This window comes from Cottoperca gobio, chromosome 24, assembly GCF_900634415.1.
Source record: "Cottoperca gobio chromosome 24, fCotGob3.1, whole genome shotgun sequence".
NCBI classification, from domain to species: Eukaryota; Metazoa; Chordata; class Actinopteri; order Perciformes; family Bovichtidae; genus Cottoperca; species Cottoperca gobio.
Genome location: NC_041378.1, coordinates 14,509,593 through 14,571,202, shown reverse-complemented (window position 1 = coordinate 14,571,202; position 61,610 = coordinate 14,509,593). Strand labels below are relative to the sequence as shown.

The following is a 61,610-nucleotide window of genomic DNA, read 5'->3' as shown; positions in this document are numbered from 1 at the left end:
AAAGAGGCACTGCGTGCAAACCTTCAATGAAAAGCTTGAAGTCTGATCCTTGGACCGGGCCATGTTTTTCTCAGCTTTTTCAAATTGGGTTATTATATTACCTTCATGAAGTGAATATCATATTGTATGAAAGCAAGAAAAATGCTTTTTTTCAAACAAATACCAACTGCCTTGTGAGATCAGATTCAACTCCAATGTAAATGGCTTGTTTGGCCAAGTGTTATCCATTTTGAGTGTGTATATGTATGTGTGTGTGTGTGTGTGTGTGTGTGTGTGTGTGTGTGTGTGTGTGTGTGTGTGTGTGTGTGTGTGTGTGTGTGTGTGTGTGTGTGTGTGACTCCAGTGGCGTTATATCTGCACTGAGGACCAAAACCACGAGCCCTGCTGGCAGCCTGCCGCAAGTGCTGCTAGAAATAAAACAAGAAATAAGTGCTTTATGAAACAAACATACACAAGTCTCCCATATTTTTTGGTTACCAGTTTGCTGCCAGCAGCTGCATCCAATCACCTCGGTTTTTGCACATTTTCCTTTAACTCCAACACTTTTTTTCTTCAAAAAGACTCACATATTCATTTCAAATTGGAAAGTATCAGACCTCTGCATCACACTGGTGCCACAGAATGATTTTAGATAGTGACGCCGTTAAGTGAGGACAAATCTTTTAGGTAAACCATGTCAACAAAAGCACAAAAAAAAAGGAAAATAAATAAATGTCTGAAGGAATGTCACAGTCTCTTTTGTCTTTAACTGTGATATTTCCTTTCCAGTCTCAGAGACTGAAAGAGAAAAATGCAAACAAAAAAAGCACCCGTGTGTGTCACACACTAAGACAAACTTTTTCAAAGCTATCTTCTGCACATGATATGAATGCTATTATAGACTTGGCATGTTTTTCCTATAATCTTGACTGAGGATTCAGCTGCACTGGATATGAAAAAAAGATATGCAGATTTTCCAGGGATTATTCCGGTCCTGTGGAGTTTATGTATCATTAAAGAACTGAACCTTAAAAGTCTGACCTGCTGCTTTGGAGTGCACCACTAGGCGTGGCACCGCCAGAATAATCATTGGGCTACATGTCTGTTTGTGTATAAATGTACCATTTCTTATTAAAATACATATGTGTCTGTGTGCATGTCAGACTAGACAAACTAAAGAAATCAAGCAGAATTCCCCCTAACGGATGATTATTTTTTTCCCATTGAAGCTCTCTTTCATGGTATGTTGCCAAGAGGCACAGTACGAGTTATTGCTCAATAAATACCAAAGGTTTAATTCCCAGCCAAATGTGTGTCAACGCCTAGCGAGGATGTTGGGCTCTTAACGTGTGGAGCAGTTCAACTGAAAGTAACACCAGAAGAAACATGTTGCAATACTCTTTGGAAATTACATTTCATATTCGAAGCGATTGAAATCTTTGGGTATTATAAAAGAAATTAAACCTCTCACTCTTTTAAATTACCTATCGAAAAAAAAGAAAAGAAAATCATTTTAACTTAGTCATATAGATGCATCAAAAATATTCAGATTACACTTCTTTGACTCAAGTTTCAAATACAATACATAATTTATGGCTTTATAAGTTAAAACTAAGAAAACGCCTCAATCTACATCAACGTTTCACCAACAATATACAAGTTAAATTAAATGGTTTAAAGCAAATTTACTGTCCATACCACTTAAGGTAACATATGTGTTACTCTCATCACTTGCTACTCAGTGCCTAACTTGCATCTTGATATTGTCGTAGTACAAAAACATGCTCTGCAAAAAGCCTTATTGAAATACAAACACTATACAAAAGAGGCAGTCTTTTACAAATATTGTTGAAGCATCCCTTAGCTTGTGGATTATAATGAAACTTAAAGAATGTCTCATCCACTTGGGCCTAGTAAACCAAAATTGTCTTTCTCATTATTGCTGTGAGAATGACTCCCTTTGTAGTGTCTTGGTCAAAACACATTCCAGAAGATGAGTCCATACAAGTCTGGTCTTTGCTTTATTTTTTTTTATCTCAACCTTAATTTCCAAGTAAAAGGAAGAGACAGCTGATGAGAGCTCAAAAATCCCCTTTTCAATAATAAAAAATAAGGTTTTGTGCTTCCAAACCATGACATCAGTTGACTTCCTATCTCCGCCCCCTTGGTCTTCTTCAATATGGCCTCCAGACGGCTTCATCCATGCGGCCTCCGGGGTTGAGAACAGTCGGGGAGTTACTGTGGCTCCCTTCGCCGTCCACCCCTCCCTCCGACTGGCTGGGCAGGTTGGGGTTCACCAGGGAGGTGCCCGTGGAGGCGCTAGTGCAAGGCGGGATCATCCGGGAGGGCGAACGATCCCCGCCGGGAACCATGGAGAACTGGTACGAGCCGGACGAAGCGCCATAGTAAAGATAGGGCGTGCTGCTGGTCTGGAAGGGTCCGCTCTGGCTCTGGGTGGAGCCCGGGTACGGAGGGGGAAGGTAGGTATGGTAGTGGGCGCTGCCCAGCGACATGGCGGAGGTGACGGGCGGGGTGTAGGTGAAGGTGGTCGGGTAGTGCATCCGAGGGCTCGTGAAACGACTCTCTGTGAGGGAGGAGAGGCCTGGGAACTGACGCTCAAACTGCCCGGGGAACGGGCTCAGGTCAGAAGAACCTATTGATACATAAAGACACTCATTACTTTATGATTCTCAGTGCAGCAGACATCATCACACAAGCAGAAATAATTACACTTCTTCATACCAGTTTGTCAGTTTTCATTATTATTGAAATGTGTCTTTGGACTGTTAAACTATTTATCACTCTGTCTTGTAGAGTAATTGAATTGAACAAATAAGTCTCTTGAGAAATGAAACAGTAGTAAATTGAATTGTATGTAATGAAATATTTAGAGCCAGATATGTGTATTAACCAAATTAGGAAAGACTTTCGCTAATGGATTTTGTGGTCACAGCTATAGAATATTATTCATCTATAAATATTGTCATATTCATCAACTCCACTGTTGTTTTTCCGTTCAGCTCTTGAGTTTTGATAAAGTTAACAAACACATCACAAGAAGTCCCGCGCATGCATATGCCTTAATATGTTTACGCCTCTGCATATTTATGTTTCTGTGTGTGTGTTGGCACATGTCTATCTGTACAACTGTTTATGCATGAAAATGTGTGCAAACGGTGGGTGTGTGTGTGTGTGTGTGTGTGTGTGTGTGTGTGTGTGTGTGTGTGTGTGTGTGAATACTGTATGCACATAAAAAAAACAGTTGGGATGAATCAGGAGCTGCACATGTGGAAACACTTTGAGCAGAAACAGTTTCCATGAGATCCATAATGAGGCAGGGCTGAGCTCTGATGTGGCTCCTCTCCTCGCCTCCCATCGGCTCCAGCGTGTGTGTGTACGTGTGTGTGTACGTGTGTGTGTGTGTGTCCGTGTGCACGCGCAACAAGCGAGTGAAAGAGAGAGCCGAGAAGGAGCTGCTCCATCTCACCCTTCGTTCCTCTCTTCGCTTCATCCCTTAAAAAATACCCAAAAACCACTAACTGGCTGCGGCGAGCTTTGCGCTGGGCGCAGAGTTTAAGGAGAATAGGAGGACCTCCCCCTCTCGCGCTCCCTGCCTCACTCCCTCCCTCCCGTCTCCTCTCAGTGGTTTAGTCCAGCCATGGCGCTCTTATCATAAATCACCAGGCGTCTTCCGTGTCACCATGTCTGCTGCGAGAGGACAGGGGGTGGCGGGGAAGAGGAGGAGGGGCGCAGTGTTTATGTGCAGGGAGGAATTGCGAAGCCGGGTTTGTCGCTAGCGTCAGATAGCATGTGCTGCTAATTAAGCCCTTTAAACTTCCTCTTTCCACAAGACCCGTTTGATTCTAATAGAAATAGTAGGTGATTGTCTCCGCTGTGAAGGAGCAGGGTGATCTCAGAGGGGACCGGCTCTGTTCAATAAACTCCTGACTCCTGCTTTTAACATTTGGACCTATTTTAGTCGTCAAAGGGGCCCTGTGATGATGAGCCAGATCGAACTTTATAAGTTTAAATGAAACCAGAGTGGAACAATGTCTAAATATTTAGAAGGGTTTTTGCAAACTCTTAGCATCACTTCCGAATTATGTGTTTTACTTGACTGATGAAGTTTTGCAACACGCTTCTCAGTGACTAACATTTCACTACATGAGCTGGATTGTGCAAAGGTGTGTGCGCAGGGGGCGTGACGCCGCAGTTTTCTTTGGAGCATCCATATCAGCTTCTGCTTGTACTTGTCGGTATGTTTCTGTGGCTAGATACTGTTACAGAGCAGCCTGGCGAGGTGTCAACATGATCTCCAGAGATCTGAGAGCCTTAGTTGCATCACTTAGAAGGCATTAAGTGCTCGAGGTGTGCAAGTGGGCGAAGGCGGGAGGCGAGGTTTTCGGGCCCGTGTTTGTGCGTGTGCTCGCACATGCCCGTGTGTCACTTTGAGAACAAAGCCTGACACTGGTGAGATGAAAGCTGGAGGGAAAGACCAAACTAATCAAAGCTGACAAGGCAGCTGGCTGGATTTTAAACCCTTTCTAATGCAGAGTCACACGGCTGCGTCGCGTAATCACTCACCCTAGCTCGGGGCACGCACACACACACACACACACACACACACACACACACACACACACACACACACACACACACGAGAGTGTAGTAAGTGAGCACAAGAAAACACAGAGGGAAAAAAAACAGGGTAGGAAAAAAAACTCACATGGCAGTGAGTCAAACAGGTGTATGGGGGAGAAACTTGTCTGGCGGCATGTTGGGAGTTTAAAGGAGCTTTCACATTGGGGGAAAAAACTGAGACAAATTGGAATACAGATGCTGCTGTTACGGCAAACAGACTGGCTAAAGCAATTACCCAGAATGCCTTGTGAGAGTAGCGTATTGCTATAAAGACACTTTATTTGTCAGTCACGAGCCTGTTATTATCCCTGGGCCTGTTATTACCCATACTCCTCTGGGATCAAAGGCATAGAGCGAGAAAAAACGGAAACAATCGCTTTTCCACCCGACTGTCATCCACGCCATCCAAACCGCTCTCTGGAGAGACAGTCGGACTTGTTTCTCTCATTTGAGAATGAGCCAATAGCAGAAGTCTCTGGTAGAAAGTAGCACATAGATGTTTTTGTAGTCTTTGTTTATGTTTTTGCTTTTGAGTGTGAGCTTGTGTGTCTGTCTTTCTCTCTCCCCTTCCCTCCATTTGTCACATAAAACATCTGGATTATTTGTGGCAGTTTAGGCAGTCCTTATGGGACAAGGAGAACGGGTGGTTTCACACAGTGGCAGAGTAGTGGTTCTACCTGGCAATCGTCTGGGCACGTCACTGATGGCAGGCAGGCCCGTGCCTCGGCTGGAGGAGAGGGGAGTGGTGGAGTGGACTGAGGGGGACGCCATGGGACTCAGGTAGGACGGGTACGTCTGCTCATACGACCAGGGAGGAGAGGACTGGGACTGACGAGGGTCTGATGAGGAGAAGGACAGCGAGGAAAGGAAAGGAGGAAGGAGAGAAATAGCCCATAAAGACATAAAAAGAGAGAAAACAGAAAGAATAATTACCAGTGGCCCATTGTCTGGTTCAAATGTTCTATTTTTCTCAGGCAAATTGACAATAACATTCACAACAACTGTAGGCATTAGTAGTGTCTCTGTTTCTCTGTGCTTAAGTTTAGAGGTAAGTATCAGTTGGACGGGGTATGCAACATCCTCCATAATGACACATCTAATGTTTACCTTCGAAGAGAAGATCTTCCTGTTTGCCTTATAAAACATTGTGCTCGCAGCTGAGGCACAGAGAGCTTTGCTGGCACACAACCAGGGTGTAAACACTCCGGCAAAAACAACCGCCGCACACACTTTATTGTGTGTGTCTGTGTTGCGACACTATTGTAGAGCATTAAAGTTGCTCGATATTGCATTTTATGCAAGCTATTTTTCATGCGTTATGATGAAATATGCGTACAAATGTGTGGTGATTTACATTCTCTTATTCAGGGTAGTGGCCAGGGGTTGTAGACTTGCTGAACTACTTAAAAATAAATTAAAAATTAAAAACATATAGAATCAGCTGTAATTTCTGAACGCTGTGTTGCGATTGAAATGTGTAATATGAAGTAGTTAGCAAGCGAGCAGAGAGATCAAAACCGTTAGCTAAAGAATGGATACAAGATTGAAAGTTAGCTAAAAATAATGAATGAACTCTGAAAAAAGTTAGATAAAATAATAAATAAACCGTTGAAAAGTTTAGCTAAAAGTACTTATGGGTAAAAGGTTGAATAAACCTTTATCTAACAACAATACAAAAAAGTAATGGATAAATGATTGAAATGGACACTTTGAATTACTAAGCTAAAAGTACAAATGGAAATAAATAAACATTGGAAATAGTTAGCTAAAAGTACAAATGGAGAAATGGTAGAGATAGTATAAACGATAAACGATTAAAAAGCTAAAAGTAATGAATAAAGGTTGAACGTCCAGCAGCCACTCCATGTGGCACGTCGTATGAATGCAAACGTTACAAAACCAACGTATTCATTTACAGTTCAATTGTATGAAATTATTCATATTCACTTTTATACAATTAATAGTGGTAAATGACATCTAGTTTAAAATCAATTCAAAACCCATTAGCAATGTGTCGGGTTGTGAAGGGGTACTTGGGTTAATGTGACCGGTCTGTGGGGGAACGTCAGACAACAGACGCTGGGAGCCGCTGCTCTAATCAAAGCTGCACTCGGATATCAAGTTCAAGCTTCACCTAAAAATATTTACTCTCGAGTAAGAGTAATAATACTCTCCGCTCGTTGCCACACTGCTACGCTGTTCAACCATCCCTCAAACGATCCACTAAGTAACACTACAAAGCCACGCCAGACAGTAACTAAGAGCTAAATGACGACCTGTGACGCGCCTCCAGAGGTGTGGGTGATCAGGTAGCAGAGAGATGGAGTTACCCTCTAGGATGTAGACTGAGAGTGAGATAGAGAAAGACAGATGATCTCGGAGGCTATGGAACATGCAGTGGGCGTTCAGCGGTCCGATGGGAATGTGCACACAAAGTGAAGTTTGTGACTCAGCCTGCTTACTTATTCAGTAATATCCTTAAGGACATTGTTCAGAAAATGTGTGGTGCACATTGTAGATGTTCCTACTTCTTCAATGAATGCTGGCTTTGGAATTGTGTGTAAAATACAATGTGAAGAACACATAAAATGTCTCATCCTTCAACGCACACATAAAATGTAAGGCTGGACAATCTGTCTGAAATCAATATTATTGAGAACATTTTCTGATATTAATCTAGAAATCACAAACGTCGTGCCTAATTACATATAAAATAATCTAATTGATGTTCAAAGCAATAAAGTGTGTGGCATTGTTGTGCATTGCATCAGACAAACTCTTAACAGAAAAAGTTATGTTGACTAATTTTGTTACTTTTTAGTTACAATTTTTTTGAAATAGTTCAATTTGTTCACTGACTTTGATCATATCACAATACAATAATAACAAAAGCTGATATACTGTATGTTGGATGATCGCACAGCCTTAATTAAATGTATTTTATCATTTGAACCAGGCCATAAAAACATGGTTTTACATGTCAGGATTGAAACAGGAAGACGTACAAAGGCATATAAGGGCCATTGCAGGTAAAAAAATTAATACAAATACAGATGGCGGGAGGGGGGGAGGGGGGGTCCGACCTTGCAAAGTGAAGAGATGTGGTGTCTTGACCCACTATTTTTCCGTCTCGTAAATTTGTGATTTTAAATTAAGAGAATTTCAGATTGTTTTCTCGTAAATGTACGACTTTAATCTCGGAAATGCATATGACCAATATGCAATATGAATATGAGCTACAGCACAGTAAGATCCTGCTCTGCGGCACCTCACAATAGTGTATGCTCGCTGTACTGGTGTTTGAAACCGATCTTTTCTGGGTCTGAGGTAAAAGTTTGGAATCAGGTGCTCACCTGTAATCTGAGTCTGTCCCTGTGGGTTGAAGGAGTTGGGCCCTGTGTTTAGAGCTGGCCGGGGGCCTTGAGAGGGAATGGCCACCCTCACCCTCATCCTCTCGAGCTCACTAAGGCGGTCTGAGAAGAGACCAGTCTTGGGAGGGTCCTCAAGTTTCTGACGATGTCCTGTTGACACACAAAAACAGAGTTTTATTGGTAAGGAGGTTTAAAATAATTTGACTTGATAATAGTGTTTATTGCTGCTTGTGATGTTGCATTCAAATGATTGTTTGTTCTGATGGTCAAGCCAAGAGATTCTCCATAATATCATAATGACTCTGATCTTCTGTGTGCCATGCCTAACTTGATAAACATAGTTTGTGCTCCTAAACAAATAGGCGGTAAGGAGGGTCTTGAGAATGTGATACTACTGCATCCTGCTAATTAACAAAGCCCTAACGATTACCTCTCACCTTGCGTGAGAGAAAAAGAGAGAGTTACGAGTGACGGGGAGGGTGAGAAGTTGCATGTATGTTTAGTTCTAACCTGAGGCTTCTTCATCAGGTAAACACAAGCTCTCACGCCATTGCCCCATTATCCCCACAGGAGTTCCAACTTATGCCAAATATGTTACATCTTTTCCTGCATTCCTTTGCCAATACTTCTACACCCTTTATGTCCCTGACTTTATTCTCATCACTCTTTTGGGCTGGTAACTCTACACCCCTCTAATATACAAATATGCAAACACATACACACAAACACAACACTGTCTGAGACAGCCCATCTCTATCCCAGCAGCCCCATCAGCCTTGCAGTGGCAACCACAGCAAAACCTCCCCATGGGGCCCAGGTGTCCACTATAGTTTAGCGAAGGTGGGGTAGAAAGAGAGGCCTGTGCACACACAGTCCTTTTTATCACTGACACAGGTCTGTGTCTGTGCGTCTGTCTGGTCTCGCACTAGTTCTCCTGTAAAGGCGGTAAAGTAAATATCAAACAGAGGAGGGTAGAAACTCCTGCTGTGCTTGGCTCAGCTCCAGCTGGCTCAGGCAGAAACAACGAGCTACTTCAGAATCCTGCCCAACCTGCCTGCTGCCTGGGCTGGGAACAAAGGCCTGGCACTACACCTACAGGACTGGGTGGGTGTTATGGAAGGAGAGATCTTCAGAAAGAAAATCACCATTACAAAGATCAAAGACCACAGAAAATTGCCTCACCGGAGGTCTTTGTGGACTAATAGTCTAACATGTGTACTAATGACACCCCGGCTGAGGAGCTCTGCCGCATGTCCTCCCCACCTTTCATCTCTCTTTATGTCACTTTCACCATCACATGCTCGGCAAATGACAAGGAAATAATCTTTCAAATCCTCTGTGTATCATTTTTCCACTACAACCACATAAATGCTTTGATAAAACCACCTGACTCTTCACAACAAATCATTTGTTGTGAACTGTTTTGGAATTCTGCTCTGCAATGACTTGAGAATGGCAGGAGTGGAAATGCAGCCAGTGACAGTCAGACAGACCAGTTTTATTTTTAATAAAATGACGTTACTGGACTGGCACCATCCAGTTCAAAATAAACAGACAACTCATCATCCGCTTCTTAACATAGTTGCCTTGGAAGTCGCATAACATCGGCTACTTGAGAAACCTCAGCTTATTGAAGTCGTTTCGCTTCATAACATAATTCATGGCCATATTTGATTAATAATATTTCTCAATCGTTCCTGCGGATAATTTGTGCCTCTCACTGGCATTCCTCATCTCTCTGTGCAAGCTGTGCCCAGTCAATCATAGCGTTTCCATTTTCAACAGACCGAATTTCTATTCTAAAAAAGCCTAGGGACACAGTGCGGGCTTTGTGCACAGGCCGTCTCCTAGTGATGGGAATAAATAGCAATGGGAGACCGAGGGAGAAGAGGGGAGACAGAGGGGGACAGACACGGGGGGGAGGAGGCACATGGAGAGGAAGAGACCCTGATGACCAGTAAATTAAGAGCACTGGATGGGTCTGAACCAGTCAGGAGACACAGAGTGCTGAGCATAGAACACAGCGAATGGTGAAATAGTTAGAGAGGGTTTAGGATTTTGACATCTGTAAGGAAGATCCCAAAATACAGACTGATATTTACATGTATACTTAAGGAGATAAAGATAGATGAACATGATAAAGAGAAGATGTCACTGGTTACTTAACTTGTCACAATTTCAGTAGCGCTCAGCTTCAATCCATATTGTCAAGAAATCTATGGATGCAACCCAGTTTTAAAGTAAACCTACGTATTTCTGCTCCTATAGGAATGCAGCATGTCAACCACCACATTAAGGTCCAATTTACACTCCAAACAGCCAGACCTCAAGTCCATTAGTTTAGCCTGCCTTGACAGTAAATACAGTTTTTCATGAGTTAATTACACCTTTTAGACGACAACTGTTGCCAAACACAAGACGTCTCAGCTGTTTTATCGGAACCCTAGCAGGGCGGAGGAATGAGCCGGGGGTATTTAAAGGAGCGGGAAAGGCGGATGATTTCACTGCCGTAGGGAAAGTCCCTGAGATTCCCATCATCCCTGTGAAAACAGCGGAGATTTTCGATAGTGCCTGCCACTTCCCTGCCCAGCCAGCGGCCGGAAACATGGACAGATTCAGACCAGATGTGAGCAACTTGCATACACACACGGAAACACACGTAGAAACACACACATGCAAGTATGGACATATGCAAACACACGTCTGGGCCTGCAATCATGCACATTTGCACACATGCGTCATGCATACACCCTTGCACATGCACGTACAGTACAGGCTCGGGCATGCACACACACACATTAAAAAAGATGAATAATAATTAGATAACACCTCTATAGATAGTATCTCTAATCACACAGTTGCACACTGATCCTAGAATAGTATTATTTCAGCCGTCCCAGAGACATAAGTCTGGATTCAACTTGCCCCTGCTGATTTGATAACAGTTAGTAAGAGCAAGTACAGAATATAAGTCCTCTGTATTTAATGGCAGCATTAGATTGGATCTAAACCTGAGCACAGAGAGCTTTGACAAATAGTTAGCTTTCCCTCACATGTCCTGGTTTAAATTGTTCCTCAAATGCCCAAGGTTATTTTTTAAGCTAGGGAATGTTTTGTTCAGGGATGTGCTTTTCAAAACTTAGTTCCAAGGGTTAAAAGGTTTAAAGGGATAGTTTTTGGGAAATACGCTAATTTGCTGGGAGTAAATGAGAAGATTGATACCACTTTTCTGCCTGTGCAGTAAGTATGAAGCTACAGCCAGCAGTCTATCTTAGCCTAGCATAAAGACGGGAAATGGAGGGAAACCAACGTGATCTCATGGGAAGGAGTATGAATAGCTTGCAACTTTTAAGGACATGTCATGTCCATGAGTCATTTAATGCCACGTTATCATTCCCAACATACGGTTGCACGTTCCAGGTTAACATCATGGAAAAGATCGTGGTTTGAAATAAGCATGTTTGTCACGTAGGTTAAGTCGTCAACATAAATAAGTCAATGGTTGACTTCTGGTTTCACACGGGTCATGAACAGCGTCCTCCTGGGTAAAAGTCATGTGTTTGTTTTACCCATCCATCCTCCTCCCTGCATGGACTTTCCTGCTCTTTATACCCGACTTCTGGAGCACTTGCTCTGAGCGTGAAATATAGCCGCGACGTATTGCGGCAAAGCCACAAATGCATAGGGATAACACGCAAAAGGATTTAAGAAATTAGCGTGTACATTTGGTGATACCAGGCTGGGGAAACACTTAGCTTGGCTCTTTCTTAAGGTAATAAAATGAGCTAAAAACAAGATATAAAGTATCAATAAGTGAGCTTTAGTAGTGCTGGTAGGTGGATTTTGTAACATTCAAATTTTGTAACACTCTTTTGTTACATGATTCTCAGGTCTCAGAGAGAAATGTTTCCAAAATGTCGATATATTGAACCTCCTCCCCCCCACCAAAACATCAAGTTTCAGATATCACTACAGACACATCGCTAGGAAATTTTCTTCCCTGTTGCCTGGGTTAGTAACGTGAGGAAAATGCAGAGCGCCAAAAAATCCTGAATAAATGGTATAATTTATAAATTTGCTGTCACGTCATGCCCTCTAAGCCCTTCAGGCTGTTTTATGATCACTGGGTGAGCTTGGATGAATGTATCTTTGGTGCTGATTCAGAAAAACCCCCATGCTCATGGAGCCTGGGTTGAATCAGCCAGTCTGTGTTTGTATGTGTGTGTGTGTATGTGTGTGTCAGTCATTTTGCAGTGGAACAGCCAGTTAAGTCGATGAATGAATACACTGGGTCCATATTTCACTTTTTTATTTGGAGCCCTCACAGTGGCCATGTTGTTTTTGTGACCGGTCAGAAACAATGAATTATTTCAGGTGGCAATCTAAAACTGGCAGAGCGTGGCTCGAAAGGAAAAGCGCTGAGTGGGTGACAGCCAGACGCCCGTCTACCATGGGGGTCTGGTGTAAAGGGAGAGGAGGAAGGGAGGGAGGGAGAAGAGAAAGAGAAGAGGGGAGATAATAAAAACAGAATTGGGGAAATGAGAGGAAAGAGGAAGAAGTGAAAAAGAGAACACATGCGGGAGATGAGGCAGTGAGTGAAGGAGAGAAGGAGACGGAGAGAAAGGGGGAGCCAGGCTGTCGTGGAGCGCTGCCAGCCGTCTGTGTGGTCCATGCGTTCCAGCCTGGAGGAAGCAAGCCAGGCAAGGGAAGGGCACACACATACGCACACTTGCGCACACACACAGCCATACACAACAATTCCCAAAGGCGAAACATTTATTGAACACAAAAACACATTATATACAAACTTGTACGATATTGTACAACGTTTAAATAGCACACACACATACACAGTTTGGCTTGTGTGTGCTCCCTCAGCACCTCTCTACTCACATTAAAGTGTTTTGATTCAAAACCCTCTGAGATGTTTTTTTTAAACTGCAGCTCGGGGCCAACTCCGGACCCTCTTTCATAATCTTTATCTCTTTTATGATTGACTTTCTTCTTCCCTTTCTCACTCTTTATTCTGCTGTCTTCCTCTCTGTCTCTCCCTCCCACTGAATGATTTTGTGTTTTGCGTCGTAAAGGCCTTGGCACCTCTTCAAGGAACTTCATAAGACATTCAACTGACTGACTGCCTCTGGAAAAGCCTGCAGTCTTTTTTTCTCTTCTCCCCCCCCCCCCCTCCCTATTTTCATTCCTTTTCCTCCTGATGTTACGGGTGAGTTTTATTTGTCCGGCTCCCATTGTTTAAAGCTGTTTCGAGTAAGGCAGCAGTAGGTAGGTAGGTGTGTAACTGTCTGTGAGCGAAACAAGACTATTGAATCTTCTGAAGTCATCTTTAAGTACCTGAATGCTGTAAAAGGTATATTCTATTTGACGAGGCATGACAGTCTGGAAACATGAAGGGCCTCATATTCCTGTAAATAATTAAAATGCCTGACATGATCTAAATTATGTGGCACTATGTAACTAGCACCTCCGAGGATCTTAGCATTTAGCACCGAGCATACAAGGCCAGTGTCAGAAACAAAGCCCAGGACTTACAGCAGGTAATAGTACCCTTCAAGTGCATGTTATGGCATGTGTGTGTGTGTGTGTGTGTGTGTGTGATGACACTGTTCTGAGGCCTTTTTGCTGTCGTCATGACAGACATGTTAATGAAGGAGTCTCGCTTACTCATACTGTTTTCAGCCGTAGGTGTGTGTGTTTGTCTGAGTGCATTTGAGTGAGTGTGGGTGTTAGAGCTGCATTTAATACGGTGACCTTACGGGAATCTTGTCACTCTCATTTACTACCCTGACAAGTTCATTCTGCCCATCCCTAATAACCTTGGCAGTCTGTCAATAAAGGTTAGAAATCTGGGTCAAATCTGGGTTGTACGGTAAGACTTCAACTAACAATTGTTTTTATTATCGTGTCAAACATGTCAATTTTTTTTCTAGTTTCTCAAAGTCCAAGTCGATGTCTTGTTTTGTCAGTCCGAAACTCAAGGAAGCTAAAAAAACTGCATTTTCTGCAATTTCTGCACTGAAAAATCAATTATCAAAATAGTTTATTTTATTGTAGATGATTTTTCTGACTTATCATTGAAGCTCTATTATAGAGTCATGTTTTCTTCACTTCAAATCATACACAGCGTTAGATCTCTTCTGCTGACCTCGAGAAAGACTGTAACTCACTTTATTAATGTTTAAGATACCAACTGCAGTAGGGCAGCAAAGATCTTAACAGATTCAAGGAAGTGCAATCACATTATTAGGTTGAGCTACAAAATACATCTGTCAACTCGTGAACCCCAGTGAGCTGGACCTAAACTAAGATTTCCTCTGGCAAGGCTCTCCCAGCCGTTCATAGGTCCCCAGGTTAGTAACTGGAGGTGACAGAGCTCCTCGGCTTTGGAGTTCTTTGCCAGAGAAACTTAAGTTTGCTACCTCAACGTCAACTTCACCTAACTTCATGCTCATAATTCCCAGCCTGCCAAAAGCCACAGTATCATCTAGTGTGATTTCAATTTTAGATTTCCCCCTATTGTCTGTGTATTATTATAATTATTTTACCTTTGTTATATTTATGCACATCGTCTTATCTACATTTTTGCTCTCTGAAGCACTTTGTAAATTGTTTTGAAAAGGCCATACAAATGAAGTTACCATTAGTATTAAAGCTATTATTGTGAATGTATACAGAAGCATATCTGAAAGCATTGTGTGTATGTGTGTCGCAGGATGAGTTTGGCTTGGCAGACAGGTCTCCTGAACCACTAATATTTTCTGCACGCCTGTAAGTAACCAGGGCCTCTCTTCACCAGACTTGTTAACACCCTGACCAAAATCGAACCAAAACACGACCCTGTCCCCAAGCCCAGAACCCCGAGACCCAGCGGCTTCAAACACCAGAGAGCAGAGACGGGCCTGACCGCTAACCCCCACCGCTGACACACACACGTCACTTCCACTCAGTTATACACAGTAACCACCGCAATATGCCACAGCACGAAACAGTGTGTGTGACGCCACAATGGTTTTTGTCACCTCCTATGTTTGTCTGTCATCAATTAACTATAATGAGAACAGTGGGTTTAGACAGAAAGCCTAGTATATTGTGTTATTACGGCTCGACTATTATCACTCAGGAAGTTTGTCTCAGCTGGCCGCAGCCACCGCCAGGAGCAGCTGAAAGGAGACAGAACCACCTATAAAAGCATATTGGTTTAAACAACCACTCCCTGTCTATTAGCAGAAAATGACATTTAATGAGGCCTATTAGCTCTGCCCCAGCACTGTGGCTACACTAGACTAATGACACCAATAATACACACTCTCTCTCTGCAAAACATGACATGTGGGTCCACACATGCAGATGTAGGGGTTAGGGGACAGACATTCACGCATTTGCAATCATATCTACATGAACATGCATACACATGGCTATCCGCTTGAACACACACAGACACATACATGTGCACACACTCGCTGAGTTGTTGGTGCAGTGGCAAACCACAGGGTAACCAAGAGCTGTCAAGCGATTAAGCACAATGCGAGCCACAGAAACCGAGTTAGCCTCCCGCTAATAACACAGTGGCCAGAGGGACCTGACTAACCACTTACCATACCCACACACACACACACATACATACATACACACACACACACACACACACACACACACACACACACACACACACACACACACACTGTAACCTCTGAGGAAAATCATACCGCAGATCTTTAAACTAGGCCTCACTGATATTTATCACTCTGACCACGCAATTAATTAGCTTAAGCTCAGAGCCACAGTTCAGAGATATGAGCCCTGTTCATTCGCGGGTGGTCCAACTTTATTCCCCCCTCTGATATTAGATGAGGAACTGCTGGGGGAAATGACATCCCTCAGGAAGACTCATATGGCTACCATAAGGCTCATCAAACACGCCGACACAAAATGTCCTTCCTGAATGAGACACCCACAACCAAGCAACTCATTAACAGGGAGCAGAACTCACAATAACATCGGGAAAAGCATAGAGAATGGTGACTATTTTTAGGTTTTCATACCAGTTACCAGCCCACATTAAAATCTACTGTTATTGTCAGCTTATATTTTAGGAACAACGCTGTGTTTTTCCAGAGAAGGGCTACAGAGTGCCAGTGTATGTCAGGCCTAAGACAGCCCACTGTTCTTTCTCCGTGTGTCTCTGAGTGGACCCCTCCCTGTAAGGGCCCGGTGTGCCACAGGCCTCCTAATTATCCACTCGTTTAACACAAAATAGAGGTGTAATGGCCGACAAAGCCCCCCCATGTGTCAATGAAGCGTTCACAGATAGAATCGCAGTTTTGGAGACAGCCGGTGCTCTCAGCTCCGAGTGTTTCCGTGCTGAACTGGAGAGGGGGGGTGCGGTTGAGAGGGCACATGTGTGTTTTGCCACCCTCCGACCTCGGCTTAATGACCCCTGAGAGGGAGACGTGTTCTGGCTGTAGTTTCTGGGTAAATTACACCGCCGCTGCAATTCTGACCACTTAACAGCAAAGTAAAGAAGTTCAGGGGTTACGTATGATGACATACTCTTTATTGCTTAAATTACTGTCCTGGGACTGAAGTTAGAACATGCGGACCTTAGTTTTAAAGCTTTGTCTCAGACCACAAATTGAGCAAATAGGAGGGAAGAACAATGGATGAAAGTGTAAAGTTTCTTCACAACGCCATAATCCCCTCACCTGATATCAGGTAGTGCTGCCTAGTTTAGTGACTCACTTCACATATCCAGGCTTACAGGAAGGCGTTCTGAACACAAATCTAAGGCTGCAACTTTGTTGAGACCACAGTGGGCCTTTTCTAAACAAATTCTGCTCCGACTCCCATCTGCTCGCCACCGAATAACAGGACTTGTTTGAAAGTCATCTGACGGGGGACAGCAGATGCACAGGAAATGCTTTTGATCAAACAAGATGGCTTGAGTGCTAGGAGAGTTAGAAGGGGAAAAAGTGGGTGTGATTGCGAGTACATGTGCGTTTGACGACAAGCATGTGCCTTTGTTTCAGGGTGCGTGTTGATGAACGCTCAATGTTGAGCGTCTGAGGCATTTTTTGGCACCACGGGCAGGTTTTCCTGCAACAGAGACTGATGGTGGTACTAATCCTACTGTCTCCTGGCTCCTCTGTGTCTCTGGTGCCATATGTGACGGGGCAGTCAGGCGGGTGGGTTGTTTGTGATTTGATATTGTTCATTGAGACGCCATGAGATGAGAATATGTTTTTTTTATGAATAGGGAGGAGGGTTGGTGAAACAGCTGCATGCCAGACCAGTTGGCACTGAGGGCTATAGTAAAGTTTTTTTCCCCTCCTCAGTTGTTTTTATATGGCCCATTAAAACAAGCTGATGCTAGCATTCTGCTACCCAGTGTACCCTCTCAGGAAGATCCTGCCTCACTTTTTATTTCTCGTCTTTCTCTGAAATCGCCACATGGGAAGCTGAGCTGCTTTCTGAGCGGTCAACCTAATTAAAAGTCTGTTGATTGCCAATCAACACAATCAGACCTTTTTTCCAGTAAAACTTTTTTCTTTCTTAATTAACTTGTTTTATTAGCCTGTCACCATTTTAGCAGGGCATTTTCTGCCATTGCATAGTCAGCCACACCCACAGCCTACTTAAAGGGGCACGCCACTGATTTTGAAAGTTTAGTTTACTCATCATGGTTTACTTCTCAGCCGGGGAAAACAGTTCACAGTATAATCTCTTCTGTGAAAGTTGTAGTAGCGTCTACTTGAAGTACGCTATTGAGTTGCATTATGGGAAATGTAGGATCAAGTGCTCGAGGGAGCTTAAGGTCTAAAAGTCAGGATATTTTGGCCTCTGCTTCTGCAATTTTAACTTTTTTCTTCTTCTTGTGAATCACCCATATTTTTTAAAGTACAACACTAATCGCTGGTGTACACATTCAAAGACAAATTAAAGGAAGTAGCATGTTGTTTGCTGTGTGTGTGTAAGCATATCCCCTTACTGTACTGTATGTGCGTGCCTTTGTACTCACTCCTGGGCTCACGTGGTCCGTCCACGGTGACCTTTATGGCTCGATGGTAAGTGGCCACTTGTGGCGGGTTGGTGAATACCGTGATTGTCAGCGTGAAGCTCTTGCCTGTGGTGACATCAAACAACATCAAATGACATACCATCTGCAGAGACAATGACCCTTATTCATTGCTAAACCATCCCCAAGTCACAAGTGTGGTTGTGATCACATAATAGCCAATACAAACTGGGACAAAATCAACTGGAAGAGGATCAACAGACAACAATTGCTGTTTGATAAGGTCTATTTAGGTCTTTTTGGCAGAGCCTTAATGGAAGATTGACTGGAGGAGCCAGTATCTTGTTATCCAGACTTTCTCCCTGTCTAGCACAGTATGAGTGGGCGAGAGGCATTTTAATAGTCACTTCCTTTCTCGATAATCCCCAGCAGTTGCTGCCTTGGGGTTGAGTGCGTGTGTGTAATGCTCCCATGTGCATGCACGAGGAGCGCTATGAATCAGAGCGCAACAGCCAAGTCAGCAGCAGCCCTAACTTCTGAGGTATGCAGGCGCATCGCGTTGCTGTGGCTACGCGCAGGAAACAGGAAGCGGGGGGCAGGTTGCTGCAGCGACTCATCGGAGCAGCTGTCCATTCAGTTGCAGCCTCCTACCCGCGCGTGTCCTCCTCTTTCCTGCTCTACACTCACTGTAAACATGCCTTTCAAAGAAGCGATGAGATGACTCGGGGAGATAGCAGAGCGCAGATGAAACAGGTGTTCCACATACCTGACATCTGAGGTGCATGTGGGTGATCTATGATAAAGTGGGGCGCCATTATCGCTGCTGTCATCTGTTTCCTGCGATCTAATTCAGGCTTACTGTCACTGCTATACTATTAACTCTATTGACGTTATCACAAGTATCTGATTACTCTTTGCATTACCTGCCGTGCTGTCATCGTACTCTGGCAGCATTTCAGCCCTGCGACTATCAATCCCTGTCGGCTCTCCCAGCCTCTGTGTGCATGACTTTTAACTAGCTAACATCCTATCAGTTCGCTCTGCTTGTACTTATCTCGGGTATTAATTTCAGACACCTCGTAGTCTGATCTCCCCTGGCTCCTATGTCACTTCCTGTGACTAGATTCTGTGTCACATCTTAAGGGACGCACGCGAGATCTCCGTGGCAACAGGTCGAGCCAACATGCTTCCTCTCTGCTTTCTATACTTTTGTCACCCCTCATCTCTCATGTCTGCTCGGCTCTCGTCCCTTTTTGACAGCTACAACATAGAAGAAAACTGAGATGAAAAGTCACTGGCGGAGCTGCTGAAAACGCTTATCACCATCAACTCATCATGAGCGACTACTTTCTGTGAGACTTGTAGAAAAGAAAAGTCTCCGAGAAAATATTTCCAGTAAGTTTGGAAAGGGCGAGAGCGCATCCTCTGTGCCAAATCTGAAGTCGTAAATAAGACAATTTTGTAATACGACGGTAAATGAGCCAAGTATTCAGGGAATGCTTTTTGACCCAATAGAAGTGGGCCTGTGCCTTGCTGCCTGACAGCCTGAGGATATGTGCAGAGGGATCAGCTGTGGGGCTGCAGCACCACCCAACATGTTTATAAGCCTGAATGGAGCTGGGTCATGTCAGGTGAAATTATTTTAAAGAAACATTTGTTTCTTGTTATCAGATCAACACTGTCCTATTCAGCTGATGCTGGGCAGATCGCACATCCTATTTTGGTCAAAGCTTTTTCTGTCCCACCTGGGTTAAAAGATAAAAAATAAATCATCGGCGTTCATTTTAAAGCAACACGATTTACCACTCTGACTTTAGGAGATGGGCGGTGGGATTTGAGCCCAGAGTTAGAGATCATTATGTGGTCGCCACGAAGGGAATGTGACCACTAATCCACACCACTGAACCTAATAGCTTCTACTGAGTTGTAGTCGTGAACAGTGATTGGAGCAAAGAGAGTTTCAGGCCTCACCTCTGCCACTGCGGCCCACAAAGCGAAGGTCGTTGAAGCGCGCTACTTGGTTCTTCATCACACCTGAGGCGTTCCGCAGCTCGGCGGAGTAGTTCTCGTCGTTGCCCGCCATTACTGTGACAACGGTCCCATCAGTTACGTCTCCCAGGGCAACCACCTTACGGGGGCACAAAGGTCAAAGGGCATACATTTAGGAACAGCTCAGGACAAAGTTTGATGGGAATGCATAAATGTTACTCACTTATACTGTGACTCAAATCTGGTTAAACATAAACTCCATCAGCAGTGTGCTACAAAATATCATCTTCGTCCGTTCAAATTTGAAAAAATTATAATAAAGGAATTGCTTCAGTTTAAAACAAGACGGAACTTAAACCTTATACTCAGTTTCAATGCTGAAATAATTAATAATTAATAATGAATAATTATATTTGAGCTAATGTGACAGACTTGTTTTACATCATACATCTTCTTTCAAATGATGTTGATGAATGGATTTAATTTCCCTTCACTTCACTTCTCAAATGCAGTCTTTAAAACAAAATTGGCAAGGCCTGGTGTTATCATTTAGATTCCTGGATCAGATAAAAGAGAATGAGGCGGCCTACAGAGCAGCGATAATTACAGAGCCGTAGTAATAAGAACGGTTAAATAACACATATATTTAAAAATGTGTCACAAACATGAGCCAGCCAGGCTACAGCTACAAATTTCCACTTGGTGTGTCTTTGATCCATCCTTTAAATAATATCTGTCAAGTAATTAATAGGGACTTTCCTTTTGAAATATTGTGGGAGCAAAGGCTTCAAAAACGCCTGAAGAGGCCTTTAATGTATAAACAATTAGTCTTTGCTGCATGTTGAAATATATATGTTTCTGTTATTTCTTCACTGCTCTTAAAGGTTCAGTAAAATCAACATGTGAAGACTATTTAGTATAATCTTTTAACTAGTGGTTATAATAGGCCATAATTTGGTGGTAACATATATGTAACATGTTGTAGTATAGCTTTTTAATTTTTTTTAACATATGAAAATAATTTCCTAATATAGGAAACTGTAATTATTCACCATGGAAACAAAGCTTTGATTGTGAAATGATTCACTGGCTGGGGGGGGCTATTAACTATTAGAGTTTACGACATTAACTTATTATTGAAAAAATAATCTAATTAACTTTTTGTTTGTTTACAAAATGGGAAAAGAAAAACAATATGTGATTGCTTTAGTTATTTTACATCTAGATACATTTTTACCAAACCTTTATTTGTTATGTCCCTTTAAACATCACGTTTCCTTAATGCTTTTTCATTTTGAAATACATTTTCTGAATGTTTTGTTTGTGAAGTGACATTAAAAACTGTGAGATCACACTGGCATCCATGATCAACTTAACATTTTTCCAATTTGAAATAAAAACGTACAACAACATATATTTTTTTAGAAACTGTGAGAAATCTTGGTGATAAATAGTAAAACGAGAGATGAAGGATGAGGATAAACATAACAAAAAACTCGGCATCCAACGGTATTCAATTTATTTATTTTAAAAATAACGTATTTACTCGTTTCTAAAAATCTTTTTGTTTGGCTTAATTTGGTGTTTGTCTTACATTGAACACCGAATCACATTTAATTTAGCGGCACATCACTTCGACGGAACTCACCTTAAAGGCGACAGGCAGCGTCTTGTTGCACCGCCAGTGGGAGGGCAGGACCGAGCAGAGAAAGTTGGGGCTGTCGGTCCGGACCAGCTCGGCCGGGTGGTCGGCTATGATCTCGGCCATGCTGCGGTTTTCGTGGGGACGCAGTCTTGGCACCGCGGCTGCGTCCGGCTGCCCCGTTGGGGAGCTCACATCGTTCATCTTCCCCGGGACCGGCTGGAGGCTATTTGACGGCGGACTGAACCTCCGACTGGCGCTGGGATCTACGGGAATTCGCATCACAACAGCGTTGATTATCAAAAAAGGCACCAAAGGCTCTCCAGCTCCTCTCTTTCTGTCTCTCTCACACACTTCAGGGGGAAACTCGGAGTGTGCGCCGCTGCTCGCTGAACCTCAGCGCGCTTGCCAATGGAAAATGGGACTTCGTGAACTACAAAACTTAAGTGGGCGCCTTCAAACGACATAAAATATACTTCTCCGGGAAAAAAAACAACCCCTGCAAAACTTGATGATGTTTTAAATGACGAGCTCTTTTTTTCAAACTTCTCGAGGGAAGCGTCCATGCGCCATAACGCAGGCGTAGTTGCTCGTGTGTGGATATAAATAACATCAAATAAATGTCCGAGCTCGTAATGGGCTATACAATTACAAAAAAGCAGATTAAAAATGGAACGGTCGACCCAGATGTTAAAAAAGGTTTTTGTCTGTCTTCCTTTAGTAAAAAGTCAAAGCGCTGCTCCAGGTGCGTCATTGAAGTCTTTGTGCCAAACTGAAAGGCTGTCTGAAAGCCCGCAGGCGATGTACACATACACACACAAAGTTTTCAAAGTCAAAGGAATACGCTTTAACACTACTTAACAGGGCTATTTATAACCTCGCAACGCCTGCAAAGTGTACGTATTCTCGGGAAAGTCTCTCGGCCGTGCCGTAGGTTTTGTATATACAGTTAAAAAGGTGGATGAAGTCAGAAAAAAAAAATCGCCGGTGAGATGAAGGAGGCGGAAAATAGTATCCCGTATTTGTAGCCGTAAATGTGGTTAGTGTTTGGAGGCCGGGGTTTCCCGTGCTCAGGCTTTTTGTGGTTTATATAGCTCAAGCGCCCAGCAATTATTGCGCTGATGCGACTCCAACACGTGGTGTCTGGAGTCAGATCCATTCCCTCTGCCATAATCTATCACGCCTATATAGACGGTCGAACAGGTCTCAGTGTAATGTCATTACCCTCATTAAACACACACGGAGCTACCTCTCACGCCTTTCTCTCCGTCGTTATTCACAGATAAGAGTTTCACACCGCCTGCTGTACGTACCGACACGTTACCGCTCCCCCGGACCATCCGCGCGCTCCTAACTCTGGGGACGGTCATTTCCAGTCGGTATAACACGCATCAGTCCATCAGTCCGTATTGTGTTACCCAATATGTCCCGACAATATGTGTATCTGAAGAGCGTTCAGAGAGCCTGAGCCCGGGTGAGAAGTGAGTTACACTCCATAAGGTAGGAGTGAGTGAGTCACCGGAGAGCGGTGAGTCAGGTAGAGGCGCAGGGCAGGAGTAGAGTTTCACTCGGTCGCAGGGGAGAACTGTTGTGCAGGTGTACAGGTATTCTCCCATACACGGGCTTTAATTCATGTTCATCCACCCATGTGGCAGCTACTTCTAAACAGAAGGCTCTTTTGAAAATTCAAGTAAAATCTAATTTCACAATCTGTTGTGTCTCATATAACTTGTAAATTATTATATAGCTACACTTTACAACAACATGTAAACTAAACATAGCAGTGCCAAAACATGAGCCTCTGGATGATTTCGACAATGCGTAATGGCGCACAGCTATTCATATGCATGTTTCAAAATGAGTGTTGGAATGTAACTAATCCCATTTACTTAAATACTGCACTTCGGTACACATTTCAGGTACTTGTACTTTACTTGCGCATTTCAATTTTATGCACATTTATATTTCTTCTCCACTTCATATCAGAGGAAAATATGCGATTTGATACTCCCCTTCAATTATTTGACAGCTTTAAATACTTTGCAGATAAAGATTTCAGGTACAAAACACGTGATGAGCTCATAAAATATGACAACCCCAAATATTTAGTAGTTAAAATGCCAAAATTAAACAGCAAAATGATACATACACATCAATGCATCAGTAAAAATACTCCAAAAACGTAATATAAAATATTATAATAATTACATGGGCCTTTTCCTGCTTATGGGTACTTAAGAATTTTTTTATCATGTAATATTTTCATCACAGGGTGGTATTGGTACTTATAAGCGATACGGGTGGTACTTCATACAATAAAGCATCTTATTCTACCACTGCTTAATGAATGATGCAAACATATTCCACTTGCAAATCATACATTTGCTAAACCAAGGTAAAAAGAAAGAAACAAAAAGAAACAAATATTTTGATGAAATCTTAATTTAAAAAACAATAATGGCATCTCAAAAAAATCTGTTTAAATAAAACTGAAACAAATATTTTATGCCGTTATTTTAGTGCTGAAATGTTTCATATTTGAGTGTGGATGCTGCTCTGAAGGCAGTTATGCTGAGCAGGCCTGCTTCGCCTGCCCCTCCTGTGTCTACTGTAGAGGGCATCATCTACCCTCTGTGAGAGTCCATATCTCAGCATGCTCTCATCACCCGCTCCGCCCTCTGCCCTGATTACCCATCAGTCTCCCAGCGAGTCTTTTTTGGGTGCCACATCACACAGCAGCATGTGTATTTGCCAGTCTGTGTTCCTTTTCCGTTGCTCCCAAACAGGCTTTAATTGCAGAGAGTCTTTAAGACAAAGGCCTTTGATACTCTCGGCCTGTTTTAAAATAAAAGGGACTATAGGAGGCACAGCTGTGAGGTTATTTGGGTCCTGTCAGGGCTTTTGCAGCTTGTTTTTTATGCTGTAAAGTTGGATACAGTCTTATACATTTTATACTAAAGTTTCTGTGTTGAGAGAAAAAAAGCCTAAAGCCTGAGGACTATAACTTGAAATAACTTGACTTCTTGTGTTTCATAAGTATGTATGTACTTGGGTGTGCACATGCATACATGTCTGTTAGCATGTGTGTGTCTGAGGATGTGGGAGGGATATATATATATAAAGTCTGAAAGCATTGACATGCATCTGGCACCTCGTCATGTGGACGGGGAAGGGGGAGAAAAAAAGAGTGATTGAGTTACACTTCCCCTCCGTGTGCCCCAAACACCAGAAATATGGTTCACATTGTCCTACATTCTCAAAGATCAACTAACAATTCATGGATGGATAAATGTGAATAGTAGTAATTAAATCTGTAATAGTGATAAACATGGCCTTGCAGGAACCGTGGAGCCAGTTATTCCAACAGAGTTGAGTTTCAGCTCCGATAATATCATTTTTTCACCGCTGAATACATTTGGGGTAATGTGGAAAACATCCTTAATGTTGCAGTGGAATTTAATTTAGGAAATGTTCGGGATGAAATAATAACAACCTCTGAGTCAATTTCATGGCATCAATTTAATCAGCATAATTATTTATGTGTTTTATGTTATTTTGACTGAAATTTGAACTGGAATTTAATTTTGGAACTGTTTTATTGAATGGTTTATTCCTAACAGACACTTTATTGTAATACTATATAAATATCACATCCCAATTTGATCAAGATGATCATCTTGCACTAATTTCAGGCCAACTAATCAGTCTAAAATTTGGATTTTCTGCACCCTGTTATTGTCCCATCAGAGACAGTGGCAGGAAGAGACTCTTGATTTTCCCAGCCCCAAATGCCCCCCTCCCCCTTTTACCATGGTGTAGTCGTGACTTAAACCCTGACAAGCTCGGCTCATCAAAGAGTGTTTGTCCCATCTGACTCCGCTTTGCCTCTCCGCTGTACGTCCAGCATCTGTCTTCCAGCTCCCTACAGGATACGGCCTGCATTCATACACTAAGGCCTGCTGTCTGGCTCTCTGTCATTCAGAGGTAGGGCGACCTCCGAGTTTGAAATCTGTCGTTTGAAGTCCCGGAGATGTGAGGGAGACACCAGAGAAGGCGTTAATGTGCCAGAATACGCTGTTCGATTAAAAAAAAATACCACTTCCTTGCTCCAGTGTCCCGGATTTAGCCCAGCTAAAAATCACCTTCTAAGTAAATGTGAATGCTGTAACCATCACGCAGTATTGGACTTTTAAGAGATTTGAACCATCCCGCTCAGTATTAACAAATGTTATATTATGTTGTAAATGAATCTAGCATAAAGCTGTTCATTCAGTGCGGCTGCTGCTCGCCTGGTGCACAGCTGGATCGTCTCTCTCAGCTCTGGTATTATTCATCTACTGTGTTACACTGGCTTGGAGTCATTGCACAGTAGGAGAAGTCACTAACAGTGAAGAACCACAGTGTACCACATTGAGCAGGATGTGCGTTTTATGATTTATGGTAAAATTGTATTGTAATATTTGTTTTCAATAAAAATCAAACTTAGCTGACGATCCCAAACTAATTTTCCTGTCGAGATATCAAGCGTGTCATAAAAGTTTCTGTTCTCGTTCCCACTTGGAATGACAAAGACTGTGTGAACCGCTAATATGAACGCACACACATTGTGTTTAAAGTTGTCAGCAAACTAACCATGCAGAATCTGTCTTCCCTTGTCTTCTTTTCTTTGCAACTGCACATCTGTCAACGTCTTTACATCTCTCTTGTTGTTTCACTTACGCAGAGATGCAAACAAACACACACTTAGAGGCCCAACTATTATTAACACCTCATGAAGGTAAGATGACGGGACAAACAGATCTCGATGTTGATGCTAAAAAAGTTAATCGATATAGTCCTGTGCAGCAGTTTAAGCGGGACACTATGGGTTCATGCGCATGCACTCAATTTTAGATTTCACAATAACTATATATTTGACAATATTATAAAAACACAACACTCTCTCCTTCTCCTCTTCACAAGCGCATACTCTCATCATTCAAGAGGAAAAGTACAGCCACTTAAGACTCAGGATAAAGGCTCCATTTCACAGTCGTGCATTTTTCAAGACACTTAATTATAGCTTTCTAGAGGAGGGCTGTGACGAGGCCCAGGCTTTTTCAGCTCTAACGGGATGTTTCCATGTTTGGCAGGCCACCAGCCAACAGGTCTGCCAGCTAACCAATCAGCGAGCCCACCAGGCTCGGCAGCAGAGCGGCCAAAGATCCAGTTTACTAGCCAGTCAACCCGAACTGACCAGGAGAGCAGCCACAAAACTAGCCTGCCGGTCACTTAGGTTAGACTTGGGCTGGTAGCCGGCCAACCAGGCAGTCAATTAGTGAACCAGCCAGCCATCAGAAGAAGATGACGATGGGCAGAAACTTTACTCCTCGTGACCTCATCGACACAACCTCACCGACTCACATCCCCGCACTGATCCCAGATCGCAGCTAAGCCCTTAATGACTGTTTGTCACCGAGCCCGTGACATCACCGTGAACTGTTAGGACGAGGACGGCACGTTCTGCGGTGTGTGTGTGCATGTTCCCGAGCCATCGTTTTCACAGAGTGTAATCCAAGTTTTGTATTAGACTTTGAGGTGGCTACAGTGCCTACAGAGTTTAATGTATTTATTTCTCAGTGAGAATACAGCAAGAGTTTGTCTGATATTTCACTCTGTTCTTGAAAGAGCAGCATGGAAAGAGATGGAGACATGGAGGGGGCGGCGGCTCACTGCTTGTGGCAGGAGGGTAGAAGAGGAGGGAGGGAGGGAGAAGGGGTATAAAGACAATTTCCTCTCTGCTCTTATTGCTCTGACTGTCTGCCGCCTACCGCCTTCATGGAGGTCCTTAATTGAGATCACTTGTACTTAAAAATAGGAACAAAAAAGGAACTTCTGTGGGCTGCGAGATGGAGAGGAGAAAATAAAGCAGTAATATGTGACGAAGGCTGCCATTAAAGAGACCCAATGATAGATCTGAGCGACTGAGCTGAGAACTCTTTCTCCGTCTGCCAGGGAACCCTCAGATGTTGACGTGTCACACACCACCTGCTGTCACAGCGCTACGAGTGTATTTGTAGGCTTTTCTGTGTGTGTGGGTGGGTGTGTGGCTCTTTGATGGGGTAGGGTGACAGTGCCCGGGGCTGAGGCCAGACATATGCCAAAAAGAGGGAGTTCAGTTTTTCCACTTTTGTATGGGAGTGTATGTTACAGTTTGTCTTTACATTGCTGCAACAGAATATCTGTACAGTGATCAGGCATATTTGGCAGCAGCCATTGTGTCATTAACTATGCTATAATTAGTCCTTCGCTTTAATTCAGCCGTTCCACCAATCAAACCCTTCCCCTCAAGCTGCCTTTCCCAGACTCAGTCCCAGAGTGTCCCCAAGGCGTGCTGGTTTCCCCCTCATAGCATCTATCACTCAATCAGGTCTGATCGTGCTATTAATCAAACAATGAGCCCCCTCCTCGGAGACCAGTTTGAAGGATTGGCTTGAAGGAAACTCAGCGTATCCAGGAGTGGTACCGGACCACGGCTGGGAACAGGAACCCTGTAAAGAGCGTTTTTCTTGGACCGAGACCCTCTGTAGGTGCTAAAGACAATACAGACACTCGGGCTAGGCCAACATTCCACTTTACACTTTTCCCTTCCTCTGTGTATTTCACTGGTCTACTTCCCCTCAGCAAACTAGCCGGCTAGTATCAAAATATTTATAGTACATCTGCAAGACATGCTGTTCTCATGTATCCAGGACCGTTTAGTCCCTGTGTTCATTATGCGAGGTAAAACTAATACCAGATTTATAGGGGGAGATTACTCTCTGTTCTCCCCTGTCCGTGTAGCGCGATCGAGGATGATTTATGTTAAGCAGGGAGACACAGGCGAGAAAGATAGAGTGACTACACGGCGAGAGGCAAACAAGCAGCGGCCCAGACGAGCACTCGCAGGGGGGCTATCGGCTATCACTCGCCCGATTCCACTGCTCCTGTTTCGAGACTACAGGAAGGCAGAGGCAGGACGGACAGCGGCTCGAGACGAGGGGACGGAGAGGAAGGAGACAGGAGGTAAGGATGTATATATGTATATGAATGGAGGCATGGGTGGAGGAATGTCCACGTGCACTGGATCCAAATCGATATAAGGAGCTGAAAAAGGAAGGCCAGATGGAGGAAAAAAAAAGTCTGCCATGGATGCTCAATTGCACACAGACATAAACATAGACTATGCAAACCCACGCCTTAAAATGTACCATATGCATTTCTTTGTCTTGGAGCGTTTAAATGTGTTAAATATACTATCTGTTTTGCTTGGCCATCGTCACAGACTGGGCATCATGAATATTACAACCATGACAGCCAGTCAGCCAAGTCCTGGCATTGCTTTGCTACTTCATTTCTGGGGGGTAATCAACGTCAAAACTGTCAGTATGTCCAGCACTGAGACAACAGCCAATCAGATAAACAGGAAATGAAAAAACAGTACTGGGCAGGCACCGCATGCAGCCGCAGCACTGGGCGTTCATTGAGCACTCAACTTCCGAGGGTTTGGATCTCGCTCCTTTTCTTTTTTCCTGATCTCTTCCTGACCACAGTCCAGCTGGGAGCCGCTCCAACAACACTGAGAATGAACTCTGCAACCTGGAGCCATACGTACTAGATCGGATTCCAAACCATTTAGGCGTCGAAACGGCCCCAGTAAAGCCTCGGCTTGTGAAGATGTTGAAAGGCCTCACATGTAGCGTACGATGCACCGTGTGCCGAACGAGTTAACAAATAAAGTTGAGAGTCACCGCTGATGCAGCACACTCAGAGATGGGTCCTTAGCCGAAAACCTTAGCCTGTAATTACACTCAGCCTATTAAGCTACTGGTCAGAAATGACTCACGACAAGGTGGGGGTGTAGCGGGGGGAGAAGAAGAAGGGCGGATGGAGTTCACTTTCATGTCCTCAGACAAAATCAATTCCAGTCGTCTTTGGAAAAGCGGGTTCAATGAAAGGAAACATCAGGAAAGTTCTGGGGGAAAACATGATTTCACAGAAGATAAATGACTATTGTGTAATTATGTGACCTATGACCCCGCATTTTCCACACAAACTCAGAAGTCGGCGGTTATTCCAGGACAGGGCCTTTTCATGTCGTGTCTGCTCTGCCCCTAGATGAGACTCGGATGACGCCAGCTTTATATCGCCTACATCGAGTCCTGAGCAGGGACACTCCTCGACTGCTGGGTCCCACGGGGAAAATCAATTACGTTGTGAAATGCTGTCCTTCAAACACAATCTATTCTGTGGTGCTGCATTATAAGCTGAGAATTTAAACATCACGCACATAAAAAACCCTCTTTGGCAATAGGGTTGTTGGGATGTGGTCATGGGCTGACAATTAAATTGTCCGCTTGGAATACGCTGTCACTCTGGAGGCGCGAGATTTACGGTGAATCATTTCCCGAGAACTGATCATCTTAAATGTTTTAAGTGAATTTTATGGCGTCATAGATCACTCTGATAAGTTCTTGTGTCCTCGAGAGACTGAGAAGTGCCCCCAGTAGTTGCAGAACTCATTTACAGACAGTTAAAGAAGCTCTAAACAACTCAACCTCCTCTCACTGAACTAAGTGTTCCACCAAACTTTCATGCAAAAGTGACTAATATTTGACAAACCACAAAGCATTATCACATAGCTCTCTGAAACATCTTTCAGTCTAAGCAAAGCAGCTCCTCCTAGTGAAGAAAGGTTAAAAGCTGTGTATCTTAAACTCTGTTTACATTGCGAGGGATTCTTTTTCATTAGTAATTGCCTCACACTGTGAGCCTGATGATTGGGTAATATTTATGATCGGCCCTTAGGGCCTGCTTCCCTCTCAGTCTCTCTTATGTCTATAAAATCTTTTTACTCTGGGCTTAACTGCAGCACAGACAAGGTCCCATTAGAACCTGATTGTATATGCGCTATTAAAGTGTGCCTCTATGGTGCACAGGTCGTGTGCTTATGTGCACATATGCATGTGTTGTGGGTGTGTATGCACAGTATGTGTGTAGCAGTAAAGGGGCTGGCTCTGAGACGTTGGTTAACCGGACTATAATTTGGAGGCCCAGTGAAAACTCCCAGCAGCCACTCACTGTTTGTTTACCAGAGAGACCAACTTTACTGTTTCTGCTGCATCTGCAGGGTCCTGCAGGAAAAGGGCGTGTGTGTGTGTGTGTCTGTCTGGCTGTGTGTGCATGTTTGTGTGTAGGTGTAATCATGTGTGTAATTCAGTATTCATGTGAAAGGGACATTTTGTAGAATATTTAAAGATGCATTTATCCGTGAGCATTGTAAACACCATTTGGACTTTACATTTCCTTCAAGTAACATATTTTTCTAATGTACTGTAATGTATGTTTTTTTTAAAGAACCAGTGCTTCCAATTAAGCTAAAGAACTCTGACATCCCTCATTTTTCTTTTTCCTCCTACACCTTCAAGCTACAGTAAATCAAGGCTACAATACACACACACACACACACACACACACACACACACACACACACACACACCACCCTTTTTTTTTCCTGAAATGGGAGCTTTGTCATAAATAAGAAAACAAAAAGAGCTCAACTTCACACAAAAAAACACCCTCACATTAAAATGTGTTTGTCAGCAAAAAATGACTGCTATTTTTGTTTGTGCCGAGAGTAATTCTCCCGGGACTAAACTGCGCGCTTTCTGTCCCAATTGGGCTTTTTGTTTTTTTTCTCCACCAATCCTCCCAAGCAGGAATAAAAAGAAAACAATGCAATTCAAAAGAGCAGAGCTCCCAGCCTGTCATTTAGCTGTAACTTTGAATCGTCTTTGCTCTGCGTGAGCTGTTTTCTTTCGCACACACACAGAGACAGAAATGTTGCAGCATCCTACAATTCCATCACAAGAGAGGAAGAAAGACAGAGAGGAGGAGAGGAACTTTCAAAAATATCACTCTAATAAAATATTCCTGCTCCTCTGGGATCCTCCTTTGCTCATTCAGCATCAGGAGAAGTGAAGTGGAAAACGCCTGTTATTGGTCGCAGTCCAAAAAGGAGAAAGAGAAAAGAGAGAGACCTATTTCCTTTGGGGAAAAGACAGAAAATAGAATGAGCAGCGCAACAGTTGATGGAAAACTTTTAACTGCAACAACAAAATGAACTACAGACGACTGTAAGAGGGCAGCTGTCTGGGTGAGTGACAGGATTCGACTACAGACCGAGAGCCTGCTCCAGCGAGGATCAGACGATGTGTATGTATATAGACTTTGATCACACGGAGCTGCTTGTCGAAGCGCTATGATTGGATTGAATATGTGTAAACTGGAACAGCTCGGGGATCAACATAAAACACACCAGCTACAAGTTCTCAAAAGATGGCGCAGGAGAGAGCTTTGAAACAAACCTGAAATGTAACATCGGGGATCTGCAGTTTTGTAACATTGCTGTACAAGCAGAAATTGTTCGAAACTTTTTCTTTTTTTCACAGAGAGAGTCGTGCAGACTTATGAGAATTTGCAGAAAAGTTGTAAGACAGACAACCTAAACTGGCAACACTTTATTTTAACCCCTCTGTTTGGCCTTAATAAGCTGTACAACAAACAATTTATTACACACTGTAATGTAGTTTTAAACACGTATAAGGAAATGGTCTTTTAATGTATTTGTCAACAACTATAACTTCTCCTTTGAAGCATTCAGTTTGAACTCACTTATACTTGCATGCAAGTCTTTTTCTAATTATATTTATTACTGAAGTATGTTTTCATTTACAAATAGCTTTCCTTCCCTCTCCTTGACAACTGAGCAAACTCCACTGATGAAGACCATGTGACGTGAGTGAAAGAATAAAGATCTGGCAGGTGAATGGATAGTTTATGGATGCTTTATTGGAGGAGTTATTATTTTTCACAAACTTAAAACGTCCTAATATCTGCTTACGACGCCGCTGCAGTGTGTTATAAACTATTAATCTATTTGAGTGTTTTCATGCTGCTAATAAAGTCTACATGGGGGGTTAAAGTGAAGCGTTACCACGCAACCTCGTAATGTTTTAGTTCTTCATCTCAATTATCTGCATGCTTGTTTCCCTCCTTTCTTTCTCTCTCTCTGTCTTTCTCTCTGGAGGCCACTTTACAAACGAGAGCCCCCATTTCTAGCTTCCCTCTTCTCCCCAGAGACTTGTCAATATCAGCTACACACACTATTCAAAGTTCAAAGACCAGCATCCCACTACATACGCCTACACACACTCTCCTGGCCCCTTTTGTGTCTCTGGGGCATATTTAATTTCAGTGTTTGTGCACACATTTGATGATGTCTCCATGCGTGTGTGTGTGTGTGTGTGCCACAGGTGGTTCGGGGCTGGTGACTCTACTCTGATTATTGCGGTGACCAAAGCATCGCCGCCCCGTCACATTTATCATCGCCCCTTTTCCTGAAAGCGTGGGTGGGAGGGGAAGGATGGAGAGTGGACATAAGGGGAAGGAGGAAGGAAAGGGAAGAAGAGAGAAGAGGAGGGTAGATGAAGGTAAATGTCCACCCCCACGGTGCCATATGGGAGGTGGTTTGAAAGAGTCGGTCTTGACTTGATCCTACGGTATGAGTGCAAACCGATCCTTCCCTTTGTATCATATCTATGTGTCACTTACTCTTTTTCTTCCATTTAATGTTCTCGCTTTTTACCCCTCACTCTCACATGAAAGAATAAACAAGGACTCTTCCAGAGTTGTCTATAAAAGACTTACTTACGTGGGCGTTGCCGAGCCGGTGGGCACTCTGATTTTCAGGTGTATTTGATCTGTTGTGTTCACACCTTGACGCTGGCAGGGGGCCAACTGTGTGGGTAGGTAATTTGAGCAAATTAGGAGATGGGGCCTTTGTGTTATGAATGACACCCCACACCCTCCACTGCACGTCCACCTATTGTTCCCTCCTCTGCACGCACCTTTCTTTTCTTCCGCTCAGAGTCCCCCGGTCCCATCTGTGCCTCAACACCCACCCTCAGCCTCTCTGAAGGCACAGTGTATGGAATGCACACACACACACACACACACACACAAACACACACAGTGCACATGGGACGGGGGCGGCAGGAGGGGGGATTGGTTCCAGGTGCCAGTTTGAGTGAGAACATTAATCAAGCAGACAGATCTTCCTGTCACAGACACCTTCAGCACACACGCATACAGCACTATGCTTTGCGCACGCAGTAGCAACTACAAACCCAACTGTCATTATTCTGCGACATTGCCACATACCAAACTCCTCATTTAAAAACACAAAGAGGGGTTTTTAAACGCCTAAACGATTATGACTTGTGAGAAAGCGAGCGCTGATACCAACGTCTGAAGACACGTTGTAACAAGGTGTATTTATCCCTCAGACAGACAGCTCCACTGATCTGCTGCCAGGCTATTGATCACAGTCAGAGCTCGCTGTTTGATGCTCCTTTACTCATCTTGTCTCACCTTTTCCTTGGAAATGGAGCAGAAATCCTACCCTTGTGTGTTTACACTTGATTTAAAGTGTGTGTTTTTCTGACATAAATAATCAGAATTGCTTAAAAAATATGGCTAACAGGTCCAACCTGTGCTGCTCTTTTCATGACCTGCTGCTAAGTAGATTTATATTTTTGGGAGTTTGGCCTGAGTCAGAGGGGATACCGCATTCCTTTAAGATTAAACTAACAAGGGGAAAAACCTGCCCTTTTCTCCGGCATGGGGCAGAACAGGTAAGGCCTTGTGTAGGTGCTGCGGCCGTGCTCTCGCTCACATCGTTACAGGCTGAACCCAAACATCCAGGAGGCTCGACACTCCATATTTCCCCCTTATAGAAACACGGAGCGTGGAAGCAAAGCCGCCTCGGCCGTTTCGCAGAAAAGTTAGGGGGGAACGCTAAACAATGCTGCTCAGGTTTCCTACGTTTTGCTGTTTTTTAGCTTTGCTTAAAGCCGTCTTTTGACTTAATGAAGTCAAATAAAACATGGAAGGGAGGAAAGAGAGGACATGAATCAGAGAGCAGAGTGAACAAGGTATATGAATCTGGGTTATAATACTGGTGTTCTGTTTCATTTGGGTGAACCGGTTCCAAGATAGACCAATTTCCAGAGTGTTAGGTAGTTACTTCCTCTCTGAGGGCTTATATCGGATAACGGTAATTTGCCCAGCATGATGAAATGGATGAAGGGCTGCAGGATCTTGTTAAGTGTGAAAATAGCACAGCGCTGCATTAAAAGCCTCGCTGGCTAACGCAATGGCATTAAACTACCTGGTAATTATGGGGCATTGAAAAAATAAAAATCATAGCTTTGTGTAGTGTAGTATTAGTTTCCAGAGCTATCCAAAAAACACACTCACCAATTTGGCATGGAGCTAGAGTAAACCCAGCAAAGATATTAAACAATTGCATTGATTTATGTGATAAAAAAGCAAAGGTGTGCGCACTCACAAACAGACTTTATCGCTTTACCGAGAAAATAGTTTTTGAGTCTGTTATCAACACTTTAAACAGTCTAAAAGCTACAGTAAGCACAGTCAATTGGCAGGTTGCCTTATCATAACAGTGTAATTAGCCCCCCAGCTACTGAATATGGGCATAAAAGAAGGGATAATACACAGCAGCCTTGTGAGTATTTACACTGAACTCTCCGTTTGTTGTTGCAGTCTCCATATTACAGGAGTGAATGTGATCTCACTCTGCAGTAAGACTCCCTTTCTTCCATGTTTCAATAACTCCTCAGTGCTTCATTTGGAAGCAGGAGAAGCAGATATTGTTCAGGGTTGTTCGGGACGAGACAACAAAGTTGATACTACAGAGAGAAGTGCCTCACAATCAGGGTTTCTTTTGTATTCTGGGAAAAGGCGACACTCGTTTTCATAGACTTCAGATATATTGTTTCAGATATAATATGCTCTATAACCTTTACAAATGAAAAGAAAAACACAGTTTCTTTAACATCAACAGTGGGAAAAGACGTATTCCAGACCGTTCAAATCACAGGTTAGAGTGTTCCCATGACGCTCTCATTTAGACCTTAACAAGTGCCTACAGCCTATTTAGAGCCATAATCAAGCATTCACTGTTGGTACATATGAGTGAAACTACAGACCAATTAATCTAGCTTTGATTAAACACTGATCACATTAACACTCTGATTACCCTCAGGAATTATACAGACTAATGTGAACCTCCAGCGCTAATAAGTCCTAATAGCTGGTGCAGCATGCAAACACACACAGCACCATTTTACTCCATCAATATGACCCTGCCGGGATTAAATAACATGTTTGCCTCAGAGGTACAATTAAGCATTGCTAAATAGAGTTCCTTTGAGCCTGGAGTTAAGGGAAGAGTCTTCTCTGCACAGTAGCAGCCAGTGAAGCGCTCAGATTTTTCCCCCTGGCTTTTTCAAATTACCTATTGATGAGTGGGCTTCACGTCTCTCCCGGGCTGGGGGGGGGGGGGAGGAGGGAGGATGTCTGGTTCACTTTTAAGATGTCTCCAAGAAGCAGGCCTGTGGTTAGATCTAAGGCAACACTTATGCAACAGAAGCTGCCTTTCTCAAATACATATACGGTTTCCCTGCAAATTATGTGAGATTTTCTTTGGGGAAAGTTTTCCGCCCGGAGTCTTCAGATATTTACCCACATCGGCCCGCTTTTCTTTTGATCGTGTTGATTTGGGTCCGTCTGTGTAAGCACTTTTTTCTCTTTTTTCTCTACTGCGACTGCACAACTTTACTGAACGATAATTGCTCCCATGACTTAATTGTCTATATGTAATTAAGTTTGTAATAGAGAAAATAGGCACTTAAAAGTTCCCCAGAGAGGCATGGTGGTTGAGTGGGTGCCACACATGTTGACGATTATTCTACCCTCCTCATCTCATCTGCCAGTCTGAAAAGTTATAAAAAATGTATTTGAGGCAATTAGATGAAAAAAAGCTTGATGTAAAAGCCAAGACAAATTTTAATGAGCCCCCTTTTCTCAATTTGGAATATTTGCTCCGCTCCCTCAAGTCGACTCAATTTATCGCTGGGAATGTACACTCAGTCTTAAATTAAAAATGTCCTTAAATACAAATCTACGGACGGGATGGTGTAATGTGGCTTTCTAACTAACAAAAACATGTTTTGTAACTTGTGTTCCCATAAAAGTGGCTGACGCCGGACAAAATGATCCAGGAGAAACACTGGAATAGTGGGACAGGATACAATCAGCAGAAGACTTGAGCTCAGTTATATCATGTTTTTTCTCTACCAAATAAATTTAAATTGTGAGGAATAAACATTAATCTGTATACCTCAAAATCAAGATTAACAGAAATATATATATGTTTTAAAATCTAAACTCTATGTAGAACATTTTTCAGTTTCATGAAGACTCAAAATTGAACTCAACTTCATTCAAACTCAGATCCTCATTATGTCTAAATCAAAACAAAAATGTTTACGGCGCCAATCCTAATTTTTGCCAGTTCTGATACACTACAGTACACTACATTTATTTATTTTACATCATAAATACAACAGAAAGCGCTGGTGGTCTTGCAAAATTACATTACGCTGTCAAGGGGGCTTTTTGTGGTTGTACTGACAGATTTACTGCCCAGATGTTCATAAACAGGGGCAGCATCAATGAGCCGCAGCGCAATATCAATCAACAAAGCTTTATACGAGAAAACAGATCAGTGATTATCTTTCCTTCGAGTCTCTCCACCTGAACATCTGTACACATCTGCTCCTCTCTCCTTCTGCTACAGCATGCTTTCAATTTCCTGTTGCGCCGCTCCGCTCCTCTCCGCTCCTCTCCTCTCGCTCTCCTGCGCTCCGACCCCAAAGACACACTGAGAGGTCAGGGGTTAACATGGTAATAGGTGGTGGTGATTGGTAGAAGACGCTCACTCTCTCCCGGCTTTCAGAGTGTATTAGGAGCCACCCTGCCTCTGTGTGGAGGACCAGAACAGCTGTGTCTGACCACGGAGCGACTTCTTAAAAACATCTTTTAAACATTTGATTTGGACAGAGGAGCGAAGGCTATGGACCAAAGTGGAGACGGAAGAGGGGGGGGGGGGGGAGGGACTATTAAACTGTCTATTCCTCATGTCGCACGGGAATGGAAATGTTTGTTTAAATTTCAAAATTCATCTGGTAAGCCTAAAAACATCATTTATTTTGCTGATCAAATTAGATTGTGTAAAGAGGCTGTCACAATAGAACACAGCAAACCCAAAACAGAGGCCACAAACTGCAGTTGGCCTTCACAGGTAATTGGAAATCATAAAGTTGACAATGCTACTGTTCACAGGTCTTGACTTTTTTCCCATAGATCCACTTTGGATCCAAGCTGGATCTTGAATATACGATCGGACAAACAAAATATAAATGAACACGAAGAACAAATTGAATTGTGCCACTTTTTGAAAACATAAATATTTTTAAAGGAAGAAAGTTTGAATCCAGACACAAAATTATAGTTCATTTTTCTAGTTATTTGCAGGCGAAACAATAAGTCAGAGTAAATTGATTGTTTCAAGTTCAAATGAATTATGGAAGTCGACATTGAGCAATTTGTTATTCAAAGCAGATTCATGAACGCTCTCTGGAGTTTACAGAAATCTACACTGATTAATTAATGGCAGCCGCCCGACTGAACAATTTCAGGAAGCGATTACGGACCTTTCTTGGCAATCTAATCGATACTTCTTCCCTACGCACAACACAGACACCCAACACACACAATCTAGTAATCCCCACATCTTGTTTTAATGCTCGACTGTAAACTCTCTGGTGCGGCGTCTGTTTACGTTTGTCAAAAATATCACCCATGCTTTTGTTTTTGGTTCCGCAATGGCATTGCTTTGTAAATCTAAGGGTATGTTGCACAAACATGTCATCTTCCTGTTTTAGAAATATTTATAAACATCACGTAGAGTAAATACTGGAATCTCTAAACGCAGAGAGGTTTTTGTTTTTTCGGGTTTTGTTTTTTGTATTTGCGCACCACAAAAAGCCTTGATGATAGTTGGGTCTTTCTTCCACCACAAGAAGCTTGGACCTTGATAGCAGGGTCGTCAATGACCTCAGCTGATCCCCCTCCACTCATCTGGACCCAAATCCCTCAATCAGATCCAACATCGTTACCCCATTTACTCAAAACCCCTTAATTCCTCTACCCAAACCTCAACACCTGACCCCAAGTCCTCCCCATGACCCAATCCCCTATAACCCAACTCCAGACACAACAGCAAGCAGCGAAGCAGTACTCACCCCAGAAGAAGTTTTGTTGACATGGTGTCACTGTGCTGAAAAGGCTGTTAGATGCCATAGCTGCCTCTGGTTGCAGCAAGCCCCACTTTTGTTCCTCTGTGGTTTCCGTGACCCTTGACACGTCCTAAACCAAGAGCACGCAGCGTGTCATGAAGAAAAAAAACTGGAAAAACCATCCACAAGACATGCTTTTACGTATCAAGTATTTGGATGACCACAAGTAACAACCAGGTCTGGTTTTATAGAGCAAAAAAAAAAAATTGCAGAGGCAAATATCGCCTTTGCGGATAGATCAGATGGTGTCGGACTTGCTTGCTTGGCGAGTGTGGTTGGAACGTACTTACTCGCTTAGCGCCGTCCTTGTGACTGGTGCTGGCCTGCGACGATTAACCATTTACACTCCGGGTCACCCTCAAACACCAACCCCGAGCCGCACGTCTGTGGTTCTGTGGTTGTTTGGGAGGCGAGCAGAGCCCTCACACAACCCAAAAGGCACCAGCTTTAAAACTCGTCTCTTTCCTGCCCTCCATGTGCCGTCACTGGAGAGCCCGGGTCACATGTACTCTGACGTCATCACGGCACAGCAGTTGAGTGGGACTGCCTACCGTTGTGGCTTTCTTCCCTCTCCTCTCCTCTCCCTGGACTTTTTTCTCTCCTCCCTGCCTCCCCTCCTTCTCTCTTACGCGTGGTTCAGCAGCGTTTGCAGGCTCTCTGGGGGATCGGGGTCTGACGCTCCCATGAGTCAGGAGGCTTCAGTGGGGGCAGCTTGTTCAACCGCCCATGCCTCCTCAGCATATGGGCAACAGCGTTCTCTCTGCTTTGCTCTCCCTTCACTCTTTCATCCCCCGCCCTCTCTCTTTCTATGTCTCTCTCCCTGACTCCGCTGCTCCTTCCCCTCAACTCCTTTAACAGGCTGCTGTGCTGCTCCTGTCTGCCTCTGAGCAGGGAGAGCTGAGCTTGGTAAGGTTTGAGGGTGTGAGTGAGGAGCGAATGGCTGGCTGGCTCGCGGTGTGAGACTGGGTGTGTGTGTTTGTCTGTGTATGCATGTGCAGCAGAGAGAATGGGGAAAGAGAGACAGAGAGGCTGGGTGTGTGTGTGTGTGTGTGAAGAGAAAGCGGAGGTGGTGTGAAACTGCTTATTTACAGAGGAGTGTGTGAGAGCTGCTTCAGTGTCACTTTTGCAGCCTGAATTTTGAAGCTTTCTTCCTTCCGTTTCCTCTTTAATTTGCTGTGTCACAGACTTCATGTTCCTGTGTCACTACTGTAATAACTGTGCGTGTGTGTATGCATGCAAGCCTGTACTGACCTTTAATTGGCTCTCATAGAAGCGACAGACGTGGGCGATTCCTGTAAGAGGCCGTAAATCGTGGCCACCTGTCTCCCCGTGAAAGAGATGCCTTCTCACAGTCTCGCTAACACTCGGAAACACACACACTGTAACACACACGGCCTGCAAGAATGGCCGTGCCAACATGTAGTGCAACGCAGGCAGCTCACGGCAATCAACGGTGAATCATCACACTCCACACACACACAGATTCCCACACACGCACATGCAGTAAACACCTCACCCGTCACAGCTCGTCTTTGATCAGCGCCCATAGGTGTTTGTTTCAACAGATCAAAAACACAGACGATGTTAGTACAGAAGCAGAGGAATGTTTGGAATGGAGCTGAGAGTTCAGTCAGGTTCGAAAGTATATCAGTCGTCAGTGTCACGTGCCAGTGGGCAAGTATGACTAAGCAGTAAAGCCGGTGGAAAATACCTTTAATCAGTCATTTGCATAAATCTGTCACTGTTGTTTAATCATAGCCTGTGATTTATAGGAATAAAAAAAAAATGGCAGGTTTTATGTGTCATGTGTTGAGATACAGCAACATGCTTTCCTCTAAACAATGACTCTATTACTATGCATGGTCCTCACTGCCCATGTTTTTCTTTATTGGAACTACTTTCTATTGCAGAAATAGTTCCAATGAAACTGTGTTTTTGGAGTATTCATGTTGCTGCTTTATGTATTTCTTTTCACAAATAATCTTACTTTTACCTGTGTTGCATTGGAGTCGCAGCAGAAATCTCAGAGACATCTCAAAACCAAAACATTTTCCAGGCTAAGGTAAGTGATTAAATTAATTTCTTTGAAATGAGTTTGAACTGTTAAAGGTCAACTGTTACAAAATGAAATCAGGCAGTATAATGACATTGTTTGTGGACATAAATTAAGCGTTTATAAAAGTAACATTAGATCATTTGTCTTAAAGTATCTGAAAAGGCAGTAATGTTACAGTCACTAAAATGCTAATGTTTAGATTGTGTAAGAGGCAAGTGCTAAATCATAGCTCTGAGATAACATATCAAATCAATTACAACAATGATGTATATTCCTTACGTCCAAGTGAGGTCAATAAACAAATCAGTACCTCTAACTCAAGCTTGCAATGTGAAGAAAAGAGCTAAATATATGAATAATTAAAACATCTGTGTGAGTAATTACCTAAATAATCTGTTTTAAATGCTGAAACTAAACAGGTTTCATTATCTAGCAATGAAGCTCTTACTTATCTAACATGTCAATGACCTTAATATAGTGTTAGTGAATAAAAATGTCAAACACGAAATACAAACAATCCCCCTGAATTCCACGGCACAACAGCATTTCCACAGGTCTTTGCCACCTACCTTATTTTTGTGCAGTGAAACATTTTCCTTGGCTCGGTGCTTTGTAAATATTTGCTGTCTAAAACAAGAACATGCTTCTTGAGTTTCAGCGCATGTTACAGAATCCTTAGGGAAGGTCTGTTCAGATGCTGCACTCACACTGAATATCCCAGAGTTTACACACTGCCTATTTCCATTCACAGATTTAATCGATCATGTCACCCATGCAGTTTACCTTGATGCTAAATATACTAGTCTTCCTTAATAATAGTTACACTATATGTTTTGGATCACCAGTGCAAAGACAAGCTGTACATACGCATTAGTTTGGTACTCGATACTTTAAGAATAATATTTCAGGTATTCATGTATAAACATTTCTTTAGGTTATTGCGAGTGGATGCTTTGCTGTCAGAAGCATTAAACTTTAGGACAGAGTGCAGTGAGTTCTGCCGAGCCACAGTAAATTACACGCAGTTTGATGGGGATATAATTTGCACATCGTGATTGAATCTGAAATACTGAATGAAAAATAAAGCACAAATGTCAAACTCATATGGCAGAAAACATAACTTCTTGGGTGGCACGGCGAGTGATAAACAACTTTGATGGTGAAAATCTGAACTGTGATGATGTTGCAGTCTCAGATATCTCTGCATGAATTCTTTACCAACTGCAAGGATTGAAACTGCAAGGGGAAGGATGATGTTTTCCCCCGATAGAGTAACAAAGTTTAGTTTAAGTCGGCCAAATATTGTTTTACTTGTCCAAATTTTCGGTCAGGTCAGCGGTTCACCCACCTTAAGAAAACCACAACAAAGCGTTTCCATCACTGAAACCTGGACCACAATCTCTACTCGTAATCGTATTCGCAAGTCTTAAGATTTAACTCAACTCACCCCTGATCTAATCCAGAAAACATGCAAATAAAAGGTTTTGATTTTGTTTTCAAAAGTATAATGTTTTTGGGACATTTGGCAAAATTAGCAGTTTGGTTGAAAAGGTATTTATTGAATTTACTCCGGCCTGATTGGAGGGACTTTTCCAATGACATTGTTAGAGGAGCCAAAGATCAGAAGTTTATGTGAGTGTTTTAATGGATTTAACATAAAAGCATAATGTGTATGTACAGAAGCAGTGTAGAGAGTTCTGTACAACGTATAATAAAAATAAATTTCCCTTGAGGGGAGGTACTGCCACTATAGGAGGGTCGTCATTTTGCTGTACAGACAATTTTGTAATATATGTACTCCTTGCTTTTATGTGAAGGTAATAATGTTAAAGGCTGGAATATGATGTGGAATATAATATTTCATTCATTACTGGTTCTCCACTGGTGGCCCTATACTACACTTGCTATACTTGTGTGTGTGAGGAGCTGAAGAGCCTGGCCATACTCGGAGCTCTGGCCAAGGTCTGCCCTGAGGACTGTGGTCGATGGCCCACCCTGCCAGACACTTTCTCTCTCTTACCACTCAGGACCACACACCTTCAAATGGACTCGCGTTGTTATCACAAGCTCTCACAGAAACATAATAGAGCTATCATGTGTTGGAACATGCTTTAAAATTACACATGCTATTAACAAAGTGTGTGTGTGTGTGTGTGTGTGTGTGTGTGTGTGTGTGTGTGTGTGTGTGTGTGTAATGCAGTGCTGCTGCTTTCCTGGCTTTGTCGCAGCAGAAGAACTTCTCAGTGGCCTGTTTTGGTAGAAAATGATTTCTTGCAACAGTATTTCTGGAAAAATATATGAGGGTTTATGATACTTAAGATGAGTTAAAATTAACTCAGACTGAGGCTGTTTGTATTCGTCTCTCTGCGAAAGCTAAAAATGACGCGACATAATTAGCCCGGAGCAGACATTACACATGTGGAGGTATTACAGTATTAGAGAAGGAAGGGCTTATTAATAGCCCTTTTGGCCCGTGTTGTGTACTCTCTCTGGCGAGGCATCAGAATGGCCCGGCCAGCCAAACAGGCAGGTACAGTGATTCAATTTAACAGGCGACATCTGTAAAACGCCAAGGTAGTTTACACTGCGGCCGAGCCCGAATTAACATGCTTTCATTGGAAACAAACACCACTTGCAATCAGCTTCTGTTGGCCGCTGCGCTGCTGGTGTGAATGTAAATATCTCCTTACAGCGCTGCTGAGGCGGGACGGTGACCTGGACCTATGGGCTGAGGCAAGAGTCATGGAGGGGCTCACTTTAACATGGTCCAAAAAACTCATGGAAGTGCAGAAACTCAATCTACGACGTGGCTTCGCCAAGAGGATGTTGATGTTCTGTGTGAATTGTTTTGTAAGGTACGGTATGGTATAATCGTAATGAAAAGTAGATATTTTTCTTTTGGAGTCCAGCGGTGACATCTACATCTTCCAGTGACTTAAGGCCCTTTCTTGTGGTGTCTGGACAGCTGTTTTTGGAGTCACAGCTTTGAGGGAAAATAAAGTCGGTCTTTAAGCAATAAGGGGAAATGTTTAATATCGAATGGCGCGCGCACAAGCTAAACACACATTAAAAATAGCTCTCGCAGTTGTGATTACATAAAATTTGCAAATAGGGGGGAAAGACAGATCATTGGTGGAGGCTGCGATGAGGAGCCTGTGGCTGACCACCGAGAGACATGGCCATTTCTTTTATTTTTTTCCTCCATTCCTCATTTTAATCAAGCGCCCGGTCCAGGATAAACAGTGCCTACCTACACTGCAGTTCAAACAGCGAGGCCCGCAGAGACCCAAGCGATGATTTCTAAATGTTCACTGACAACTTGGTTTAATTTGTGTGCTAAGTAGATGGAGGTGGACTTATATATATCTTTCTTACTTGGCATACATACCACTCTCCCGCTATTTCTCCACCTCTGTCAAACTTTATGGTGCTTCTCAGTATGAAAAGCAATACTGGTCCTCCACAAGTCTTGCTGTCTGGTTTATATATGCCATGCTGTGTTAAAGGTGAGGACAGGTCCAGCCACTGTGACCTGATCTGAGACTTACAGCAAATTCTTCATGCCGTAGACTATCTGACCATGACCGAGGACCTCATGAAGCTCCTGCTCTAACTCTGCTCTGAGGTTGGTACAGTATAGTTGCGGCGACTGTAAACCCTGTCATTGCGTGGTCAGTTGTCAACAGTTGAGAGATTTTACAATAGCTGTTAGGCCGAGGTCGACAGAGTTCAAGCTTCTGAACTGCTATGTCAGCATTATAATTACATCGCACTGATGATACAACTCCACTACAAGGTCACATGATGCCCCACGGTCACAAGATGCCGTCACTCTAGGCAAATGTCAATAACAGAAATGACTGTCTGTCATGCGAGTGTGAGGAGGAATATGTTAACTCTGCCCTGGCCGTGACTCAAATCTGAGGGTCACGACAGCCAATCGCAACCTGAATGAGCTTATACATAAGCTGCCCATTATGTGTCTCAGTAACTCAGTTTACTTGCTGTTGAGAACAAAGTATGCCTGATGAAGGCAGACGGCTCACTGGAGAAACAAGCCATTATGAGGAGTTCGGCACTGTGTCACCGACAATGGGGCAAACAAAAGGCTCTGTTGTCTTCTCCAGTCGGTGGGTTATTTTTTTATTTTTTTCTGTGGGGGTTTTGTGATGGATAATTGCCCTCCTCACATGATTTTATAATGCTGTGACTCGTCTTTCAGTCCCTGTGTAACACAATAACAAGATAAAAAAAGAGGGGATCTAAATCTGAATTTTTCACATTGTTTAGAAGTGGCCGCTTTTCTTCATTGTGGTGTATAATTTTAGAAAGATGTATGAGCAGGACGCTGACTTGAACCAGTCATAATACAGCCTGCAGCACAGGCAGGGAGGAAGGCCAGCATGCAGAGTTCACTGGCGGTATTGTCTCTTCTGTCTCAGGATAATCATTTAAAAGTGCTCACACAACTGTACCATAGTTTATGGCTTTATTTTTTTTATTGCTGTCTAAATATCAAATTCAAATCACATGGGAATACTCCTGAGTCAACCCAGATTTACTGTATACTGGATAAAAAGGGAAGTTACCATAGGCTGTAGCATTGTACAACTATATTATAGCTGACATTATTTTCATCGTTAAATAGCAGTATAATAAAGCTGTTTATAAGCTCATATTTCTCACCTGAACCTCTTTTAAAATGAATGTTTTTGTTCTTGCTGACAGCCGTATGCTTCAGTCTGCAGAGTGTAAATGAGAGTCTGTACTGTACGTGCACAGAAGAAACCCTCAGGCATTGTCTATTAGATGCTTGGTAGGTATGCAATTTCTTTTCTGAGTCAGCGGAGATCAATCCGGGACAAGTCAGCCGAGGAATGTATTTACTCCTCATGGAAGAAAAAACACTTAACTTCAAACAGAAAGAGCACAAATCACATTATAATGTAAGCTGGAATTTAATGAATGCAACAGCATATTGACACATAGGAATGCATATATTATAGTACGACTGGGTAAGGTAGCACTTGTAAACACATTCTTAAGAAGAACCTGCATTCCGCTATGTGGCGTTAAAACACGCATGCAGATTAAATATGCTTGTAAAAAATTAGAGGCTTACTGCGCTTCTGGGAGTAGTTTTAAAGTGAAAGCAAGAGACTCAAAAGCGCAGTTAAACACAGGTGGGTGTTCTATGTTGTTGTAAAATGTGGCACGGGAGAAAATCGGAGTTTAAATGCATACCTGAAATACATTTTCACAAACTGCGGTTTTTCACATGAGTGGTTTCTTCATTGCCATAAGAAATAATCAGATCCTTGTCTTCAATTCAACATGACATGATGTCCATTACAAGTACAAGTGAAGTGAAATGTTAAAGTAAAGTCAAAGACTGCCATATTATCAGCTAAATGTTCAATAAGTATCAAAAATAAACTGCTTACTGTGCAGAAAGATGGCCTATATTTATAGTGATATATCATTCTGTACTGAAGCAGCATTTCATTGTCAAAGCTGGTTTGAAGCTGGTTTGAAGCTGGTTTGAAGCTGGTTTGAAGCTGGTTGAGGTGAAGTTAATTTGCATATCATATTTTATAAGATATGTCTAGCAAGGAATTTTGTCTTATCAATGTAGCGTAGTAAAAAGTGCACATTTACCACTGAAATGTATTGAAATAGAAGTATACAGTAGAATAAAACTCAAGTAAAGCACCTCAACAATGTACTTTATTACATTGCATGAGTGAAAGTTTCACCTCTAATTACATTTTACTTGAAGCTTGAAAAACATAAGATTTACATTGAGGGGGAAATTGCATATTTGAATGAATCTGGAGGTCTTTTCTTACCTGCTATGACTACCTAACTCAAATAACAGGCTGCGACAGTTCATACACATACACTCCTTCTTGGTTTGGAACATTGTAGCAGAGCAACAAAGAGTTATTTTGGTGAGTGAAACAATCTCTCGTTAAAAAGAAGTAAAAAAAAGTTGTATTGCCTCAACATCTTATTCTTTAAAAACTATTTTCCAGCTAAATCCTAAATACACAGGCTATGTACTATAATTAAAAAACAGTAGTAATGCATTATACAATAAAAGTAATCCCCAGGTTAATTTAACCAACAGCATCTTTGTAATCACTCACTGAATGGAATACATTTTAACTACTTTTATTCAATGCCATGTATATTCCATGTATGTCCTCGGGGGTTTAAAAACACAATGTACTGATAATTTTGTAAAAATAAAATGATTATTCATCAAAATAGAACATTGACAAGCATATTTATAATAACTAAAATTAAGAACTGTATCGCATACAGTATTATATTTGGCACACGTCTTTTAGCTGGAAAGTTGGAGCCAGTTGTGAATGAGGGTGTACTGAACTGTGGCCTTGTGGCAGCGACGCATATAAATGCAGCAGGAAAAATCATTCATGAATCCTAAATTAGCAGAAAGACTTGAGGCTGACTTCCAACAGCAGGCCTCGCTGTAGTACGAGCACCGTCTTATAATAATGAACAGAATTAGATACTTTTGTGCCTTTTTTATCCAAACACAACTGTTCCAAAGGAGTACAGCTGCACTTAACTGAGGTTTCTAATGTGTCTCCTTTGAACAGTACACTCGTATATTGTTGCCTCTCATACGTTATTTTACAGATGGTGGTTTTGGGATGTGTATTTGTGAATTACAATGACTCCTTTTTTAACTCTCAAAACATTCCAGCAGCCTGCAAGATGAAATGCTGGAATCTGAGGCATGATGCTAATTTGAAGACAGAATAAATCTATAAATCTGACTTAGTCTCTCGCCCGGGGATATACAGCCATGATAATTACAGGTTGACTTTACAGACATGCAGACATCTCTCATCTGTATTGCTAATAGTATAACCAGCAGGCTGCTACGTGCTTACTCAATGTCTAGCAGTAGGGGTGAGCAGAGGTAAGCTGTAACAATGATATCATTATAGAGCAGAAATCGGGGTGGTTCAAATTGCATGCTGTTGTGACAAAGATTAACTGCAGTTTAAAAAAGAATTATCTGTGTATTGTTACACTGTGTGTCAGCTGTATGATTATCCGCTAATTATCAACCATGAATAAATCTGAAATCACAAATGGAAATGTGAAGAAGTGCAAAGCCAGATGTTTAGTGTGTGTCATGGCATTAGCTGGTAGCCAAAATAAAAAATATATTTGAGAGTACATTGCTTTGATTGTCCCTTTGCGAACAAACAAACAGGCATCCCCTTCCACTGGTAGCATGAACTATCTGAGGAACATCTAACACAAAGCATAACGGATGATCTGGGAGGACAGTGCTGCATCTGGTTGTAGTTAAATTCTTGTTTTGCTGTGTCCTTCAGACGTGGTGCCATAGGCCCAACTGCTCAAGCAAGTAGAGTTCATACGGACACAAAACCAACATGTGGTGCCTGGAAGACTCCCCACAGAGGTCAGCTACGGGACTCACTGGCCCAGGAGACAATGGATCAGTACAGGATCGCTGGTGCGGGCCATGAAATGAACACTAGAGAGACATTTAACAGAGCGTCGGCCACGTGGGGAGCTTCATTGAGCTAGAATTCTAGAGACGAAGCAAAATGCAGGCCTGTTCAGATTTAATCTACATTGTAAAAAGAAAAAAAAAAAGTCTCCTTTTCCTGTTTCTCATTTTTATTCCTCCATGAAGCTTTTAGTTTTCTCAGCTGAGTAGTTGGTCTGGATAAGATCCACACTAGAGAGCGATCAGAGCAGGTGAGTCTCCCGTCCAAACCAATCAAACCCTCTCATTCTCTAAGACGTGACAAATTTATATGCGCAACGCTAACATGCCCTCTCTCCGCTGGTTCGGCCTTCCTGCCTCTACCTCTGCATTCGTAGGAGTTCATCAGAGGCAGTTATATTGTTTTTGCATGGTCAGACTTTTCCGGGTATTTTTGTGGCCTCCTGTTTGCACACCTGGCGGAATTGTGAAAGTTTGTCTTGGGTCATGTGTGTTTACCCACCCCAGGCCCCAGAGGTGACCCCATCACGCCACCGACAGCGAGGCCAGCACTTGCGTGTGGCGATTTCCAAAGTGGCCAGCGTTGGAGAAGGGCCACACTGCCTGTACTGCCTTTCAGCAAGCTGGCCCCGCTCTGACTGCGCTGAGAGGAGAGGGTTGGGGGGGGGGGGGGGAGGGGACTTGTTGGCAGGGCACTGCAATGTTTTCAGAAGCACAGACTTCTGGCAGCATCGCTCAATATGATGGAGAAAAATGCTTGCTGCTAATGAAAGCCAGCAGTGTCTCTCGAATTGGACTACAACCCGAAAGGCATTATGTAACTGAGATACCGTAAACATTTCAAAATTGTCTCTCAACAAATTATCAGTGTTTATTTTTTCCACATTATAGCTGATATTTTTGAAACAGTTTGCAATTGAAGGAACCGCTCTGAATGTAGACTGCGTTTCTTTTGTAAACCGAGGACATTTTGCCTGCAATTATTTTTCTATTTCATTATCAAATTATCTTTTGGCCCACAGATTTCAAGAGGGCAAGTAACAGGCATCGTTTTTGGATGTCGAGACGTGATTTGTAAGGACCTAATTTGTAGCCATAAATAATCAAAATACAAAGATTGACTTTGTGGCTTTAGGTCAATGTTAGATGTTTTATTTAGGATGTGTAATTTTGAATTGAGTCACTGTGACAAAATCACAACCCTGCCTTATCAGAGATGTGCAAACGCTGCATCTGCAATAATCAGGAACTGCTGAATGCTCCTCTTTCACTGGTGTTTTGATAGTGGTGTTTTTGGCCTGAGCTCAGTCCTGCACCTACAGTATGTATTAGTCAAATATTTATCTTGTTCAGAAATACGTGGCTATATTGAGATGGGAATAGGGTACGATGATTTAATGGGCACACCAGAGGGCCCTCTTAGGTGCCAAAGTTTTGCAATTTTGGTGGTCTTCTCTCAGAGATCAGACACCTGAAGGGTCGTTTAGGAGACCACGAGATGCCGTGATTCAAGACCCACTGAGGGGACATGAAAGTGTGCAGAAGATGGAAGGGTCTGGATGGCAATTACAGCTCATCAAGGCAAATTTCAAAGGGTGACTAATCATAACTTGCATATGATAGATTTACAGTTGTTCCCCTTGGTGTCTTCCCTAAAGAGTCAGGGTGGGGAAGCAACATTTTATGTCTGCATCATCACTGAACAATAAAATATAAGCTCTTCGTCACTTCTTTCACTGGAGGAAATTTGTTTTATTGTATGAAGTTAATGAAAACTTACATTGGAAATGCAGAAACATTCCAGCTTGTCCAACGTACATATTTGCTGTACCGTTTACTGACTTCAGCTCAAGCAAAGTACAGTACGACCATTTGATCCCACTGAAATAACAGAAAACGAGACATTAAAGACAAAATCTGTCTCAGTCTTTATTTGGAATTCTAAATCTTCCCCTCTTTGACTTTTATGCAGCGGACCGGCATATAAAATGTGATTTTCCAGTATTTTTAATGAACCAACTGTATCAAAATAGATTGAAGGATCATTTCATCCTTTAAGCTGTTTCCTCTGGAAGATTCCTTGCCATATTTGAGAACTGAAGACATTTCTAACCTACACATTACACTTCATATATCACCATTAATGTCAACTGTCATAAACTTAAGAATAACATTTGTCTTGTTGTATTTTACTCCGTGTCATGAAATTTGATGAAATGTTCTAAGGTGTCTTTGTGTTGTCCTTTGGATAACCAGCCACAGACAGGAATAGATACTTCCACAAGGCACTACTAACGTTACAGCATGAGGAGAATCAATCAATATACCCGAGTTCTGCTTTTTCACTTTAAAGTGTAGTAACATTTAATCACTATACAATTCGTGGTTTAAAAGCATTGCAAGTACTTGTAAAGTCCTTTATAAATAACAAGGCATTCATTAACTAATAATGCAGAGTTAATCTGTAGTAATTCACTGCCAGGAGACTGTTTGCACTCCTTAAAACTGTTTCAACACAGGCACACACACACACACACACACACACACACACACACACACACACACACACACACACAGTGTATCCTTTGTTTTGTTTTTTTAGAATCCCAAATGTATGTTATTTTTCAACACAAGATAGGTAAACAGAAAGCGCGGTGTTACAATATGTTGTCATTAACATACTGGCATTTCTAGAAAAGTAACAAGTGTACAGTGTGTGGTTTCAAGGAAGACACATAATGAGCTATGTGTCTATATTTTCGAAGATTACTGTTGTGTACAAAATTAGTTGCGAACAGCCCTGCAGTGTTTGAGCCGGGGTTATCGGGGAGGGGGGGGTCTGAAACTGGGCGAATACATTTTCTTCGGGGTAATTTCACCATCAAGGGGGACATAAGCAATGCTGTTACAGCTAAATGCTACAAAATTATATTAAAATGATATGGAAATTGATATTACATATTGCGTTAGACATACCCTGGTCACTTTATTAGGTCCACCTTCACAATGCAATCCAATACAACAGGTTTGACATCGCATACAGGTGTTATTTGCTCTGTTTATTGTTGAGCTCATAGTTAGTGTTGGTGTTGTGCTGCATGTTGAAATGTGTTTCTAATATTCTTCCCCCCTCATGTATATAAATGGGGAGAGCAAAACTTAATTACCTTAAACAACATTTAAAGGTAGAATTTATGGCTGAGCTGTTGAATTTGATTGCATTAGATTGTACAGGTGTACTTAATAAAGTGGCCACTGAGTGTATAATTATTATTATTAAGTCATTTTAGAAGTAAGAATCTTTATGACACTATAAAATGAAACAAACAAAAAAAAGGATGATTAATACAGCGCACCTCTTGCTTTACCAAATATACAATAACTTTAATAAGATGTACTTTACACGGTCAAAGCCAAACCAATGAACTCGATTTACTGCGTCAAAAGTGGTATTCATTTAGTGTTGACATTTTCCACTGGTGGTCGTGATGATGACGAACTGCTGCAGAGATAACGTGACGTTAGCTACGTTAGCTACGTTAGCTACGTTAGCTAACGTCACGTCACGAACACACACTGACAGGACAAACTAAAATATTTATACGAGTTTAAAAGTGGCTGAAGGACTATGACTCTTTCTTTATTATCCCCTGAGGTTAGCTGTGCTTCAGAACTCAACTGCTCTCTAGCTAAAAAGTATGGGGCTGGAAAGTGACACATACAGATAGACTCCCCACTTTGTTTTATCTTTAACTGCAAATAAACGCAATCCTTGTCCTGTCAAAATGCTACAGGGTGGCATTCATTTCCTTAACAAGCGATCTTTGCCACATTACCATCTTTCGTGATGTATTGCTGAATGTACCTGCACATGGAGTGACAGCTCAGACCAATATATTCTAGGGATGCTTGCTTTGGAAGGGCACAACTTAAAAACGCTTCTAAGCCTGGTTTAGGTGTCTACTTCAAAAGAGACAGTATTACTACCAGATTTAATAAATGTGTTGTTTTATTCCCTTTAATACTTCCACTTTTACTGTTTGGTCAAGAAAAGAACTGACGTAGCATTTTTATAATCCTCTGTGAATGTTCCTAAAGGTTCCATAACACGGAGAGACTTGGGTGGCCATGAAAAATGACATTTGACATTTAGAACTGCTTGTATTCATAACAGTCATTACATCAGTGTTCCCTAATGGTGGTTCTTATTTTAATGGGCAGGATTATATGAAAGGCTGGGACGTTTATATTGAATCTGTTTCACCTAATTAGAGGGGAATGGTGGATGGAAGGCTCTGCTTATTCACAGGCACAAACCAGATTCACAAATATCCTTTCCTCTATAGCAACCACAACGCTTTTGATGTTGTTTCAGGTACAGTATCTGCTCGTTTCAATAATTTTAGTAAACATTAAAATAAATGACGATGTAGCAGTATTCAAGCGCAAATTCAGCAAGACATGAATTTCTCTGCCGCTTTAATTCTGCAAGACTTTCAGGTTCTACCGTATCAATGCTCACAAAAATTGACATTAACGTTTGTTGTGAGAGCTAAAAAGCCACAGGGGAGCCATATGAGCCCCAGTGTAAACTACCTCTACAAAGTTTCTTCTGGCCTGAACTTCTCTTATAACCAGGGCCAGGTTTCCCTAAAGCATCTCTGAGCTACAGTAAGTTCATCTAAGTTTCACTGTAAGCTAATGTGTCAACATGATCTCAGTGCAAAATGCTTTTAAGAAACTTCACAGGGTCCTTCAAGTGTCCTTCTGCCAAACAAGGCTAAATGGTTTACACAGAATATATATAAACCATAACTGCTGCTTCACAAAATACAGTTTCATCAGATAGCTCACTCTCCATGCAGAAACAGGCCTTCGGGGACTTAGGCTGAGTTGTCCCACCCACTCACTTTCTCAGCTGGAGAGAACAGAAAGACGGACTGTGACAGATGCTCTGTGTGTGTAATATAACTGGATGAATGTGCCTGTATGACATACAAGTGACTCATCCCTTTCTTACAAATGCCTTCTTTTTTATTTCAATTTAATGTCACGACAGCTGGGAGATAAAATATCACCAATGCAGATATCACCGTTCCCGGAGCCGAATCAGAAGACAGGATGACTACCACCTATTGAAGGCATGACTAAATCTCAGGGCTGTTGCCAAGGGAGGGAGATCCCCTGCTGAACAATATGATATCACTTAATCCCGCTCCTATTCCCCGAGCAGCCAAACCTACATAGGCTTTCCACTCAGTAGTGATGACTGGGCTCTCTGCTGATGAAAGAGAGCAGAGGCCCATTAAACCTTACGACTCATCGGCTCATCTGAGTAATCTGGAACAGGCACAGAGCTGGGGGAGTGGGTGAAGGAGACACACAAATGATAGAGAGACAAACAACTGACAGTTATAGGGTTTTCTTTTTTTTATGGTTCAACTTTTAAGGCTGAACTAAGCTGAAATTAGACATTTTCACAAGATATTATCCTTGAAATGTGCATTTATTGTTCTGCTATATCAATTACAATGGCTGCACAGCACAGGCAGTTAACCAACGTTTCTTTGAGGTGGAATTAACAAATCTCTTTGCTGACCTGCTAAAAGTTCAACTGAAATGAAAATGTGTTTTTGTAGCCAAAAACAACGTCAATGTGTTTTTAAAAATGTATAGTTTGGAACAATATGTTGGGCGGTTCGTTCGCCGCCCAACATAAAGTGGAGGAGTTGTGTGTTCATGATTGTAAGTTGGATAAGAAGGAGAATTTAGCAGGAAAGCAAATGTGGGTTGATCAAAACTCTGTGGCTCTTATGTTGTGTAGCAGGCTACTGTCTGGTGCATTATATCGTTCCGGTATTCCATCAAAATAATGCAAAACTATGGGACGCAATCATGAAATCAAAAAACTATAATCATTTTCCATTATTACATCTTACCATGACATGACAGGTGGCTAAACCCCCAACTTTGTATCGTGTGGGATAAACGCAACCTTAAGGGCCCAGTTAACAAAAGGATGGTGCAGCTTTGCGCTAAACCTGCACAAATAAGACAAAAGAAAGTATAATTCTCAGTGCATTTCGGGCACGCTGGTAGCTGACCGGGTAAGAGCGGGAACCATTAGGGCTGCCTGAATAATTGCTGCAGTGGCACGGGTTCAAGTCCGACCAGGGCCCTTGGCTGCATGTCACCCCCCCTCTCTCCCCTGCCTTTCCTGTCTCTCTCTCTTACTGTCAAAATAAAGCAGAAATGCAAAAATAAATCATAAAATTGGCCCGTTTCTATGCAAATGAGCCTCATCGCAAAAAACGTCCACACGCAGTTAAAGTGAAATTATTAGCATCTTCAGAGAGTTGGTGGTAAGTGAAGAGCATTTACACTGACAGACTGGGATATTAAATCCCAAAAACGGTTTCTCTCTGTCACGTTTAAATTCTTTGCCTGAAATTTGGAGGAATGCCTTTGCAAGTCGTGGGCCAGGAACTGTAGCTCGCGGTCTGAAAATGTCATTTTTCTTTTTCTTGCTGACATTGTTCTGCCTACTGTGTTCTTGAGGCAAATGCAACATTTATACTTTGCCACATGGATAATTGCAATCAGACACAAAAGAGGGCAAATTGCAAACCTGGGTGTGATGGCGCTGCAATATTATTAGCGTAATATATTTTGTGAATGGGATCTTGACAAGTGATGCGCAATTCATGGTGCTGTCAGTGTAATCCATTTGTTGTGAATTGGCCCGTGAGTGTGCATTGAAAATGGCTTTTTGAAAGTGTTCAAATAAAATGAAAGAAGTCTTGAGTTAAGTTAAGTCTGTGGAAGTCTGTGCTAACTTTGGCAAGCTAGGCTAACTAGCTTCCACTTTGTGAGTGGAATACAAATGTAACTGCAGGAGGGGTGCTGCTAATTTAATAGTGTTTAAGGACAATTCTATGTGGCATATTTTGAAAAGGGGGAAAAATACCGTATCAATGTTCGTAGGGTAAACAAGGCTACAGTATGACGTGCACTCACTAGCACACCACAAAAGTTGTCTCTTTGCAACACCAGCTTTCAGATGTCAGTCAGCTGCCACCATAAAAAGACCCACCCACTTGTAGTTGTTTTGAGACTTGTAGCTTGGATGCTGTTTCCATAAATATGTCCATACGGTTTTATCCTCTTTTGACAAATGAAAAAAAAAAGCAATATGCTGCAGAGTGGGGACCCTCGGGACCTTGGAAATAATGTCCCTGGTTTGTGTCCGGTTGGGGACCTTTGTTGAATGTCATCTGTCGCTTCATTTTCTGTCCTCTGTCATAAAATGCCAATAAGACTTCATATTTATGATGATTATGAGAAGGAAAACTTGAGTTGTATGAGACACATCACACTTTTTACTGAACTAGATGACCCCCTTCTGTAACACTGCTGGTGAAATTACACTACTTCACCGCTCACTTGTATCAGCTTATTAAAATCCCAAATGTGCAGCACAGAGCATATACTGTGGCTCAATTAAAAGTTGAAAGACTTGGTTCAGCCTGCAGTTTCTCCAACTTCCGGATAGGTCAGGGAAACCTGCCAAAAGGCTTCCTGCATATTGGGCACACGTGTTATGCCACACATCACTTACATTTGATGTTTTCTTTCTCTCCACTTCCACTCATCTCATTCCTCCCCCGCCTCTTTGGGCTCCTCTCACCTCTCTGTTCTGCTCGCCTCTCCTGCTTTGTGATTCCACTTTTCTTTGCTCTCCTCTTCTCTTCGTCTCCCCTTCCCTTGGATAGTGATTGTGATGGAGAGGTTAATCCGGACAGCATATGGTTGCCATCGGCAGCAGATCTCCCCATAATGGTGGATGGACAGTGTAGGCTAATCACGATCTTTGATCCTCCATGAAACCCTCAACTCGCGTGGCTCTGATTTCCCCGCATCGCTGCCACGCTGAAATGAGGAGGCCCTGCCGCTCTGGAAGTCATTTTGGGCTTATTACTTAAGCCTCAGCGTATCCCCATTGTCTTTGCAAGCATTGGAAATGACTAGAGGCTGTGCTTCTGTGCAGTCAGCGGTGTGGGTATTTCCTTTAACTGTGCTGCTTCGTTGGCCAACTTTGTGCTTTCTCGCCCTCTTTCCACGGCGGCCAACTTTTGAAGAGAGCTTTAATTTGATGTTGTTAAGGTTGTATGGTTTCAACTTTGCCATTTCTTTGGCTTATAATAGTCAAGTTTTTTTCCCATGCAAACTTATAGCCTGTTGGGCGACATCCCAAAATGGCCTCCAGATTTATTGGTAAGTTTTTTGACTATCAGAGCCGAAGCAAGAACATTACTCAGCAGCAATTACTACAGCAGTTGACAGGGTCGCTGCTCGCCACGACCTACGCACATCCAAACGCCAAGGTGTATAGTGATTGACTAATGCAGTACTTTTGAAAATGCACAATTACACCTTACGGACTTGGGTTTTGTGACAGTGTCATGTTGGCCGGGCTGAAACAGCACACCAGCAGAGCTCAGGATTGTCACCAGGGCAATCACCAACACCTCAGCAGTAATTAGAGTAAGACTTAGAGAGGGCATCAGTCACGTTCCTGCTCCAGTGACTCATGACCCCCATACACACACAACCACATACACACACACCTCAGTGCCGCCTGCACACACGTGGAACCAGTCAGCGGACACTGAGCCTGGGCTGGTCTTAAGTAAAATGTAGAGGCTTTGAATGGATGATCTGTTCACAGGGAGAAGAAAGGCAGGCTATCACGTTGCCAGATCTGGAACACATTGATGTTGATGCTACTCCCATTGTCAGATGAAACTGTGGATCTATTTGATATACAACAGATGATTCACAGGAAATATACAAATACTCTGACAGGCTACAGGCACATTCAGATCTGTGAAATGTGAATGAACGTTGCATCTGTGCTATACAGTGACTGTATCCGCATGCTCAATTTCATTGCTTCTGTTACTGTTTATTTCAAACTGGCGCAGGCAACGAAAGGCACAATTCTAAGTCAATATTTAGACCATAGAATCTGCAACAAATAAAACCTCAACAGACGTAATACTCTGTATTGCTTAGTTTTTGTATGAGGTGAAGTTTTCCATCATGATTAAATGAAAGGTTTTGACAGCTTTGGTTCAAGTCACTACTCGGTTTCATAATAACCTCCCCAAAGGCCAACAAGTACGCTCACCCCTGAGAACTTGAAACAGGAGGGATATTTGACGCAGCCCGTGTGCCGGCGTGTGTCAGCTTTTCTATTTCTGCACGGTTTTGAGGCACACCTTTGTGTGTTGCTGAGAAGTAAATGGATATTTTTCTCAAGGATACCTCACAGCAGAGTTTGTGTGTTCACCAGGAGCTTTCAGTGCGTGGTTGGAAGACAGACTACGCTGCAGACAGATCTCTGGTTTAGCTCTGGGTTTGCCTTCTCCCCCTGCTCCTGGCCAAAACTATGCAGATGAAAGTTTGGAGTGTAACAAAGTGATTAACAGCGGTACAGCATGAATGGCTGAGGTTTGCCATATTTCTCCTGTTGGGTGGTAACCTAATGGCCATATTAACATTAATTCAATTTTCTCTCCTCCTGTCTTTTCAGAGAGGCGCTTCATTATAGCGGGGACATTCCTGATTTTTACAACATAAGAGTGGGAAAACAGCAGACTGCACAGTTAGAGAGGAAAACAAAAAAACATGCTACAGCGACACTGCAAAGTTTCCCAGGAAATGGGCGGCTGCTTTTGAGACTCTTTGTCTTTTCTTTTTTTATCAAACAGAAGCTGCATTTTATTTTAAAGAGCTGTTTGTGCACATTTTCAAAATGAGAAATGCAGACCATATCCTGTTATTGAAGGCCCGAGTGTCTTTATTGCCTGGTGAGGCAGCAGCACATGGCAGTGTCCCTCTCTGCATATCAGGGTAGCTTGGCGAAGGGGCAGCATGTTTAGTCATACATTAGGGCGAAGGACACTTAAGTGCTACCTGATGTTAGCGGGAGTGCATGTGGACACTGCGGGGATTTTTTAGGCGTGCCTCAGAAAGTATGCACAATAATTTTGCCATTTACTGCGGTCGTGTGATGGTGCACTGCCGCTGTTATATTGGTTTGGAATGTACCATTCTATTTTTGAGCTAGCCCACTCAGCGGGTTGTGGGCCACTACGGCCACTGGCCCACTCATGACTTTTGCAACAAAGCTCGATGATTGGCTCTAAACCGCCCGACGAAGCTGCCTTTTTGACGCAGGACATTTTTGAGGTGATTGTGTCAACATGTCTGCACTGCAACATCCTTTATAAAGAAATATGACTGACGGAGCGGACATTGAATTTCACCACAGTGTTTTCCCAAATTCTATCCAACAAATTGCCCTGTTGGGATTTCCAAGGTTTCTAGTTTAATCCTTAAAAAGCAAGTAGAGATTTATACAAATATGATGAGGTAAATTATCTCTTTTCCCCCTCATGCTGATTGCAAATGAACCACCATTTGCTATAGATCTTAGGAATGTCTACGTCTCAAGAACAATCCTGGTTCTGTGGCTGTCTGTCTCATTCATCTGTGTGAATGGAGCTTGTAATTACAGAGCCGAGCAGTTGTGTTTAAATGGCAATACAGTTTGCAGTTTTTCACATAAACTGTCAGAAGCTTGAATCTGAAACGAGGCAAAATAAGCAATATTTCTGCGCAGAGTCCCTGCCAATAGACCGAACAAAATAACAACTCCCCATCCAGGCCAACTGCTGTGGCTGCGCTGTTTATTTTTCTGGACAGAGTTCATCGATGGAATTTCAGAATTAACTGACAGACTTAAAAATATTTATTGAAAGGGCACCATGGCAAAAAAAGAACATCAGAAAAAAAAAAAAAAGAATCAAAAAGCATCCATCAGCGCTGTTGGGAGTGTATGAGCGTGGTACAGCTGTCATTTCATTTCCTAGATTAAATAAAGACAGAGCTGCAAAAAAACAAATCCCTCTGTACTCTGGAGTCTCCAGCCCTCTGGCTCTCCGTTTGACTGACCACTTGTCAAACTGGCAATGAAAAACGTACACTGTAATTATGACTCGCCACACGTTTTAATGAAAATAAAATATATTAGTCCATATTTTATCTTAGATCACTGGAGGCTTATTAGTTTGCAAACACAAACAAATTGTTGGTATTAAGAGTTGCCATAGGATGACTATGCCTATAATTCTGTACAGTTGGAGGCATGTATGAATATTGATCCATCATGCAGCCTCGGTAATAGTAGCTGCAGTAGTTGTACTAGTGGTATAGTTAAGCTTTAAACCTCAAAAGCATTTCATATGTGAGCTGGCTTTGATTTGGAGCTTGAATGGGGGAATAATGGGAGGCAGACAAGCTGGGGAGCGCAGCCACACAAAGGCACCGTGCCTCTCTAAGGGGTCTGGCTGCCTGGCTGTCTCAGGGCCCTGGGCTGAGGTTGAGACTGAGGCTATAAGGTTGGGGTTTCACGGAAGACAGAGCTGCATGGGGCTTAGTAATGAAAGGCCTGGATGGATGAGGAGAGTCAGAGGCGTGTCATCCTCTCCTGCAGCCTGACCCTCACCTCGGAGATTAGTTCATCACAGAGAAGTATCAGAAGAGCTTTGGGAGTGCAGGAGAGGAGGCTCGAGTGTGTGGGAGGGTTGAGCAGTGGGTAGACTGAGGCACTGTGGGGATGGGACACGGGCGGGGTGGGGTGACTTGGGGTTGTGGCGGCTCCTTTCTAAACAGCGCTCCTAAAAATAGATCCTTCCACTATTTGAGCATTCAGTCTTGAGAGGATGAAAGGGTGTTCTTTCTAAATCAATTTAAGCAAAGCAAATCTTGAATTTGATGCCAGATTAAAGTTTGGTGAATGTATGAAAAAGGGGAAACATGGAATTTTCCACTTCTTCTGCAACAAAATGGCATTACTAGGCACTAGCTGTCGTACCTTTAGCACGCCTGCATGGCCAAACAGGAGCTCCAATAAAGAAATAAAAGAATATCTGCAGCAGTTTGAGGAGGATGACGCAGCCTAATACAGCTGCAATAAAGTTAGAATGTCAACTACGGCTGATTTATTTGAAGTGGAAGGGAAGTGTTTAATACGAGACACATGGTTTCAATAGATAGCTGAAGTTGCATGCCACAAACTGCAGAAAGATGTAAAACGGACTGTACAGGAATTGGTCAGTGATAAGTACATGATATAAGACAGACACAGAATGATGCCATACGAGTTCACTCTCAAACTGACTACACTTTTTATTTTAGTATAGTAATGCTGTATTTCGGGTGATATTCAGCAATTCAGATGTTTTTACAGTACTGTATGTTTTGGAATTGTAAAGTAATATTTTCACGACTACACTACTACTGATAAACTCTCAAAAGAAACTTATTTTAGTCCCTCACCCATATGGAAGCTTGCATCTTTGCTGGTTTTCTCTACAGAGACAGACAGGTGCAAACAAATAGACACCGCAGTGCGCTGCAGGGCCTCGACTGTACACAAGCGTAGATGTCCAAATATACCAAGTCTTACACCAAATCTACTCACGCAGTCTTTGTTCAGTGTCTTGCACTAACACTTGGTGCCTTCGTTGCTAGAAAAATAAACACTATCACTCAGGACTGAGACAAGAATCCGAAATAGTGTCTGGCACAGAGCAGCTGGGCAGCAACACCACTGTGAAAATCTAAACCTTTTGGAGACATATTTGAATATTATAGCAACAAAGCATACACTTTCAAGGGATTAACACATTAACTGAATATATGTGGAGAGCTTTTCTGGATTAAACCAACATCAGGACAAGTGTACATTTATCCGACTGCTTTTGATTTAATTTAATAACGGACAAATGGATGTTTGTTGTGTGTAAATGCGGCTGTCTATAGTACTGAAGTGGAGCGGAGGAGATTGATAAACAGACATACACGCAGACCACAGTTTCTTAGCCTGCTTGCTTTTTGAGGTTTGTAAATAGAACTTTTAGCCCTAATTCCATTTTCCATCTATTGTAGCAATCCACAGATGGAAGAGAAATGACACAGAACAGTCAACAAGGGAGCGAGACGCAAGCTGCAAAC

General features: G+C 42.6%; 1 protein-coding gene across 2 annotated transcripts; it reads right to left on the bottom strand.

The window, feature by feature from the left end:
• Window positions 1–2,153: 2,153 nt before the first annotated feature.
• Window positions 2,154–38,971, bottom strand: runx2b (RUNX family transcription factor 2b). Of its 2 annotated transcripts, XM_029425230.1 has the most exons (7): window positions 38,899–38,971; window positions 21,656–21,915; window positions 19,990–20,146; window positions 18,022–18,126; window positions 7,974–8,141; window positions 5,298–5,459; window positions 2,154–2,632 (listed from the first exon to the last, which is right to left on the bottom strand). In XM_029425230.1, exons 1-7 carry the CDS (start codon window positions 38,954–38,956, stop codon window positions 2,154–2,156), a joined length of 1,389 nt encoding a protein of 462 aa, XP_029281090.1. In that variant the 5' UTR covers window positions 38,957–38,971. The 2 variants fall into 2 exon arrangements, with proteins under 2 accessions (XP_029281090.1, XP_029281089.1); XM_029425229.1 differs by lacking the exon at window positions 38,899–38,971 and having other exon boundaries at window positions 2,154–2,421; window positions 5,414–5,459; window positions 21,656–21,931.
• Between the last annotated feature and the right edge of the window lie 22,639 nt (window positions 38,972–61,610).

Bases quoted from the DNA above. Each gene is read 5' to 3' on its own strand.
- runx2b (XM_029425230.1), bottom strand. From the start codon at position 38,956: ATGGCATCTAACAGCCTTTTCAGCACAGTGACACCATGTCAACAAAAC. The intron at 8,142-18,021 runs GTGAGTACAAAG...GTGTGTCAACAG, and splicing joins CGGACCACGTGAGCCCAGGA to GACATCGTCAGAAACTTGAG. The intron at 5,460-7,973 runs GTGAGCACCTGA...TCTCCTCATCAG, and splicing joins GGGACAGACTCAGATTACAG to ACCCTCGTCAGTCCCAGTCC.